Raw genomic sequence first — 72,089 nt, 5'->3', positions numbered from 1 at the left:
CATTCTCAAAAATAGCTAAAAGCGCAAATTTTTTCAAACATATTTTTAAAATACTTAAGCTGATTTCTAGAAATTAAATATTTCTCACTCATCTAAAAAAAAAAAAAAAAAAAAAAAACGAACAAATAAAATAGCAGCAACTTTTAAGCAAAGCAGCTAATACACTTTTTTCCATTAAAAAAATCTTTAACAGCTTTCAAAACGAAAAAATAATAATTAAAATTAATAAGCTCATTAAAATAAATACATCATATCAAAAAAAAAAAAAAAATCGTTTATTTTTCCCTTGTTGCCAAAAACCTTTTTTTTAAATGAATTAATGCACTTACAAAAACAAAAAAGGAAAACAATAAAATGTTAACTTAAAGAAATAATTTTCATTGTCAAAAAAAAAAAAAATCGTCTGCGCATATCTTTATGTAGAAACATAAATGACTTCGAGTTTATTTGCCAAAAACTGAGTACCTAAATTGAAACTTTAGCGGAAAAATAAAAAGAAGTCATATCAGCAATAATTATTTCACAGTTAAAACCATAGCTGCGGAGTCGAGTCGGAGTCGAAGTCAATCTCATTTTGAGATAAAGGAGTCGGAGTCGAATATTTAAGAATCGGAGTCAGTCATTTGTCCTCCGTGTATAAATTTTTGCCAAAGCTACGAAATCAGAGTCGAAGTCCGGGAGTCAGAGTCCGATTAATTCTCGGGCACAGGAGTCGGAGTCGGAGTCAAGTGCCCCTAAATTCTCGGAGTCGAAGTCTAGAGTTGGGCGTCAAGAGTTATTTCCAACAAAATTTGTTTGAAGTAAATCCGCCTTCAAGTACGGAATCTGCATTGACTTTCAGTTTCCCTGTAGGCGCTATTGTTAAGGGATTTGAACTGTTCAAAATTGAAAGGAAAATTGTTCAAATCAAAAAGATATTTTATATACAAGTTTTTCATCAAAAGCTTTTTCCTACAAAGTTTGTTTGAAGCAAACTCGCCTCACAGTTCGGAATTGCCTTGAATTTCCCCGTAGGCGCTAATGATAAGTTTTTTTGAACTGTTCAAAATTGAACAAAAAATAGTTCAAATCAAAAAGTAAAATATTGGAATGGGGTGTCTTTACGAGATCTTTCGAACAAAAAAAAAAGTTTTTTTGAATCGGACAATTCATTCAAAAGTTATTAGGGGGGGGGGGACAGACAGACATACCGACTGACCGACAGACATTTTTCCTCATCTCAATACCCCTACTCTCATTTTCCTCATCTCATCACTTAGCTGGTTATGTTTTTTTTTTTTTTTTTGCAGCCATTGATTGATTTTCTCTTCAGTTCATTGTGGGTGATTAACTCATCCATTGATGGGATCTTTCTTCACTAACAAATTAGAAATATCTTAAAAATTTCAACGGGAACGTTTTTGGTAATGTGTCCTTAAAATCGGTATCCTCGTTGGTTTCGTTACTTTTGTCACTTTTAAAAACTCTTCTTCCAGTGAGTTCTGAATTGTGTGAGTTTAATAACTTTACTGAAAAGAGCTCTAGACCCATTGGAAAAAATTCTCCAGTACCCCAAGCTCGTTTATTAATACGCAAAAATTCAGTTTATTATTCGTAATCTGCTATCTCAGAAGTCTCCATTTTGAAAGAGGGAAAATTTTATCTATTTGCATTGCCGCATCCATGTAAAATCCAAACTCATCCGCGTAAACTAAATTGAAGGTGTCAAATTTTAAACCGCGTATAATCAAAACCGATTTTAAAAAAAAATCGCGTAAAACGAGGGCCTACTGCAGCGTTTCTTAATTTCTTTGATGAGTGGAATTCATTTTAATGCTCATTTTCTTCGTGGAACCTCCGCTTTTTCATCCATATTTTGCTGAGGCGTAGCCAGGATTCTGTTTTAGAGGGGGGGGGGAGTTTCTTACCCCTATGAGACTATCACGCTAACTATTTGTCATTAAATCGCTGATTAAATAGATTTTGTTATAGGTCATGTTTATTAATTAACTGCTAACCATATGTTAAAAAACTAATACGCTGGTATTTGCGATTCTGAATATTTTTTAAATGAATAAATAATATCCGAACGTATACATGAGTTACATGATTAAAGTATTTTCTTAACAAGAAAATGAAATACTGATCTGCTTTACCTACAATAGCGAAATAGTTTACTTAAATTTACAAGAAAAAAGTTTTTAAGTCGTTAAGATTAAAATGTCTTTTTTTTGTAATACTTTTTTAAAGTTATTTATTAATCACTGAGTCACAAAAACACACGTCAATGCGTTGACATCAGACAGAGTTAGACCATTTAGATGCCCTTGACCAGTACTGCTTCTTAAATTGGTCCCAACTCCTTAAATGTTGAAATTGCCCTTTCCACTGCTGCCATAGATGGAAAATGGATATTATCAAGAGCAGAATATTTCAAATTGACGTCAAAAGCCATAGTTTTAGGCAACATTTGGTAATGTTGTTGGAAAGACGGTTTTTGGTGCCCTTCCAAATTTTTTTCAACATTTACTTTTAAACTATCTTTAGTGATAGTAGGAGGTCAATAGCTTTTTCCAGACACTTTTCACAATATAAGTTTTTAAAATGCAATTTTAGGCTATCTTTGCAGAAATTAGGTGAGAAGGAGGTGTTTTGATCTCGGAAAAATGCTAGATGTTGAAATTTAAAAGGCACACTTTCAGGCTCTTTTTTATAGCTTAAAATCGGCATTATTTTAAGCAAAAATAAAATTACATGATAAAATTAAAAGTAAATTTATTTTTAATTTTGAAAAGGCCAAAAAAGGCGTCATTTTAAGCGGTGAATTCGAACGAAAACATGATGCTAGTCTCATGGAACCCCTGAGAGAACTCAGTGGAACCCAAGGGTACCGCGGAACACAATTTAAGAAACGGTATTCTACTGTATTCATATACAAGTATACAGAAAATCAACATAACTATTGTCACACTGAGGAAGGTCACATAAGATTCTACTTGAAAAAAATAAAACAGCAAGAGCTGCAACATTTTTTCTGGTGCCTGCACGGTTCTAAATTAAAATAAAAATCAATTATTTGGCAGAGTAAGTTCGATTCTAACAAATCGCAGCTAAGAGTTCTTATTGCTCGGAAATGAACTTAGGAAAAGCTAATGGAGAGTCGAGACTCAGCATTTTCTGCTCATTCGTGATTCTCGTTCGTAAAGACGCTGAAGCTCTTTTAAAGAAGAAAATAAGTTGTGTCTTTTTCTTTGATAACATTTTCTTTGAAGAACCACAAAAAAAATATATTCTTGCTGACAGCGAAGTTCTAAAATACAATTCGGATCACGTCCGCTCAAATGCTAAAACAAAAGCACTCATATATGTTTGAAAGTTTGTGTGTGGCATAAGAAGTTGTATAAAGTATATAGTTGAGTCATCGACGGTGCATTCAAACAGAAATGTATCTTAGAATGTATATTTTATATCATTCTTTGAGTTTTCTCCTCTGCTTTTTATGCATACACAAATGTAAGTTAATATATAAGTTCATAAAACTGGTATATATGCTTTGTAGCATACATAACGCATTACAGGCAATAAATGATCTACATGGTGTTTCTGAACTCTTGGGAAAAACTTTAAGGGGGAAAGTAAACATCTGGACAAACAATATAATGGTAAAAATAAGGGTCCGAAACGACTTCCAAAGGCGATGAGCGCCATTAAAGTTTAGAGTCAAAAATTTAAAATGATCATAAAAAACGGAAAAATTGGTCAATTCGTTTGCGGATTTTGCTAAAATTATTCTTTGTATCAGTATTTTCTAGAAGATAAATTTTGAAGGTGTAGTTTGCCGATAGAGGGCGCTTTAGATTTTGAATGATTTTTTTTTTTACTGCTGTTTTTGAATCTCTTTAAATGTTTTCTAATGCTTGGACTTAAACTTAAATTTTGATCTCAAAATCTGAGTTGTTTGGGAGTGATTAAGTAGCGAAACCTGAACTTTCATCAAAGGTTGAATTACGCTTTGTATCATGAATTTATCAAGAATAAATTGAGATGCAACCAACAAACACGGCAGGAATATAGTTTGGTAAGAGATGATTTAAGTTTCGCCGACAATTACAAAAGGGTAAGCGCGCTATGCGCATACTAGATGCGCAAACAGGTACGATTGAAAGTGAGAAAGCTTGTGTCAAAGGGCACTTCAAACGAAACTGTCGGGTTGTAAGGACGTTATTGTGACTAGAACGACCTTTTAGAGGTAAACGACTAATTGTTGATCTTTTTAAAGGCACGTACTGTACGTTTCAGAGAAGCAGGTTGGTTGTACGCGTATATCCGCCGCTACTTCGGTTGGAGCGATATGGTAGCAGCTTAGTGTATTTAAAAATAAATAAATCAGTCCATTGCGATCGATTAAAGCATTCTAGAAACAGAAATGAGCGCGAAGATCACACATCATACCTGTAAAAGCGGTCACTACCGTATTAACAAGGTCGCTAACATTAGTTCCATGCCGTTTAACACCTTCCAAGAAACAGATGGTATCAAGAAAAACAATCCTGCGTAGACTGAAAGAAGGTGGTATCTCGAACCGTCGTTCCATTGTGGAGGATTGGATTTTCGTAGATTTAATTTTCGCTTCACTTGATTAGCTGTGTTGTGACTAGAGATGAAAACAGTCGGAAAAAAACCGGAAAATTTCCGAAAATAACCGAAAAAAACCGTTTTTTTCCGAAGGAGTAAATTTCCACTTCGGAAAAATTAAAAAAAAAATGAATTTTTCAACTTTAGGGTTTTAATTGAAATTTTCAGCAAAAAGTGATTAGAAAATTTTCCCACTTTAATTCCGATGCAATCCCCCCCCCCCCCCCGTTTTATGATAAAATACTATCTAACCTTAATGCAAGTTTTTGTATGGTAATATAATTTTTATATACATCAAAAAAATAACGTTAAAAACGTTTAATAATATTTTTTGCAAAAAAGCTTAAACCAATAACCTTAGTGAAGAATTTATTTTCCTTCTTCAAGAAACAAACAAGCATAAGATCAACCACAAAACTATGTTTCTGCTGACTGTGCAAATCAAATGTACAGGGTGCCGCAAAAAAAAAAAAAAAAAAAAAAAAAAAAAAAAAAAAAAACCGGGCAAGCAATTTTCCATGAAACTTTATTTAAAATGAATAAATTTAAAAAACACAAAAATAATATATGAGTACACCTTTATCAATCAATACATTTAATTGGTTTCAAACTAGCAGCCTTTTGCAGTAATACAGAGATGCAACTGTTTATTGAATTTTTCATTCAAGAGCCACAAGTCCTTTAATCAATCCTATTCTCTATATAGCAGTTGGTTTAGAGAGTTCAAACTTACGTGTAGTTTAGGGTAGACTTTCGACTCCTAAATATGCCATACAGTGTAATAAATGGGATTGAGGTCTAGCGAGTAGAGCGTCCACTCAAAAGATAATATCATGTCAAAAAAAAAAAAAAATGCGCCTTGCACCAGTCTTGCCTTTTTGCCCATAGGAATCGGTGTGGAGTTCGAGGAAAATATCTAGTTTACATTGCTGAAGTGCTCTTAGGCCCACAGAAGTACAATAACTTCCAAAATGTCCTTCTGATTCACTTTTTAATTCATTTTACAGCCCTCATCGACAAAAAAACAACTAGAGATTTTTTTTCGCTTGTGCTGATTCCATCTTAGACCAAGCCTGTCTTCGGGTTTTGACGAAATCTAAGACTTTCAGAGGTGCTTCTTGAAGTGTCTACTGACCAAATCCTATGGTTCTGGGGGATGTGAGCCGGTTGAACGGTAAATCAGTGAAAGGTATCTCTTCCAGCGTAGACTTGCGGCCTGTCTCAAACATTTTTGGAATCTTTGGAGTCGTACAAATGCCTGAACTTTTTGGAACTCGTAAAACTTCTGTTTGAGCTGTTTTTTCCCTTAGTCGCACTAATCGGTCACAAATTCCCATTTTACGAACGACTGCTCTCATGGAAATCCAATGATTTCATTGAACTCACTTTTGGATGACCTAACGATTAACTCAAATGTTCATTGTTCATTTTGTCAACTTTCCGGACATCGACGATTATTCCCAAGCCACTCGAAACGACATACCGTTTCAAATACTGTTTGCCGGGACACAACAAACAAACGAACTGTCGTTCTACTTGGTTAAACAATTTAAAATAGCAGGTATTTTATTTAAAATTGTAAGAAAACCGAAAAACAATACATAAACTAGGAACTATATTGTAAACTATTTTCTAATAAAGTGAGAGACAAAAGTAAATTAGGCACTTATTAAAATCAAATTACCTTTCTTCCATTCAATGATACAATTTTCGTCCGATATTTTGTTTGCCGCACCCTGTATAACTGCCGTGCTAAGCGAAAAAGTGGAATTTGACGTTGGGCTCAAGCTGAGTTATTGTGTTTTAAAGTTTGGCTCTTCCATACATTTGATTCAAATTTCTTTTTTTCTTTTTCTTTTTTTAAGTTCTTGATCAAATGACCCTAAAACATATTATTTATTATGTACTAGTGGTACCCGCACGGCTTTGCCCGTAATAGAAAAATTAAAAGGCCTTTTGGTTCGCCTGTATACTTACAAATACTGTATGGTGATTTTTCTCGCCAATTTTCTTGTACCCATGTTACGGTTAAACGTTATGATAATTTCGTAATTTACTCGTCCATCTTATGATATTTTCCATTCTTAAAATTGGAATAGAAAAAGAACCACATCGAATTTTCTAAAAATCGCTCCGAGGTGCACACTCCCATGCTACAAACTAACTTTGTGCCAAATTTCATGAAAATCGGCCGAACGGTCAAGGCACTATGCGCGTCACTGAGATCCAGACATCCTCCGGACAGAGAGACTTTCAGCTTTATTATTAGTAAAGAAATTGAATATTGGCTCTTCCATATATTTGATTCAGATTTCTTTTTTTAAGTTCTTGATCAAATGACACTAAAACATTTTATTTATTATGTAAAATGCGGAACAGAGAACAAATTGTTCTAATAACTCGGTTTTGTTCAAAAATGCTGGTATGACTACTTTTACTACTGTGCTTAGCACGGCCATATGAATAAACTGAAACTCCAGTTTAAGTTTTGGTTCAGCTTAAGAAAAAACAATTTAGTTTTGATTTAGACTTAGACTGGGTTGGAAGAAATCCATACTCAATAGCTTTTATTTTCAGACAGTAACATAGTATATATATATATATATATATATATATATATATATATATATATATATATATATATATATATATATATATATATATATATATATATATATATATATATATATATATATATATATATATATATATATATATATCATGTTTGAATGTCGAAAATTTCAGTTAATATTTCAAGTTTCAAAGGCAATCTAAAATATAAAATTTAATTTTTATGATTAGACGCACATTACCCAATATTATTGGTTGAATGACGACTGGACTTATTTCTGGTGTTCGACCATGAAAGCTCTCAGTTATAACACAAAAAAGTTTTTTCTTTTTAATTCATCTTACCTTTATGTGTATTTCTGTCAAGCAGAAAAAGAAGATGTGTGGACAGCATATTTTTTTTTAATGCTTAACACTTTATATGTTCCAAGAAACACAGAGCTGTTAAGAAACCCTAATTTTATTCATAAAGAAATCAAAATTTCCTTTTTTTTCCAAATTTTCCCGAAAAAAAACGGTAAAAAACCGGTTTTTTTTCCACCATTTCAAAATTTCCGGAAATTTTACATCTCTAGTTGTGACAGACCAGAGGAATTTTTTACCTTCAACGATGAATCCTGATTTAGTCCCAGTGGTCATAGGTAGCCCATTTCACTCCATGTCACGCGGTGTTTTGTTCTGTATAGCTGCTAGAGTAGGCTATGACTTACGGCTTTGTAGCCTTTTTTGCGTCATAACTTCTTAATAAAACAATCTTTTGTTCTGAATTTGCAATCAGTTCCTCATCTTGTCATAGGTAGCATCAAATTTAAGTTATATTCGCTCGTTTCCTTCTGGGCTAATGTGTTTTATTTATTTATTTATTTATTTTTGACCAATCACATTGCTTATTGTTCTCATTTGACTGTTTTGAATTCCTATGATTTTATTTCCCCCCGCCTCCCTCTGCAGCACCACTGTCGATCGGCCTCACGATGCTGATCCTCTTGCGAAAACCGTCTCCAGGTTGCGTCCATATCCTACACACACACGCATACATACACACACCTACAAACTCACACACACACACCTGCACACACAAATACACACACTCATGTCTGCACACAGACACAAACACACACGTCTACATGCACACACACTCGTGATTGCGAAAAACATAATTTGAATTCCAAATATCAAAATTCAAATTAATTTTCATTTTATTTTATTTATTTTTTTATTTATTTACTTATTTTTTGTGACAGAGTGTATTTCAACTTTTGAGATGAAAATTTAAGTTTAAGTTCAAGCATTAGAAAAAACCTTAGGAGATTTGAAATTAGCGGTAAAAAATAGTTGTTTGTTATTCCAAAGTTACTCTAAAGCGCCCTCTATCGGTATTTTTAAACTACATCTTTTAAACCTATTTTCAGGAAAATACTGATAAAAGGAATAATTTTAGCGAAAAACCGTAAACGAATGACATAATTTTTCGTTTTTCTTTATGATGAATTGAAATTTTGGACCCTAAACATTAATGGAGCCTATCTAATTTGGAAGACGTCCGCCCCCCCTTCCTTATTTTTGCCATTATATTTTTTTGTCCTTATGAGTACTATCTCCCCTTAAATATTTGCCCAAGAGTTCAGAAACACCCTGTATTAGTAACGTGCTTTAAAATGTTTAAGGTTTTAAAAAGTAGCGTTTTCCTTCAATACTGTTATAAAAAGAAAACAAGAAATTCTTTTTTTTTATCCTATTGATTAGTAATATTCATGTACTGGGTTATTGTACTTCTACTTTCTTTAACCCATTCCTAATCAGTACTAAAGCAAAAAAGTTATCGCAATGTTTTCTGAATAATATTAATAAAAATTGTTTAACAAAAAATGTTCATAAATCAAATGCTCCATTTTTAATGACATTGTGTGCGAAAATAAAATTGTCTTTAAGTTTTCATTTAGTGACCTACTGCCCCCAAATAAAGTTACAATAAAATACATTTATAGTTTGGGAAATATATATGTTTAATTAAACAGTTTTGACAACGTTTATTTATAACTACGACATTATGTCTCGTTGAAATATGATATTCTATTCTATAACTATTGTGATACTCTAGTATATACACCTCTACAATTTGCCGCTGAATGTGAAAAAAAGGTGTTAAGGGCATACCGAATGAAACGAATAACATTATTGTAGGCTTTTTAAATTCCTTTTTATCCAGCAAAAAGTTACTTCGACTAAGAACACAACTTTCCGACCAAGAACACATACTTTTGTTTTGGGGTTAGTTCATTGTTTATTCTAAAATCATGTTGTTGTAATGGGGTGGTTTCCTTCACTCAAAAGTACTACTTTTAGTCATTGAAATGGATAGAATGAGCAAAAAAAAAACATGTACCCAGAAAATACTTTTATTTTCCCAACAGTTTTTTTTTAATTACTTATTTATTTATTTATTTTTTTTGAATGTCCGATTTTTCAAACAAGGCGTGGTCTTCATGTCGCAAATGATGCACTTTGCCGCATCTTTCTACTACGTTTCCACGTTATGATAATCAAGCAGCGAATTAAAAATGCGTCTACGCTTGCTATCAACCACACAGTATGTTTTTTTTAAAATATTAAACTTAAAGAAATCATTTTAAAAATGGTCAGATTCTATGTTTTTAAGCATGCTCTTCGAAAAAAAAACTTTTAAAATTTTGGAAACGACCCCATTGCGGCAGTTTAGCTATTATGCTTAACAGTAGCAGTAAGCATTAAATCGTTAGTTCTAATTGCTGTCAATAGCTAAGCCAAATAAGAAAAAAATATATTACCCGAGGGGAGAATAAAATGAGCTTTTCAAACACGTGATAAAATATAGGTTGTCTTTTGAAGTTTTAAAGTTTCCACACATTTTATTATAAAGACGACATCTCAACGACAGATTCAGCTTTTATTTTGCACAATATTTATAATGCATGGACAGATAACAAGTGTGTTTGTCAAAAGGGTTCAAACAGGGAATTTTTCCTTTTTTTTCAGGACTGTACAATCAGTGCCCCCTTCCAGATCACTATCATAGCAGAATAAATATCAAAGGTGAAACACAGAAAGGAGGGTGGTATGCAAGGGGGAATTTTTTTTAGGGTTCAAATTTCACTCCGATTTTTTTTAACTGTTCCAAAATCAGAGTGAAAAATCTAAAAAAAAAAATCGGAGTGAAATTTGAACCCTAAGAAAAATTCCCCTTGCATACTTAATTGTTTATTAAAATCAAGGTGGGCCGTTGTGGAAACAAACGTTATTCCATAATTACGAGTAGATGTTACTGACTATGAGCAGATTTCATCATTAAAACGCAACCAATTTTTAAAAAGACAGTTTTATAAAGGTATTAGTGGCTCCGCACGGCTTTGCCCGTAGTAGAAAATTAAAAGGTCTTTTGGTTCGTCTGTATATTTACAAATAATGTATGATGAATTTATCGCCAATCGGCTTGCCCATGTTACTGTTCCACGTTATGATAACTTGGTAATTTACTCGTCCATCTTATAATAATTTTGCTCGGGAAAAATGTTCTCGAAAGTGGAATAGAAAAAGAACAAAATCGAATTTTCGAAAAATCGCTTCGAACACCCCTCCATGCTACAAACTAATTCTGTGCCATATTTTATGAAAATCGGCCGAACAGTCTAGGCGCTATGTGTGTCACAGAGATCCTGACAGACAGACAGAGATCCAGACAGAGATATTTTCAGCTTTATTATTAGTAAAGATATGAACAACATTTCTAATACGTATTGTATTTTAAACTTACTAATTACTTAGTGAATATTTTTAATACAAACTAAAACAAACATTGACTTCCCACACCGTTTATTTATCGTAACGCTTTTCACTAAAAATATAACTCTACCGATAAAAGCAGAAAATTCTGAGTATTAAGCCGATGACTTCGAAAGTTAGAAGAAAAAATCTTTTACATTAACGAGCTGCTGAGAAAGCGATATTAAATTCTGCTCAGAAATTTGTCACTTTAAAGCGAGTTTTCAAATATGTTCTTACCTTAATTTTTGCTGATGCATCATTTAGTCCCTTATTATACTGCATACCCGTGTGCCAGATAGAGCAAAATTCTTTGAACTATGATTAAATAAAGTATGTTTTTAATGGTCAGTACGCATTTAAAATGCATTTAAATGCTATTTACGCGTACTTACATTAATTTTGCTGATTAATCATTTCGTCCCTTTTTTACTGCACACTAATGCACCAGATAAAACATAATGTTCTGAACTAACACTGTTAAGTTTTTTTTTTTTTCAATTAAGGAAATGGTCAGTACGCAATTAAAATGTCTTTAAATGCACTTTACTCGTACGTAAAAACGTCTTTTACATTTATGCCTATCCAAATATCACTAAAAAGAACAAATCCGAAAAAGAACAAATTTTCAAAATAAACTTTTCAAGACAATGTATTTTTTAAATAATTTGGATACAGTTTAATATATTTTTTAAAGACTTGACAACAGATATAATAATTTTCAACAATTCATGATGATTTTTCAAGTAAGGTTGATCTTCGTTACTATCTTCATTCACGACGACATTGACTTTTTTATCATTGAATTCTCAATATATCACTCAATATTTTGGCAGGCTTTACTATTTTTGCCAAATATCGAGCCTGAGACAGAAAATAATGTCAAAAGTAAATGTATCAAGCTGTATCATATTTATCTGAGATGATGAATGAAAATAGAACGATTAAAATCGACTCTGTCAAAATCACACCTAGTTTTATAAAACTTGAAGTGATATCGCAACATATTAAGTCAAAAACATAGTGTTGCTTTCTTGATTATCAGTCAGATAAGAATGATATCACTAGAATTACTCGGTATTGTTGTGACTGTGCTAACGGTAGGTCCACTGTCAGATGTTGCTCACACATTGCTGCGGTCATATATTTGTGTCTCATGCTCGATATTTGGCAAAAATAGTAAAGCCTGCAGAAATTTTGAGTCGTCTGTTCATTGATAAAAAAAAATGTCAATGTCGTTGTGAATGGAGACATTGACGAAGATTAACTTTAGTTATAAAAATGTCATGAATTGTTAAAAATTACTATATCAACTGTCATTTTTTTAAAAAATAATTATGTTAAACAGGTGTCTAAATAATTTTTATGTTGCTTAATTTTTGTCCTTATTGGATCAAGACTAAAATTATTCCAAAACGCATGGACACATTATGTATTCGTCTTCATGTACAATTTAGCGTCGAATAATATTTAAAAACTCTTTAATATATATATATATTTTTTTTTTTTTTTTTACATTCCTAATAACTTCATGAAGGATATGTCTTTGTTCTTTATGGTTTCTTGATGTTTTTTATCTGGTAAGATAGTATTTTCGATTTTTTTTAAATTTTCTTTTTTATTTAGCAGACGATTTTTTTTACTGACTTAGATAAAATGAAGTTTTTGACGATGACAAATATTTAAATTTGTTTGAACGCAAAATTTTAAAGAAAAAAAGAAAAAGAAAAAAATAATAATTAATTTGAATTTCGGCATCTTGAACTCAAATTATGTTTTTCGCAATCACGAGTGTGTGTGTGTGTGTGTATCTGTGTGCAGGCATGAATGTGCGTATGTGTGTGTGTGTAGTTGTGTGTATGAATGCGTGAGTGCGGGATATGGACGCAACCTGGAGACTTTTCGCTAGAGGAGCAGCATCGTGAGGCGCCGGTCGACAGTGGTGCTGCAGAGGGTGCTGGCGGGGAGGAAATAAAATCATAGGAACATCACACACAAAACCGTCATGTGAGAACAATAAGCAATGTGATTGCTCAAAAAACACTTCGTAATTTTTTTTTTCGTTTTGTTTCACCACTCCAAAAAAATGCCCGAGTGGAGAGAAAAATAAAAGACATATTTCGACAAAAAAATGGTGAGTAACACTTTTCCGAAAAGCATTGAAAAAAAATTTTTTAATTTTATTTCTGTCGCCAAAAACCGACTTTTCGTTCATGTATTTTATTCGTAAGAATAAGAAAAAAAATACCATCAATTAATTTTGAATTTTAGTATGAAAAAAATAATAAAACCGGGAAACTTTTTTTTTTTAACTTGAAGGGCGTTTGAGATAAAGAGCTGAAAATTTGGCTTTATTAGGCTAAAATATTTTTGTTCGACACCAACGAGTCGAAAAAGCGGCAAGGGCAGACTTAGCATTAGAAACCCAGCTACGGCCTTTGTACTGAAATTGTTAACAAAAGAGAAAATGAAAGTTTATGCATGTGAGTGAGAAATGTGATTTTTAATTTTGCAGGAAAAAAACTTCCTTTGATTATCTTTGAAAAAGTATGAAGTAGTGGCAGAAATTCAGAAAAAATTTCAATGTAAATTCGAAATCTGTCTCGTTTTCCACAAATTACTCATAATTGTTCCGTAAGGAACTTAATCGAATGAGCGAATGCACATATGAATTTTTGTTCTCTTGCAAGGTGCAAGCTGCTCAAACGGGATTGATAGAATTTTTTTTTTTCTTAATCTTGATAATACTTTTCCTCTCTTAATGTTGTAAATTAAGGACATTAATGCTGTAAATAAAATTCAGAAACAAGCCAAAAAGTAATATAATGTGTGAGAATAAACATTTCTTGGAAATTTTAAGACTTTTCCGAAGTCGGTATTTTGAATCAATATTGAATTAGGTGACCTTCTAACGGCTTCACATTTACAGAAAAAAAATATAAAATACAAATAAAGAAATATAGCATTTAATTGAGTTCAAGAGACTTATTAAATGAATGAATAATTGAGTAAATTTCATGAAATATGAGGATTTTAGGGTTTAGTGTCATTACAACGGAATAAAAGGCTCTATAAAAAATGAAAGCAGGTTTCTGTCGCAGCAAATTTCTTACATGGGGATCATCTATATTTAGGAAATTTATTTTTTTCCTTTTATAGCATTTCCTCGTTTTTTCTGCTTACTGGCAATGAGGTTGCTCGGCACTCCCACAAATATTTTGAAGGGTACTCGAGCACCACAGCACCCCCGCAGTAAGCGCCCCTGGATATGATGATATTTTTTTGAAATAAGGGTAAAAATATAAAACGATTTATGTTAAAACTGAACTAGTTTTTGTTCACCCTGTATTATTTCTTACCAAACAAGATTTATTGTCATTATTATCTGTAATTTTTTGTTTTGTATATCATAATTAATCCTGCGAAAGAATAACTCACATCTAAAAATAAAATTACTGCTTGAAAAAAATACTGAAAAATAAAATAAAACATTCTAGCATTTCAGGTTAATCGGAGGGAAATGTCATTCCAACTTGTTTCAAATGTTAAAAGGAAAGAAAAAAGCAAACAAGAGGACAAAAAAAAAAAAAAAAAAAAGGTAAGTGTGAAATAAAAAGGTAACAAAAAGAAAATAAATAAAAAAATGTTCTGACCATTACGAGTGTGTGTGTTTTGTGTCTGTATTACGTCGGTAAAGTAAAAAAGAATAACCTTGAAGTGAACAAAGGCGGATGAACTTATCAGCTTGACTCTTCACTTGATACGTTTTCAAGGTCCACTCGATGACATAAAAAACTTAACATGTGATAAAAGATTATTTTCCTTGCGTGCAAAGTATTAACATTACTCAAATCATAACTCAATTGTACTTGTACGAGTAAAGAGTAGCGTAAGTTCTTGGGCGTTTTTTTTTTTCTTCTTTTTATTTATTTGTTCACGAAAACTTTGTACTCATTTTATTAAATAATCAGATGAATATAAATATTTGCGAAGTCCAATGATTGAAGTATGTGAAATGTATCATGACCCTTTTACAAAGCAGGTCTACTTTTGTTAATTAAGACCACTTTTCATGTGATCAGCTGTCTTGGGAAACGTTTGAAAATATTTACATGTGAGTATTTTTATTTCATATTTTGCCCTCTGCTTACATTGTAACATTTATTTATTTTTTCCTTGCATTGGAAGGGTAAATAGAACAGTAAATAATTGAAGTTAATTTAAAATATAGATAAAATATTTTAAAAAGTTAACAACCAATAATGAAATAATATATTGAATTTGATATATAAGTGTTATTCTTTAGATTGTTGATCGTAGAGCTTTAATTCTTTTGTATTAAATTTTCAATAAACAATCTTGAAACCTTTTAAATATAGTTTTAAGATTTCTATTTTTGTGATTTTACAGATTTAGTTGTTATCTTAACTTGAAGCTATGATTTTTTTCTCGAAATATTTGGAGATATTAGTCCGCTTTTTCATTCATTTTAAAGGAACATCTAGGGCAAATTTAGTGGTCACCCCGGCTATAAAGCAACTAAATGAAAAATGAAATATGGCAATGAAAAATCGTCTGTCCCTTGACATTTCAAATAATAAATTAAATAACTTCAAGCGTACAAAATGCATTAAGCAATCAGAAAAATTTGCCTTTAAAATCAAGATGCGACTTTTAAGAGCTAATTTATTGAAACTGTATTCCTTGTAATACGTCATGTATTTAGATTCACAAAAAATTGCTACGAAATGAGTGTTAATTATCGACCACTGCCAGCTGAAGAATTTCCCTAGTTTGCCCTTTAAGTTTTAATCATTTCTTTTTTATAGCAGATATTACTTTCGATCATTATTTCCCCTTTTTACTTCCTTTTACAAAAAAGGAAGTATTGTATTTGCGAAAAAATGTTCACTCAAAATTCGACCTTAATTTCTATTTTGCTCACCACCGAGTTAATGTTGAGTTTTTTTTTTTTTTTTTTTCAACCCGACCACTCGCGAATAAGTGTTTAAGAACGCATAGATACTCGAAATATCCATTTTGACATTCCCCGAGATAATTACCACGACTTTTCTCGTGACGTCCGTATGTGCGTATGTGTGTATGTTTGTCGCATAACTCAAGAACGGTATGTCCTAGAAAGTCGAAATTAGGTACGTAGAGTCCTAGTGGGGTCTAATTGTGCACCTCCCTTTTTGGTTTCATTCGAATGTTCCAAAGAGGTCTTTTACACCATTTTGGTGGGAAATCAATGTTAATTTCGATGCAGTCAAGTGGTGTTATAATTTTTGCAAACTTTTGGCAATATACCGCCAAGCTTTTGGTCTCTAAGTTTTGTCGTGACCAAGCTTGGCGAAAATTTTGGCGATTTTTTTTGAAAATCTGGTTTTAATCTGGCCATTGTTGTTGATATTTAGAAAGTTAACTATTACATCACATTAAAATTGCCAATAATGGGGAAATAACTTTAAATTGGTGTAAAAGGAAGTCAGGTGATGCACACATCAGCTCGGTTTTTTTTTTATCCTCCAAAAAATATTTTAGTTTATTTGGGTTACAAAAAAGATAAGACTGCGACAACACGTAGCATTTAGAAGTAACAAAAATACACAAGTACATGGTCAATTTGAAAAAATATATATATTTGAATATAAATAACAATTTACTGCTTGTTCCTGGTAAGTATATATGCGAAAAATCATTTTTTCTTCCTTTCCTTTTTTTTCACTATACAGTTTATAAACGTATAAATTTTAGTAGATTTATAAAACTAGTCGTAATGAACTAATTTCAGTTTGCGTTTACATTTGAAACTAGACAGTTTTATCCCTCCAAACTAGATGTAGAATTTCTTTTGAGAAATTCAGTTCGTTTCTTTCTTTTTTTTATGTCAGTGTAAAAAATTTGACGGACTATCGGATATTTAAGGTTTGATTATAGGGTCAAAAAAAATAAGCCATCTTGATTTTTTTAGAGCTGATATAAACCAACTTCATGCAAAAGAAAAAAAAAAGCTAAAATGAAAAAAATGTTGATTGAGCATACTATATATATTGAGCATGCTCTCTATATATCTGAGCATTGACTAACATATGAAATTAATTTCGCATGTTCCTGTTATTACTTCTTTTTTCTGTTTTATATAAAATAAAGTAATAATACGTATATATATATATATATATATATATATATATATAATATTACTGTAAAATTTATTAATCTGGTAACTGTCAAGATTAATTGGTAAATATCAACAACAATATACACATACCGAAAGCCTCGGAGGAAGACTAATATTGCGAATGAATCATCAGAGACGGCCGATATTTTCCAGTTTCTGTCTTTCGTGGTAACACTCACAAACACACATAAATAGGTTCAAAATTCAGGGAAGACCATCCCTTCCAAGCTCAATCGGGCAATGCCCCGCCCCCTTCGAAATTTCACGATGCGCCTCTCGATGCGCCTAGAAAGAAGGAAACCCCTCCTAAAATTGCAATGCCGCTGTCTGCGATATGGCCGCTCAAAATTCGCCACCCCTTCAACATTCACTTGCCTAAGAATTCACTTACCTTCAGGGGACGACCGAATATTTCCAGTGAAACATCGGTGAAAGTCGGTCCAATTTCGATTTTACACGGAAGCCCATACAGCTGTGTTCATAGTAGAGATATCACCCGGGGCTGTTAGTTTACGCCCTATATATTACCAACAGTGGTCAAATTGAAATAAATTTTTAAAAAAAGCCGCCAAATTTGTCGCCGCGTTGGCGACAAAAAGACTGGTCATATATATCGCCAAGTGCCAGCCAAATAATAACACCACTTGAGTTTACATCGAAATTAACAATGATTTAACTCACAAAAGGGGCAAAAGACCCCTTTAGAAACACCCGAATGCAACCAGAAGGAGAGGTGCACAACTAGACTCCACTAGGAAACTATGCACCAAATTTAAACTTTCTAGGACTTGCCGTTCTTGAGTTATGCGACATACATACACACATACGCACATTTGCATGTACGCACATCTGCACATACGCACATACACACATACGTACATACAGACGTCACGAGAAAACTCGTTGTAATTAACTAGGGAATCACCAAAATGGATATTTCGCGTGTCTATACGTTCTTAGGCACTTATCCATGTGTGGTAGAATCATTCATTCGGAGGTGAGTAAAATGAAAGTTAAGGTTAATTTTGGAGTGAAAATTTTTTCGCGAATACAATAATTCCTTTTTTGTAAAAAGGAAGTAAAAAAGCACTTAATGCTTCACGTGAACATAAAAATTGGGAGAAACTATTTATATTTTTTATGCTTTATCGAAAGATAAAGTCAAATATAAATTTAGAGTTCATTGTTTAAAATACTTTGCTTGAATGCACATGAAACCACCCCCTCTACTTATATATGAGCACTCCATTTTCGTTAAATTTAGGTAAATTAAATATTATTTAATGTACACTAAAGCCCACTTATTTGAATATCGGTTTAAACGAATATCTTGCTTAATGTAATACATTTTTAATGTACCAACCCGATGATGTCTATTATTTTAATCGCGTTTAATGGAATATCCCGCTAAGAAGAATAGTTTTCGTAAAAAATCAACCATTCCATTATGCGGGCTCAACTTTACATTGCAAAAAATTTAAGAATTAAAGCTTTTTAGTTTAAAATTTTAAATCAAGTTTGGGTGGTGACCCCCCCCCCCCCTTTCCCATCGTCACCCGGCTAAGTCAGACTGCTTTTTACTTAATACTTATTGGACTTAACATACTGTCATGGGTCATGTTAAGGTCATAACAATGCATGCAATCCTATTATTATTATTATTATTATTATTAAATATTTATTTATTTATTTATTTTTTAAGAAAACAAAAGTAGTAGTGAATGCATGGCTTCTATTTGTTAAACAAGCAATATTAGAATAACATCTTTATGAAGATAATTTTTGAAGATTCAGGTACGCACTTGAAATCCCGATCTTAAATGTTATTGGCGGAGATCCATAAAGAGTAGCAGTCAGCGATCAGCCGTCTGCAACGGTTTGATGTACACCACCTTCGTTTGTGTACTTCGTAGGCTTCGCCACCGTCACGCCGCTGCCTGCTGCACAGCACAATCTCGCCGACTACGGAGGTTCGCTGCGACCCGCCTGCTGCAGGTTTCTGCAGCACCCTATTTACTGGAAGAACCGCAGGGGTACTTTTGCGGTTTTTCCCCGTGCCCCTGAGGCAACTTAAGAAGGAATTCTAGAGGTTAGATTTTAAGGAGATTTTGCGGGTGTATTTTTTTTTTTTTTTTGCAATCAATTTTTTATCAGTTATTTATTGATACTTGAGAAGTATAAACATGCTGAAAAATTCAAATTAAAATGAGTCGAGACCGGCAAAGAGTAGAGACAGGTCAATCAAACTACAACCACTTATTCAATTCCAGATTAGTACAACCACAATAATTGGACATGTTACTAAATGCTTGATATAAGTCAGGGTTATTGAAAACTCGGCCATCTCCATTTTAATTCCCTTTGCAATTTTGCATTTTGGGGGAGTTTGAGCAATATCTGTGTATACAACTTAAATTCATGAAATATCTCTAGTGCCAAAAATTTCCGTCTTTTAATCATTATTTTGTTCAGTGTCAGATTTGTCAGAGTTAGTAGCATATTTTTGCCCTTTCGACAGGCTTCTTTCATTTTCATTTTACCATATATCTTATTTATATTTAATATTAATCAGATAATTAATATTTCTGAATTAGAAGTTCTATTTTTTTATTTATATTGCCTCAAGTAAACATATTAACTTTGAAATATGTTTACTTGAGGCAATAGAAAGAGTCCGTTTTTGACACTTTCTAAACTATTTGTTTTTACTGTGTACACTTTCATACTGCAGTTCAAAAAGAATGTTTGAACCAAATTACGTTTATTTATTGTTCCTAAATGTATTCATCGTACTTTCTTGTTTAAGGTATGCTTCAAAATATTAATATGAAAAATATTTTTTCCACCGATAAATTGCCAAAATTTGGCCGACTATAAATAATTGGAAAGTGGCCGATTATGGTCGATTAATTTTTTCTGCCGATTAATCTCTGCATCCCTAGAGTTTACCTGAACAAAATTAACTATAACTCCAAAAATTGTTTGAATTTCCATAAATCCTTTTAGAGGCCATTCTTAAAGTCTCAACTTTAAAAATTAAAAAAAAAATATGTTTCTTGTCTGTGTGTGTGTGTGTGAGAGAGAGAGAGAGAGAGAGAGAGAGAGAGAGAGAGAGAGAGAGAGAGAGAGAGAGAGAGAGAGAGAGAGAGAGAGAGAGAGAGAGAGAGAGAGAGAGAGAGAGAGAGAGAGAGAGAGAGAGAGAGAGAGAGAGAGAGAGAGAGAGAGAGAGAGAGAGAGAGAGAGAGAGAGAGCGTATGTTCCAACAATGCGCATATTTTATTAATAACTCAAGACGCTTGAGATATTTTATTTATGCTTCTTGGAGTAACGCACAATGATTGTAGAAATAGAAAAACAGAGAGTCACTGATGAAGTGTTAAACATACACTTCGGCACTATCGAAACTACTGCGTTCTAGCAGGGGCAGGATTTGGTTTTCGGAGGAGCAAAGATCATAAAAATCTTATATTGCTTTAGCGTCTCCTACTTCCATTGGATTGAATGAAGGCAGTTTCTTTGGGGGAGGGAGGGGGGGGGGGCAAGGCATGATTACCAGCATACGCACAGTCAATGTAAGAGAACTGTGCTATGTAAGCGGAGAAAGAGTACTAACGCTATGGACCTATAGTGGTGGCGAATCTAAGCTGACAGTGCCTTCACAGTGCTGCTAGGTTAGGTCTGCCCCAAATATAGAGTCGGAGGTGTAACAATCGCAGACCACACAAAATTTTCAAAATTGTAGTTTGAAAATTACAGTTTGCACGATCCCTGGTGATGTTCGAAGGATAAGAGGTTCAGAGACTTTTATATTTGCTTCAAGCTCGGAGATTCTGCCTTTAAAATTTTTTGAAATTGATGTCATAAAAATAAAGTTTTAGGCAATTTCAACGAAAGAGATTGGGACGGAGAATCGGAGATGCTATCTAATTTTTGAAAATGAAATGTCCAAAATAAGCACATGCAATAAATTTTTATTAATTTTAGTTACATACACCAGTCAACAAGCAATTCCCTCATATCAAAACTTTTCTTTTATGTATATGTTTTATTGTATTAACTGAACTTATTATTTTTTTGCGAATCTAGTTTTTAAAATAGTTTCAGAAATGATTTTTAGGGCCATTACAGAACAGAATGACCAAAAAAGTATAAATAAATTTAGATTATGATCTATTCGTGGGGCGGCTTTGCGTAAATTTAGTTGTACTCGTATCCATAAGCGCCAAAATACTTTGCTGTACTAATTACCATCTTCGGAAGCAGTGTAACTGTTATCTTTTGTTTTTGAAGATGGCGATGGAACACAGAGTGATACATTTTTTTTCGCAACAACATTTTATCAGTCAGAGAAACCAGCTGCCTGAGACTGTTGAGACATGCAACGACAACAGCTATTTCAGAAGACGACATCTACAACAAACACTTGTCTACAGCTAAACCTTTTGAAGAAATGGCCAAAAATACCAATGTTACCCGTTCTAGGCAGCTCTTGGGTTTATTTTCCTATACTAGGTAATATGTTTTATTATTTTTTTTTTAATTTTAAAAACATATTTACAATGTTTTCAGTAAGTTACCACCCTATAGCCAGGGCTAAGTTTATATATTTCCAATATTTGGAGCAAGAGATAATTGGAAAATGCTCCATTTATTTCTGTTAACATATTTGCGTAGAAAAATAAGGAACAAATATAGCTTTTCTTCTTTTGTAATATTTAAAATTTTCAAGAAAATAAGAAAATAAAAATGTTTGACATTAAACCAGAAGTGGAAAAAAATCTATATATATATATATATATATATATATATTGTTATACAAGAACTAAATATACTTCACCACATCAATTGTGATTTTATGTAACATTAACATTTTAGCGGTCTATTTATGACTTAGCGGTCTTTTTGAAATATTAAACAAAAACTTCAGATGAAACCGCTGAAAAAAAAAGAAAAGGAACAAAAAAACCTTTTAAATATTGGCACACGTCTTCGCATTCTAAAGTTTAATTAAGTTTAAAACCTGACAATATTATAATCGACATATTCTTACACAGCAAAATTTAACGAACTTTATTTAACTTTTCTTTCTTAATTAAAACTCTCAAGAATTTTCTAAAAATATTTAATTTTTCAAGTTCGTTACTGCTTTGCTTAGATAAGTGATGCAATTGCTTTCACGCGGATACATAAAACTGGAAATAAATGAAATGAGGTAAATATAATGAAGCGTGACGAATGGTTGATAAATTTTTGAGCTTGTTATACTTTAGAAATTAATAGTAAGTTTATATATTCGAATCGAGCTACAATGTGATTCGATTTACAGGAAATGTCTGTAACGTGAAGTTTTCGTGAGTATCGGATTTTAGAGCTAACGGGAATTCCTTGCCCACAACATGAAAATTTTCTTAAAGAAGTAGTGGCGCGTAAGTATGAGCACCATTATTGGCTACTAGTTTATTGATTTCGTGAATGGACTTACATCTCTTTAGCATCATTGACGGCAGAGGTATCCTCAACGTACTAGTCATTGCGTTGGTAGTAAATCAAATAACCACTCGCCATTTTTCTTTTTTTTTTAAAATTTCTAAATATGGAAATTGATGAAATATAATGGCAGTTTAGCGAGTTATTACATCTAAAGTTTGTGAAGATTGAAAAAAAAAAAAGAAAGTTTCTGACTATGAAAGAAAATGTTAAAATTATCCATATGCTTGAACAACTAAACAATGCGTCGTTGGTAGCACGACAATTATGTATGAGTGAATCTTCCATATGTACAATTAAAAGTCAAGAATATGAAATCCGAAAATAACTTAGTTTCAATATTGAAGTTCGCAGAGGAACGTCTAAGCAAAGTGTAAACATTATGAAAATGGAAGCTGTGTTTTGGGGATTAAAAAAGGCCAGGAAGAGGGATGCTACACATGGAATATTTTTTAAAAAAGGCGGATCAACTGTATTTAAAAATATATTAGAGAAGACTAACGATGTGATGTCTTTGTATAAATTATTAACATCTTCATTTTTCAAGTTATAAATATTGCTACTGTACTATTGTCGTGCAGCATTTTATAATTATTTTGTACTGCACGCATCCATACCGTTTTATTTTATTTCTCTCTCTCCCATTGATGATTGATTCTGTGCATCTAAACAGTATTTTATGTTGATGAACACAGCTTTTTTTTTATATTTTAAATACAGTAAAAGTTTAGTTCTATGTGCAAGAAATGGTAATGTACAGTGAAGGAATGGTTTAAAGCAGTTGGAAGAGTGTTTATTAGCATTTAAAATAATTGTGTCTGTTTATAAAAAAATCGTATACATACCCTTTTCCACAACGCGAAATTTCGACTTACGCGGAGAGTCTTGAAACGCATCCCTCACTAAGTCGGGACTCGTCTGTATATTGAAATGAAAGGGCAAAACATAAATAAAAAAATAATACTTCAATTAAAGCATCAGGCATATTTTTAATGCAGTTTGATTTTTAAAATTATTATGGCAAACACAGAGCATTGCACCCGAGAATGAGAAATATATGATTGCGTATTTTATCTCATTATTTTTAATTTTTATCCATTTTTTTCTTCTTTTTACTTCTGGAAAGGTGGGGGGGGGGAGGTAAAAATGAGTTTCGCCTCCGGGTTCATGAGCCTGATGGGAGAACATTTTATGTGATTAAATGAGAAAAAACCTTTTTAGTCTATTAACTGTAATAGGATAATGTAAGATTAATAACACTAGTTTTTAAAGCTTGTCTAACTGTTAAGAAACAAGGCAGCTAACAATACAGATATTTTATTTCAATAAGGTCAACATATATTGACACAATTATTTTAGTATACTAGAATTCAAGACCTTTTTTTTTTGGATTTTACTTCTCACAGTACGTTGTAATGGCTTTAAAAAGTTTTATCAGGCCGGCAGCCTGGACACCAGAATGCCCATCGAGGCCCCTCGAGGAGTGAAGTGAAGTATTCAAAAGGGTACAAAGTACACACATCTGGCTGGTGATTGGTGGTTAGAGTGTATAGAGAGTATTTGAATTTCAATGCTCTGAATAAATGGTTACTAATTATTAACCTAAACCAGAAGAAATAATAAGTGACACAAGCAGATAAATTTAAACATTTTATTTCTAAAACGAAAATATTTATAAGCTACTTTAGTAAAAAGTAACACTTTGAAAATACTTTTTTGATTTTAATCTCATTGTAAAAATACTCACAAGTACGCTTTTGGAGGTATTTTGTCTGAGTGATATTTACTAAAGGAACTCAAAACAACTGAGTAGTGAATATTCTTGTTTTATTCGTTGATTACTGTTACATAGTACACAGGTAGCCCAAATGAAGAGTGATCGACTGAATAAAAAGTAATACCTTTATTGAAAACAAATGAAATGACCATGGACATTGTAATGTGTTTTTCATCGTTTAAGCAGCAGGCTTTCATCACTGCCGTAGAAAGTCAAAATATTATGTAATCTAAAGATGATGTTATCACAGAGTGACAAATCTGGAGTATACGGAGTTTACACAAACTATTTTCAGCGAAATGTGTTTCAGTTGATGTTATGATGTTAATGATTTGACATCAGTTGTCATCCTTTCCAAAAAACTTAAACATCAAATGTTCCCAGCTGTTTTACCTATATTTTACCATACATTGTCACCTTTCTCAGCGGAGTAGCGTAGGTTTCTTCCGCCGGGGGCAGGCACCAAATTTGCCGCCCTTCTTACATTATCCTGTTAAATGCACCCCCCTTCAAAAAAGACATTTTTAATATGTTTCAAAACGATAGCAGGATTTTACTATCCAAAACATGTTTTAGATTTTAATATAATCTTACATCAACAGGAAATATTGTTGATTGAAATATTTTTTCAAAAATTATTGCATTATGAGCGATAATATTTTCCTTAAATCAAAACATTTTAAACTGGATAAAAACTATACTGGTAGTAATTCTCAAGCCTTTAATGGAAAGAAAAATAAACAAAAATATGATTATAAATTATCCAAAAGATGCTTTTATTTATACTTGAAATGTTTTCTTCTTCGTGACCTAAACTATTAATTTTCTACTTTTCATCAATGAAAATCTTTAACACTATCATTGTCAATTGTATCAATCTATTCTGTAAAATGTTATCTAAAATGTCATTTTATAAAATGACCCCCTAAATCCAAACATGACCACCGTTTCCCAATACCCGTCCCATTTTGGAGTTTTGGAGATAGTGCCACTTCCTCCTTCTCCCAGTTCTTTCTGTTTTTGACTGTTTTAAAACCGTTATTTTTATTTGGAGCGGAAGAGGGTATAGAGAAAAGAAAAGTTTAAAAACATGAACATTTGTCGCAAGAGGGACACCTCCAACCTAAAATATTTTAAAAAATCATTAAAACGATCTTCTTTCTTTTTTTTTCCACAATTTGTTTTCGATCCTACTTCTCGATCCAAAATCAAAGTATCGGCTTTATTTCTATGAGCTCCATGTCCGAAAAAATGTGCACGTTGAAAAATTAAAATAAATAAATAAATAAAATAAAATACATACAAATAAAAAAGAAAACAATAAATTTTGAAGTATCGTTATGTTGCATATGAGTCTCATCACAGAATTTTGTCGCAAATCTTCCTGAATTGTTTATATTTATTGCAGTTACGATCACACATATAATTAAGATTTCGAATGAAACTAAGCATGCCCCTAATTTAGCATGAGTTTCTTCTTTATATAAATGAAACACAATCTCCAAATTTATATATCCGGGGTAAACTCGGAAAATACCGCACCGATTTCGTTAAAATTTTTAGTTCTCCTAGGTTAGTACTGGAATCTTTATAAACCTTTTCGAAAACAAGTCGATGAATAATTCTTTTTTTTTTTTTCGCAAAATTGACGTTTTGAACCCAAAAACGGATTTTACTACCAGGGGCGAACTGAGTCCATTAAGAGGGTGCCAACGTTGTATCTCAAACCCGAAGGGCGCAAAAAAAAAAAAAAAAATGTACAGATTTGAGGGTGCAAAAAGAAACAGGAGCACAGGTTCAAGGGGTAAAGAAAAAAGGGGGGGAGGGAAACGGGGCGGTCAGGCTTGAGTGCGAAAAAAAAATTAAAAATAAATAAGTTTTAAAAAAATATATGTAAAAAAATAATACTAAACGAACACGCTCAGGATCAAGGGCGCTAAAAAAAACCACTGGCGCATAAGGTTTGGAAACACGTGGAGGATCACTCTCGGAGTAGTTGAGACAATGATTGCTTGCAGGAGCGGACTGGCCAACTAATATGGTCCGATGCGCCCTCGAACGTCCTCGGTAACCCTTCGTTTTTATGGGGCGGGGGGGGGGGGGGGGGTTACGCCCTCAAACATGTAAACTTTTTATTTTTACCCTAAAAACCTTTGCGACCTTGAACTTCACCTCTTTCTTTCTTTCTTTTTTTTTTTTGTGTCCTCGAACCTATGCGCCTTTTGTTAAACTTTTTTTTGCTCTTTCGCGTATTTTCGTTTTTTTTTTTAAATTTTATTTATTTATTTATTTATTTTTGCGCCCTTGAACCAGTGTACCTTTGTTTCTTGTTGAGCCCTCAAACCTGTGCACATTCGGTTTTTTTATTGCTCCCTCAAATCTATGAGCCTCCTTTTTTATTTTGCGCCTTATTAAGAGGACAAATTATCACAGCCATGATTAGAAAACGTTTGCGTTCATTCAAGACTTATTTTAAGCATAAAACTTGATTCTGCGAACTCCACCTTCTACTGGCCTCCGAGAGCGAGACCAAACCTAGGTGGTGGTCAGTGGTGGTGGCGTCTATCCCCTACACACGCACACAATACACACACACACACGTCTACACACACACACGCCTACATACGCACACACTTGTGAATCTTGATTGTGAAAAACACAACTTGAATTCGAGACTTAAAAAATTCGAATTTTTTAAAAATTTTATTTTACTTTATTTGCGTCCTCGAACGTGTGCGCCTTCGATTTTTTTCCCTTTTTTACGCCCTCTATCCACCTGTGTATCTGCGAGGTTTTTTTTTTTTTTTTGTGCTCTTTGGTAGTAGTTTGGCGCTCTCTTATGGGATCCAGTCCGCCACTGACTGTTTGTCAATCTTTGTGATTCAATATCCTCTCCAACGAGGTTGAACGCTTTCTTTGTCGTCTTACTATGTCAGCTCCAGTGATAAACGGTCCGCATGCATTTTAGTATCCAGTCTTCGTGCTCGTGGCTCAATGAGGAAATTTTCCTGAGACAATTTAGAACTGAAGAGTAAAAAAAAAATATTTGATGTTGATTTAGTGAAGGAAAATTCTTTATTCCTAGCAAAGCAGTCTTTAAAAAAATAGTGTTACCGAATTTGCCGTCCCTAGCAAAGTGCCTCCCGTGGCGAGTGCCTCCTTTGCCCCCCCCCCCACCACGCTTCGCCATTGACCTTTCTTCAATAAATGTCAGCCATACGTTCACCTTCCGATTCAAAAACCATACGTCCACGCTTTGTTCTAAACGCCTTTATAGCACTACTTAACTTTCGAAAAACTATATTTTATCCACCGACATGTTTCATTGTTTAAGTTTCCCACCTCTCCTTATATCAATGTTCACTGTTCAATGTCGCTGTTATAACTGCAGACATTCTGACACAATCGCATTTGTTCACTTTACTTTTGGGCAACCATTAAGGGTAGAACTTTTCCTTCTCTTCTCTCTCAATAAGCATGTGTTTAGAGACATATTATCACGCTTGAACATTTAAGATTGAAACTTAGAATGTGATATTTTTTTTAGTCATTGCGAGAAAGAGTGCTTTAAAAGCCATATTGCCGCATTTTCTAAATCTGCGGCGCAGTTTGGGCCTACCCGAGCAACTTAGAGGAAACCAAGATAATACCGTTTTACATAACTTTAGCTATGCATTGTTTTGCCTTTTTATTGCTTCTAAAATTAATTAACATTAAATGTCTGATAATTATTTCTCTGCACTTGGTGAAGAATTCCAAAAAGCAAACGCCCGCGTAATTTGACAGAAACCCGATACTTATTCCGTCTAGATGTCATTTAAGTTAAAGTTATGTTTGATTTAGGTTTTCTGCCTTAATATGACGCCTTTGAGAATTCAGGAAAGAGTCTTTGTTCAAAAATTAATGTAATCAAATGATTTTGTTTAAAAATCATATAATGATCATTCAATATATTAACAAAGGCTTTTTTGCAGGAAGGTATGACAAGCTGAGGATGCACTTAGCTGACCGTCACAAAAATCAGACCTATGGTGACGTCGTTCGTGAAAAAATTGGAAAATTTGAGCTGGTATTTTCTTTCAACCCCAAAGACATGGAGACATTAGTTAAATATGAAGGACGTTATCCAGTACGAACTGAGCTCGCGTCGATTAAAGTGTATCGTGAATCAAGGAAACAATGGTACAAAACGATGGGAGTAGCAATTCTGTAAGTTTCCTACTTTCTAAAAGATCATTCTTGCAATCGTTTTGATTGTAAATATTTATTAATTTTTATTTATTTCACATTTGACAAAATGGGCTTCGTGAAAATTGCTCCAAATCAACTTTTCATCAGATGGACGAACATTTCGTGAGGTTTGACCATAGGTTTTAGACTCAGTGAAGAAATAAATGTCATAAATAATGAGCAGCAGTGGAAAATTTGTCATGCTTTTGTTTTTAATTTTGTTGTTTTTATACAAGCAAAACTATAAAATGATTTTTGCCCATATGTAACGAGCAAACATGTCTAGTTTTACATTTTTTACTGCAATACGGTGGGTAATTAAAAATTATATTTTTGTCTGTTTAATTTTTTAATATTTTAACCTGAAATTTCCATTTTCAATGGATAATTTTAGCTCCTAAATCACGTAGTAGAATAATATCCCCCACATTTAAAAATCTGACCATACATTCGCATCATTTATGTTAAAAAGAGCTACCTACGATTTTTTTTAAACATTGTTTTCAAACATTTCAAATTACACATCTTATTTCGTTTCTCCTTTAACTTTATCATTGTATTTTAAGAGACTCACAATCGATCAGAGTACTGAAATACTGATGCTGATCAATAGTGTGAAAAACATCAAAACAGAGTGTCCGAAAAGTCCTTGACACATCAAAAACTACACGGAGAAAAGTAAAAAAAAAAAAAAAATCGTACAAATATGTGGTTTGCGCCATTATACGGTTCAGGAATTTTTAATGACATCGTAAAGAAAATAAAAAAAAAAACCTTTGATCCACTTCCCCAATCAACTTTGATATGACATGACCCTATTCATGTTGTTATTGTTTCTAGAAACGGCTCTCCACCCCCCCCCCGCCCCAAGCATATCCCTCCTCCTGGGTAGTTGCGTGCGTATAGTTGAGTGTGTGTGTGTATGTAGGCTTACACCCCGTTTGCACTGCGAGCTAAGCGCGCTCAACCCATCAATGCACTTACGAGTTAAGCGCACTTACTTTAAAAGTCGTTTGCACTAGAGAACGCACTTAAAGTTTAACTGCAAACCGCGACTTCAAATGGAATGGTAAATTAACTGTAACTGTGTTTATGCTGTGGAAGAGAAGGAACTTAGATTCTATTCCTCTCCATCTGAGCACTGCGCCGTGGCGTCGAATGAAAAAAAATATTGCTTTCTGAATCAGCCGTGACTGTGACTGTAATTATCGGCACTTCTATTTACTATTCGCAGCTTCGTCATGAACAACGAAGTTGCAATTCGCAACTCCAACGAACTATAGGGGGCACTGCAGTCACTGTCTAATGGCGGAATTAAAAACTAAAACAAACGCATGTGGTAACGAAGAAAATGCTAAAAGTGTTGTGATTTTTGTTGTTATGTATGATTTTTTCGCTTTATTCATTTGAAAAGATTTTTCAAAGTCTTTTCGTTATTCTGACCCATATAGAAAAAGATTAGAAACCAAAAAGTATTACGAAAGTAAACAATTAATGCAGAACACACAGTAAGTTGTTCAGAAGCAGCCATTTTCACGATGTTGAATTCGGAATTCATAAATTTTTGGTTCGCTTCGAACTGCATTTTCATTTTGTACCGTTTTTTCTGTACATTAGTACATATTAAGTTCAGTTTCGTGACATTTCCGGCATTTGTTGACATTTTTGTCACATAGTGCACATACGTGGCAGACTGTCAAGAGTAACGTTTAACACTAGATAATTTATTTCTATGACTATATGATTGGATATCTAAAGAAGTCATGCATTTAATTCATTCGTCATGGAAATGATTTACCTGATATGCGAAATCTTGTCAAGATACATTATTCTTTCACACAATTTTAAAACCATAACCCTAAAAACAGATTTTTAGCGAACTTTTATTTTTTATTGTTCAAATTCTTAACGTTCTTTCTGGATTTTTCAATCTGTTCTGCGATAAATATTTTCAAGAAAATTTATTTGCATACTGTCTATTTCAGTAGGATACTGTAGTAACAAAGGTTATTTAAATCATTTATGTGGAATTAGGTTAAGGAAAAGTGTCCAGTCAATGTTGTTAAGTTCGTTTTTTTTTTTTCATCGAATTGAAAAACTGATATTTATTCAAATTCACTCAGAACAAAATAAATAAAATGTGTACTCACAGTTTATATATGGTGGTAGTTTTCTTTTCAGTTGATTGACCATTATTTCTTTTTACTTATCGAATTCTGTAATCTTACTATCATTTTATTCCACTCATGATAAAAATTAAAAATGGTTTAACTAAAAACGCGAAATCTCGCCAAGGCTACTTTGCTCGCACAATTCCAAAACAATAACCCTAAACAAATTTGGCGAAACCTTTCAGCTGAGAATAAAAGGAATAAAGTAAATTCTTTCTCGGTTAAACATTTTTCATTTTGTTCTACGATAATAAATTCAAGAAAATATTTTGCATACTGTCCATTCCAACTAAATGCTGCTGTAAAATATGATTAGTTAAATTAATTTAAGATTAAAAAAAACTCATATTCTTACAAATTCATACAAAACAATAAAAAAATTTACCTGGTATAACGTTATCCAATTTTGTTAATCCAGAGTTTTCTTCTTTACGCTTCCACCATTTAATACTTTTTTGAAAGAAATAAGGAAAACTAACATTATTTTGAGAAGCTCGAGAATACTACTAAGGGACGAATTAATTTCTGTTGTTGAAGGCGTTCTTAGACATGTTGAATGCGTTACTCAGAACAAACTGACCGCGTTTACGTCAACAGATACACGTGGAGCGCAACGTGGCAATGTTTTAGTTGCATTCGCAGTTTTATAAATCACCGCAAGGTAGCGTATTCGAGCGCTGGAGTTCCGAATAGCTCATATATCTTATCAAGCTAATCTTACATACTTGTTTAAGAAACGTGCAAATTTCAAACGACAAATATTATTAATGATTGAAAAACAGGACAAAATTCTTCAAGAGTTACTGATGTTGAGTTTGGTACTGGCGGACAGTACAAGATGTCCAGATTCATGGTCTCTGGCAAAAGAATCACAGTGGTACGAAAGAATTGCCACTGTTTTCACGGACGAGCAGTGGAAAAGCAATTTCCGAATAACCAAAAGTATGTACTTTGAACTCTGTGATCGATCATCGGAACTTGAGAGGAAAGCGAGCAATTTCAGGAATCCCATTCCTCTTGGCAAGAGCGTTGCAATTGCTCTCTACAAACTAGGCTCGTCAGCAGAATATAGGACGATTGCCAGCCTATTTGGAGTTCACAAATCCACAGTATGTGAATGTGTCTTGGAATTCTGCTCATTACTTGTGGACAATCTTCTTAAAGAAGTGATAACATTTCCATCTAGCACAGCAGAAGTTTCTCGTTTAATAGGAGAATTTGAAGATATTTGGGGCTTTCCTCAATGTTGTGGAGCCATTGATGGTTCCCACATTCAAATAAAACCCCCCCCCCCAAAAAAACGCAACTTGTTATCACAATTATAGAAGTTTTTACAGTGTAATACTTCTAGCAGTGGTGGATGCAAAATACAAGTTCCTATACATAAACGTGGGGGCTACGGGAAGAAATAATGATTCTTTTGTATTTAAAAATTCAAATTTATATCGTTTTTTCCGCCAAAGCACCATTCTCCCACCTCTAAACAGAATACTAAACAATGTTAGTGTCCCTGCATGTTTGGTTGCAGATTCCGCATTTCCGTTGCTGCCTTTTCTGCAGAAGCCGTACATACAGAGGCACCAAATGCCAGAGTATCAAAAACACTTCAACTCTACACTCTCTAGAGCTAGAGTTGTTGTAGAAAATGCTTTTGGAAGGCTGAAGGCTCGTTTTCGTTGTCTTCAACAAATGGATTTTTCCATCAAAAACACAACGAAGATTATACAAGCCTGCTGCATTCTAAACAACCTCTGTGAACTAAACAGTGATGATGTTGACCCAACATGGAGTGTTCCCCAAGCTCTTCCAAATCAAGATACCGAGGAAGGAGACACTGATGAACAATCAGTGCGCATTAGAGAAGCTATTGCTAATTTTCTTGCCTCTTAAAATGTATATATGTAGATAGACCTTTTTGTACAAAATTTTGATGTTGTTTTTCACATATATATTAAATTAGTTTACAAAGTGATTTTAATTGTATTTTGATAATAGTTTATTTTTTAAATTTCTCAAGTAACCTTCAGTTTTGTCATTGACCATTGACCTTCACATTTCAAACTGTCAGTTTTTGCTGTATTCAACATCATAAATTTTTCAAGAACTTTGTCCTGCTTCTCAACCATTGCTAACATTTGTAATTTAAAGTTTGCACATTTTTTAAACAAGTATGTAACGCTGCCTTGATAAGATATAAAATTATTTTAAATGTTTAAAATAAAAAGACCCTTTTTTAAAATTCAGATTGTTTATTTCATTTGTTTAAAATAATGCAACAGTGAAACCTATGTCCAGGAGCCCCTCAAACTTGAATTGTTGTGAGGATGAACTTCACAATGTTTCGAATGAAATAAATAATGGGTAGACTTAGCACATACCTACATATATGCAATTTATTATGTTGTTGCGCTAAGGTTTGAAAGTTATATCTACAGTTCACCTCAAAAATGAGAAGCTTTTTTCAAGTTTTCCTCCATATATCTAATCCAGATTTCACTTTTTCACAATTTTTTTAAATCTTGCATTTTCCATGTCCAAAAAATTGCATATTGGTAAAATATGTTACAAGGAATCACCTCCTAACAATAACTTGATTTTGATAAAACATTCAGATACCACTTATGTGCTTAGAATAGCAGTATAGGTATATAAAAGAAATTTATTAAATCGTCAGATAAAATGTGCCGAATCGTATTTTTGGGAGGATGCAGCAACTTCTTTTTGATATACCTACCCTTTTCTTACACGGAGAAATGAACTTCATTGTTAACAAAAAATGAAATATGATCATGCATACATAACAAATACCTATACGTAAGGAGTAGATATGTTATAGGCATAGTTCAATTTGCTTCAGTATTTTTCACTTTCTGTATAGTGAACTTCTTTGTACCAATTTTACCCCATGCTTTAATAATGTCAGTACATGTGAAACGAGCTAATTTAATTGAACTACTTGGTTTTATCAGAGCAGGGTTGATTTGGTGCTCAAATACAGCTTACGTAGTAATTGTTCTTCAAAAATAAATTCTCCTTCCACATAAAATTATACATGATACAGGACTGAGTCATTTGTTAACAGCATTACAGCACCGGAAAATTAATCACCTTGATGCATATTTTAATGGATTTAACGGGGTACAATCATATTGTCAAAGAAACATTCAAAAAAACTATGGAACAAATAAAAATTCAATAAAATAAACTTATGACTATTTTTCTAGGCCCCCATGTCTCGATTAAAATTGAAAACTTTAATGCAAAATAAAAATTTGCCGAGTACTGGATATTTGGCGAGATTTTTATCAGGTAATTTTTGGCACTTTTATTTTAATTAGAAAAATTTATGTCCTCCGAACAAAAATTTACAAATCAAGTAAAACTTTCTATTCTGCAAAATATGGGGAAAAAACATTTTACGTAGCAAACGAGTTTTAAAGTCATGACTTACATGTTTTTTTTTTTTCATTCTCAAGTATTGAAGCCTAATACTACAGATAATCCACTATTAAAACACAGTTGGTTTCATTCTACAAATTAAAAATTATTAATATATAATAATTATTAGAAACACAAACTATTAATTACATATGCAAAACTTATTAATAACACAAAACTACAAAATTAAAATCATTTATTTAACAAATCCCTCAGCACATTTGTTTGTTCTTTTAAAACTTCAATAATACTGGCGTCATTTTCTACAGATTGCTTCATTATATTCAGCATTTCTTTCGAATTATCGTTATAATTCTGCTGTATGTTATTGAATTTTTGTAACAATTCGCCCAAAAATCGGGTCTTTTTCCCTCCTTCAACTCTTCTTCTCTTTGGTCTCTGAAAAAAAATAAAAAATAAAATGAATAAGAGGGGTTAGGGCAAAATAACCTAAGTGACGCTACAAGAGGGTGTTGAAGTCCTATCTCAGTGTCTTCCTCTGCGGTGCCCACGACAGTAAAAACTAAAAAGTTTTTGAGAATAACTATAATGAAACAAATTGCTAAAAATGAACATAGGGAAGTCTGCTTTTTCAAAAGGAGCTAGCAATATATATTAACATCTATTGAACAGTCAAAAAATTGAATACTGGATATTAGGAGACAAATACTCGGCAATATGAACAAAATAATGAAGTGATTTTTCTCAAAATTAAGAATTTCAGTTGCCGTGTACAACATTTAATTAAAAAATTGCTAACCTGGGGTGCAACAGAATCTTCTTGATTTGATGGACCAGCTACTGGTTCCAGCTCGGGAAGTTCAGGCCGGGGACTACCGACACCAACATCTTCTACTGGATCTGCAGCAGGTAGCTGACAATTCAAAAAATAAAATAAATACTGAAGAAAACTACATACACTCTAAATTGCTTTTACAAAAAACGACAAATGACTGTACGCATCCAGAGAACTAATAATTATACAGAAACGTAGGGTAGCACTCCACTCTGAGAGGCAGAAAAGAGGAAATTAGAAATAAACCTTGCAAGGTGATGCCATTTTGTACAAGTCAACATAGTTCATAGCGTATCAACTAAGACTATCAACAACTTACCGCATGCAAATTTTTACTGAGAAGAATAAGCAGCATTTTACTCTTGGTATTAACATGACATCCACAGCTGATCAAGCAATTCAAAGCATAAAAACTCTAAAACTTTTCTTTTTTTTTTTTTTTTTTGCAAATGCCAACCAAGAAGCAAATTGGCAAAATTTGTTAATACAAAAGGTGTTATGAATGAAATTGTATCTGAAATAAAATCACATTCCCTCTATGATTTATTTGATAAATATCAATTTTTAAACAATGTAATAAGATTACCCCCCCCCTCCCCCCCATTTTAAGTTTTTCCACTCGATACATTTTTTATATAACTGGTCCAAGTAATACAATGCTAATAATGAGGATTTATGCTACGCACTTGATTTGGTAATGCTCCACCTTCCTGGCAGTCCTCTTCAAGAGACATGTCTGTCACTAAAGATGCTGCAAAAAAAAAAAATAATAAATAAATAAATAAATTATGAGCATGGTTTAGATTTTATGCAAATAAATTTTAAGTGTTTTTTAATATCCTTATTGCTCACTATTTTCATCGGCCAGAAAGCTGTTATCCATGCTTTCCACCATTGACGATGCATCTTGGCACGGTAGCACCCCAATCACTTCATGCACCGCTTGAAAAAATCTCCATTTGGACGGTTCTCCTCCAGTTGTGCCAATCTTAGTTTTTTCTTCCCTGGAAGTACAAAAGCATTTTCAGAAGTGACCAAAGGTTTTTTTGTAAATGATATGCAGCTTCGAATCTTAAGCATTCAAATGCATCACTAGATATTTAGTTCAGTAATTAACCAGATTAATATATGCACATAATCAGTCCTGTAACCCTGGGCAGAGGAGAAGGGAGCTTTGTCCCCCAATACATTTAATTTTTCATGTTAAAAAGGAATGTCACTGTAACGTAAATGTGTTTAAAAACTACCGCTTTTTTTGGGGACTTCCTGTAAACCCCACAAAGGTGAGTTACCCCAAATACTACTTTTCCCTAAGTACGGCACTGTATTCAAGTGTATGAACTGTACATACTGTGGGAGTGGGGGTTAAAATCTGCTCAAAAATTATTATAAACTAATATCAAAATGATCATTACAAACTTATCATTGCAATGCAATGTTTCAGCCGAGTTTATAAGTTCTTTAGCAAAAATGCTAAAACTGGAGAAAATGCTTTAGCAATACGCTAAAATGTCAAATTTCTATTTTAATCCCTCAAATTCAAAGTATAAAAATACAGTTCCAAATCAAACAAGTAGAAATAGTAAAATATCATTCATGAAAGGAATGGAGAAAAAGGCCCGGTTTGTTGTCCTTTATTATTTGTGCAGCTAGATAGGTTTTTGTACAAAATTAATTGACTATGGGAAAATGGCGTGTTTTTAGGCGGAACCACTACTATAACATCTGGGATTGTGAATAGAGACGTACCGAGTACTCGCGAACTACTTGGTACTCGGCCAAACTTTGAATAGGTACTCGGCCCATACCGAGTAGTTGCAAAAAAAGCAATATTTCCATGACAGATATTAATATTTATAAAAAGCGCAATCATATATATAATATTCTGCAATCATTTACAATCAAGGGTGCCCAATGCAAAATTTTTCTCCATGGTTTAGAATATTTTCTACATGGAAACGGATTTCAGTACAGTAAAAAGATTTTAAAATTTGACCTTTAATAACTTATTCATTAATGGCTGGAAAAGAATTTTTAAATACATTTTTGCAAAGAAAAAAGCATTAAAAGAAAGGAAGTTCTCATTTCTAAGGGGGGGTGGGGCAGGGCTTGAGCCCCCTTACCCCCTTATATGGGTGCCCTTGTTTACAATTCAAATTTACAAGTGAAATTTAAATTTTGAGATTAATGAAGTTTGTAATCCTTCAATGGAATTATGGACATGTGCTTTGGGTTTACAAGGAATTCCTTTTTCAATGCGCAAAATGTGACTCACAGATTTAAAGGCATCCGACAAAAGGCAGATTTTTTTGTGGAATGTCTTTGCATTCTTTAACTCACATTTTACGCCCTGAAAAAGACGTTCCTTTTCAGTGCCGGATTTGGAAGTGTGGAGGCCCCTAATCAGGGTTCAAAATTATCCCATACTTTGATATATATCCGACTATTTTGATACACATGTATTATATCACATAAATTTTCAATCAGCACAAGTTAGGATATTTTGTAAAAATTTTATTGTGGGGGCCCCTTTGTTGTGGAGGCCCCGGGGCAGCTGCCCTGCCGGCCTTGTTCCTTGTAATGCAGAAACAAGTGTCTGTAGTGCATTTGTTTTCTTTGCTTTCAAAAATTATTTATGTTGAGCGGACTAGAACTATAATAGATTGGTATAGTTTGTTTTAATTCTAACTTGATTAATCATACCTTTTCTTTATTTACTTTTATTTAAATTTTTTTTTTTTTTTTTTTTTGTAATTTTTGACAACAAAATTTTCTAAATAATGAGCAATTAAATTTCAGCAGGAATTTAGTTTTTAAAACTATTATATGGACTAGGAGGTCTATACTACTATTCCAATAAGTTCAAAATTCATCACATGTGTTTCAGTGGTTCTTCTTAAAACATAATTGGTGCTCCGTGACTCGGCCGAGTGCTCGGTAACTCGGTACTCGGCCGAGTACTTGGTACTCGGCCAAAGTGCTACTCGGTACGTCTCTAATTGTAAACAATAAAAAAAAACCTTTATGTTTACGAATAAATTTTGAAAATTCTTATTTACATTGACACAATTTATTGCAAGAAAAAATATTGTACAAATGCATACATAAATAAATAGAAAAAAATCACTCACCTGTAACGCCGGTTTAAGTTTTGTATTTTTTTCGAGATCTCTGCAGAACTCCGTGTAAATCCGTATGTTTTGAAAGAACAGCTCATTCCTTCATAAACCACACGGTTGCGTTTACTTTTTCTTAAATTTGCAAGATTCTCATGCCATATATTTACGAGGGCAAACGTTTCATCGTCTGCCCAATTGTCCTTCCGCTTTAAGCTCAAGGAGGCAGCCATCTTTAAGCGACGAATGTCTTGTTGAGCGGCTTCCGAGTGTCGCTCAACTGAAGCGGCTTTGAGATGCGCTAAGTGAATGCGCAGTAGGTTAGCTGAAAACTAAGCGGCTTAATTCCGCCAGTGCAAACGGGGTGTTACGAGTGTGAACGTAGCCGTGTTCATGAGTGTAAAGCCGCCCGCGGACATGGTATATAGGACATGGATGCCACCGCTTAGCAGAAGTGGATTTCGTGGGACAGCGCTTAGGACCAGAGGAGCTGCAGAGGCCCCTGGTTTTTGTTTCTAACATGTTACTCGTTTACATTTAGTATAGTTTTAAAACTCATTTATTATAGTAATGGTGAAGAATGGTGGGACCTTAGATCCAAAGCTCAGAAGCACCTCATGAAACCTAAAGCAATTGAGGGATTCCTCAATCCCATGCAGGATGTGGCAAGGGATCTTGTTAAAAATATATACAACAAAAGAGACGGCAATAAAGAAGTGCCCGATTTTCTTAAGGAACTTCACAAATGGGGTATTGAATGTAAGTAGATTTTTTCATAGTGGACTCATTCAATTTATTTAATACAGCTATTAAAAAAATATTGTGTTTTCAAATATGAACCGATCTATTTTTTTCTAGCGGCATATTTGAGTGAAAGAAAAGCCTTTTTACTGATTTAAACTTTTCTGATTCTAATTGGTTGATTCCCGAAAACTGGACAAATACAATAAATAAAAAAATTTTAAATCCCGACTGCGTAAAAACCAAAAAAACTAAAAAGAAAAATGTATATGTCCAGTAGTTTAGAATGTTATAAAGTACTACTGAATAACTACACCGTTGAAATAGTTTTATAACCGTACACAGGTAAGACAAATCATAAATTCAAAAGCAGAATAGAAGTATCAACAGTCGGGGCTCATTCAAATTTTACGGCGTTCCTTGAATCAGAAAGGAATGGGCGCCGATTGTTGATCCTTCTATTCTGCTTTTGACTTTATGATTTGTCTTATCTGTGTACGGTTATAAAACTCTTTAAACTGTGTAGGTATTCAGTAGTACTTATTAAAGTTCTAAACTACTGGGCATATACATTTTTCTTTTTAATTTTTTTTTTTTTTTTTTTTGGTTTTTACGCAGTCGGGTTTTTTGTTTTTATTACATAATTTTTTATTTGACACTTTTTAGTTAATTTTCATTGACTTAGTTATTATGATTATGATACGGTACATTTCGAAATCTTGTCATTTCATTGAGAGAGTTTGTTTGCATCGTAAGGTCTATTAAGTAACTTGCGGTGGTCTAAACTACCGATAACAAAATCGAAAACGTCGTCAGTCAAATCTTTCTCGCAAAACTAAAAAAGCCTGTCGAGAAAGTACACGTCGCGAAACTCATTCCCTTAAATCAACGCAAAAACAAATGCAACATGTTAGAGATGAAAATCGAATAAGTAGACTTTCTTTCTTTTGGTGCTTATTGCACGGATTTATTTTAATGAGGACTACAATCTGAGTGTCTTGCCTTTGTTACGCATAATATACTTTTTATTACAGTACAGAATACAAATTAAGAACACATGAAAGAATTTACATCAGAAAGAGGGGAACGTACATCCGGAGCGAGGGTGTCTTGACCCACCGCCTCAAGTGGGAGAAGTAATCGCTTAGACCACTCGGCCACTGAGATCCCAATCAGTAGACTTAGTAAACAAAAAAAAAAAAATATCAGGCAGCGAAAACTACCTGCATTTGTCGCACGCAGATAGCGTGCGATACAGTGTGCAACACCAAACTTGCGCCGTCCCCGAACTGGCAAAATATGGAAAATGGTTGTTGATATGGCGAATTTTCATTACTGTCATGTGTTTAGTGACACTCCCAAGGTTTAAGACAAATCAATTGACATAGGAATTAACTTCTATTCTGCTTTTAAATTTATGATTTCTTTTATGTGTGTATCGATTATAAAACTATTTCAATGGGGATTATATTTTTATCTTTTTAGTTTTTTTTTTTTGGTTTTTACGCTGTCCGGCTTTTTGTTTTTATTTAATTTTTTTTAAGTTAAATTGTTATTGAATTATTCTTTCAGCTGTGGCGTTGGCAGGGCTAGACACCCGGCTTGGAGCTCTTTCCAGCAGCGTGGCACCAGATTCCGATGCCTTACGCCTCATAGTTGCAATTCAGACGATATTTGACCTCTTCATGAAATTGGAACCAGCGGCAGGAAATTTCCCGTTTTGGAAGTACTTTCCTACTCCAGCCTGGAAAAGATATGTTGCGGCTGCCGACACATTCACTGAGTAAGTCTATGGATAGCAAAAAATGGATTTACGATATAAACTGAGGTTTAACTCAGAAGAATTAGCATGGAGTCCTGAGTTACCTCATTGCACGGAGGTCCTTAGTTTTGCTAAATATTAGCAAAACTCTAAAAGGTTTACATGCTTAGCATGGAATTACTTCTAGGGGAAGTTTGCTGTCAATTTACCACATAACAGTTTTGATTTTCTTTAAAAAGGAAATTCAACTCAAATTTTAAGTTAATTATAGTAACAATCGCTCAGTATATTTCTCTTTAGGATAAATATACACAATATATAATAAAAGTTAAAATTAAATATTTTATCATGTCCAGTTATGGCAACCGGTTGCCATGGATGGACCATCAAGTTTCGAAGGACCACATTCTCATATTAGAAAATCAATGTGTAACTTACAAATATTTATTTTACAGGGGATCAAACACCATTACAAATAAAAATAAGTTGTAGAAAAAAAAATCGGATAGGAAAACATAAAAAATCTCCCAGCACTCTCACGACACACAACTGTTGTCCTCACACTTCGTTCACTTCCTGATTTTTTCCCAACCTGTGCAACACCATTCTTAGCTAATATCTTTTTGGCCTGTTTTGAACTGTTGGGAGTTTTGTTTTATACCCATTTTGAAAACCTTTTTTTTTTTTACACAAGATCGTACTTGCCGACAAGGTTCTCTAAAATGTCAGAGAACTTATTGACCAGTTCCTTGCTGAAACAAGAGGCTTAAGTCTCATACTACCAGAGAATAGAAGTCCTAACAGATTGTTTGGTTTAATTAAATCTGTGGGACTTGTTATTTCTTTTCGGTGCTTAAAAGGCTAATCCCCCCAATTTTTTGGAAGTGATTCCAAAAAGGTCTCTTCTAGATTCGAAATATAATTCAATAATTATATTCCTATTTTGGAGGGCCTATCTCCTAAACTTCCAATTAGTGACTAAAGCGACAGCAAACCGGTTTTTTTTTTATTTTTTACCTTCCATGTGTCTCTTTAAAGTTGTTTTCAGGACCTGCATATTGTCGGCAAGCTACTATGGCTTGCTCCTTGCTATCACTCGTGCAATGGCCATATTTTACTAATTTTGACATTTTTCTTCAACGGCAAAAATATCTGAAACTGTATAGCTAATTTTTAAATATTTAATTATCATTTGAATTTTATAAAAGTTTTTAACCTGAATTTATAATAAAGTGAGGCAATTTTCATGAGTTATTAAGAAACCGTTTTTTTTTTTTTTTTTTTTTTTTTTTTTTTTTTTTTTTTTTTTTTTTTGTTACTATCAAATTTATTTTAAAACAAATGAGCAACTTTCAAAGGTCAGTGAGCTGAAATTACAACAATATTTGTGATATTCCATAAATTAAGCATTTTGTCAGGCAGTCCATTCATGGAAATAGCGGTCCAATGATAGCAACTGCGTTATTTTGAATGTTCTTGTAGGTGTTATTACTAAAGCGATTCATGATTAAACAGGAAGTATGTGGAATTGTAAATGAAAATTCACTCTTTTAAGTTATTTTTAACGTTTAATTGATCAGTGATATTAAAAGCATGTTATAACTAGATGAAATTCTTAATGATTAGTAAGAGAATGATAGAAATCTTTTCTGAACGTTTAAGAGTATGATGAAGAACTTCTAGCGCCTAGATAACTGAAGACTCTGCAGTAGACTGTTTTTAGACAAAGGAAGGTACTAAAACGATTTCGCAAGTGCACAAACTCTGTTACGGGAAATATCTTCGTGGTCCAGTCATGGAACTGGTCCATTGAGAGCAACCTTCCCTTACATAAGAGAGTGTTACTTCATTTACAATTATTTAATTGCATATGTATGAATTTTTTATGTTACAGACTTGCGTTTAAGTACATCAATCGTGCTCTTGAGGCTCTCAAAAGTAAATCAGGAAATGAAGACAATCTGACTTTACTTGAAAACATGTTGCTGAAAAAGGAGTTAGATCCTTCTGCTATAATGGTTATGGTAGCAGACATGTTGATGGCTGGAGTTGATACGGTAAGTAAGCTACTATAAAGTGGGAAGTATATGTTATTGAAGAATCAAAAAACGTTTAAGGGGATCACATAACAATATACACTCCTGTTTGTGAAAATTTCCACACCATGAAGAAAGCATCATAATTAAATAAAATTTAATACACAGTTGAGTGGTAATTTTACAAATAAATGATTACATTTTCAAACCAAACAAAAATAAAAAGATATAGAAATTAGTATGTTAAGTGGCCACCACGCTCCAACATAAGAGCTGCTATACTCCTCGGCATGGAGTGAAACAAAGTTATCTGCCTTCGGAAGAGTATTCTATATTGCTCGAATGCGCAACCAAAGTTCGTCTGTCGAAGCTACAGGACGATGATCATGAGCGAGACGCCGTCCAACGAAATGCCACACATGTTCAATCGGTGACATATTCGGTTAATATGCAGGCCAAGAAAGAAGCTGTACCTGCTGCGAATCAAGGTAGGATTTGACAGTCTTGGCGACACGAGGACAAGCATCCTGCTGGAATACAGCCCCTGGCAATCCTTGCAGGAAAGGAATAGCTTGGGGCTGTAAAACTTCGTTCATGTATCGGGTACTGTTCAAATTGCCCACAATTCGTAGCAATTGTGATCGTCCATGATATGCTATGGCACCCCAGACCATAACTCCGGGAGTTCGTCCACTGTATCGTACGATAATGCACTCCGGAATGTGCCTTTCACCGGCATAGCTCTTAACACGAATTCGGCCATCATGGTGCCACAAATTGAAGCGGGATTCGTCAGAAAAGACGACCTGCTGCCAATCAGCACGACATCTCCTATGCACATTCGCCCATTGTAGCCGCAGGCGGCGATGATTTTGCGTGAGAGGAATCCTGTATAAAGGAATCCTTGCGCGCAGCCCACGCTGCAGCAGACGTCTCCGAATTGATGAAGCACACAATGAAACACCTGCAGCTGTTGACCACTGTGCTGCCAATCGTCTAGAAGAAGCTGTGCGGTCCATCAGCGCCATACGAACCAGGTGTCTGTCGTCGCGAGCTGACGTCACATTTCAGGGTCCATTCCCGGATTTCCGATATGCGCGACCCTCGTCCGTCCAATGTTTCCAAACACGCATGATTGTGCTGCTGTTACGCTGCACACGAGCGACTACTGCACGATAAGAGAATCCAGCTTCACGAAGGCCGACAATTCTGCCCCGTTCAAACTCCGAATTATGCTTTCTTTCGTCGAAGAGGCATAGTAAAAATTCAGTTAACGTATAATCTAGCATATAACCACTGATAATCATACACGCCTCGCCACAGCCGTCTATTTATATTCGGTTCGATCCGCCTTACAGAGGGCGCTGTTCAGCATATGCATGCGCTACTGGTCTGCAATTCTAATCATTTATATATAACGCCCTACTTTACATTTCCTGCAATTTTCCGCACACTCTCGTATGTCCTTCGTGGTGTTGCAATTTTCACAAACAGGAGTGTATTTGTTCACTAATGTATTGGACTCAAAAACGAAACGCCTTTGGTAGTAATATTATGGTTGCAGTCACAACTTTGAAAAGGGTCACTTGAATCGACTACTGCATAAATTACCTAACCCTCATTTGCCTTATAGAAGTTTTTTTAACCTTTGCCCTACTGTATGCGCAAGTGAGTTGTCTTCGAAGTTCTAAAAGCAAGTGTATTTTATTTTCCAACCTTAATGATTATTCCAGTGATCTGCATTGAATTATGAAATAAGTTTCATCTTCCGCAATATAATTAATTAAAATTCGTGAGACCATACATATATTTAAAAATAACAAAGATTAAAATAATATGTCAGGTAAATGCTTGAAATGAATTCAAAATTTTCACGTAGTACAATAATAACTTTTACTTTATGTAGTGGGAATTATGACTTTAATGTAGCCTGCACTATGTTTTTGAGTTGGTTTCGTTGGTTTTATTGGTTTTTTCAGAGCACGGGCCTTAATAAGCTACTATGCACCAATACATATTTAGATTGTTTTGAATAACTTTAAATTAACGTTTGAGACAACACAGTTTTTATAGTAGAATGAATACTACTGGCGTAGTAGTGGTCAATGTATACAGTGGCTCCCAAAAGTGTTCGTACACCTAAAACTTTCAATGAAATATATCCTCTATTCATTGGTTAGAATTAATATTTCGGAATAGGTACTTAATTACAAGATCTATGATCAATTTTCAACAAAACTACATTATTTTTTTTTTAAATATTAAAACTTAATTTTTTAAAAATCAAAAAGTGCCGGAAATTTTATCTTAAGTCTTCGTTAACTTAAAAAAAAAATGTGTATACATTATTGAATAATCTAATTTTTTATTAAGTTATTATTTAGTAGAATATCATGCAGTATCAACAACACCTTTTAAACGTCTAGGAATAAATTCCATTCTTTTTTCTTTTTTTTTTTTTGCGTAATTTCAGAGTAAGTGTTCAACCACCCTTCGAGTCTTTCCGTTTCTAGCTCTGTTTTCGATTCAAAGTCGTATGTTCGTAATCTACCCTCCAGATAGCTCTTAATATGTTACATTAAGTTCAAATCTGGAGATTGAAGGGGTATTTTTTAAACTTTAGAACATTTTTTGAGGCACAAGACGCAGACGTTGAAAACCGTTAGCTTCTTATCGTTATCTTGATAAAAAGACAAAGTTGTTTCCGATAACCAAATTTTCGGCTAAGAGTTTGAAATTTGTTTTTAAAATTTTTAAATGAACAGCATGATTCATTATTTCATCAAAAAATTCAAACTATGAAGTCCTGGTGCTGATATGCATCCTCACACAAGAACACCTTTCCCGTCCTAATTAACTGCTCCAACTAAGTTCTTAAAATTAAGTTCCTCATTTTTTCTTCTATTTACAATAATACAACACTTTAACCAAAAATGTTGAATTCATTTCTATTTGTAAGTAAGCCGTAATTCCAAAACGTTTTGAGCTTATTTGTCATTGATTTTTTTGACGAAAAGCGAAAGCTTTCTGTTTTTCGCACGGCCAAGAAAATTTCTGCGGGAAGATGTCCAATTTAATCTAGCTAATCAGAGAACTTAGCTAACAGTTTTACGTGAAAATTAAATGCAAAATTTTTCATTTAAATCTGCAGAAACGTTCACAGCAATCAAATGTGTATTTTTCATAAATTTTTCAACAGTAAATCTTCCATCACGCTTTGTATTCTTGGCCGGTTGACCTTTTCTTCCCTTGTTTTTGGTCCAATTCTTTTCTTTAAAGCATTTTATCAAGCACTTAATTATAGAATGGAATAAATTAACTAATTTAGAGACATCTCAAACAAATTTACCGATAATTTGAGGAAACAATTTATAATTCGAATGGTGTTTGTGGTTTTTTACGAATACGAGCCAATTTAAAGTAATAAGCACAATATTAAGAAATATATAAACCAAAAATTTAAAGCCAAATTACTTTTAAGGGTCAACACAAAGCAAAAATAATTAAAAGAATGACATTTGATAAATTTTAATCAAGAATTCATTGGAAAATATTTGAGTGTACGAAGACTTTTGTGGTGTATCATTTCTCTGTGTCTTCGTTTTTTGACCCATTTTAAAAAGAAGATCCGTCAATATTTTGAAAAAACTACAGGGTTTTATTAAGAATGACATAGGAATGATGTAAAAAAATATTGGACTTCATATTCGAATTCAGTTTTGCGTTATTTCGATTTTACTAAAAAAATTCAAAGTGTACGAACACTTTTGGAAGCCACTGTATACTTTCAGAACTAAAATGTTATTTCCATAAGACAATAATGTTGCGACTTGATTTCAACATATTCTATTATGTTGTTTACCACCTTTAAATAATACTTGTAGCCGTCAAGATTAAATAAAATAACTTAAAAACTGCTTTTGCTCTATCTTCCTTAGATATTTTTTTTTAATGCACTATCACTTAAATTATTGATTTTTCTTCATTCGCGAATTATTTGTATTTCTTAAAGCTAAAAAGAAGCATTCCACGCGTAATTTCTTCTGTAGTGGCGTGTATGTGAGTGTATATGAGTGCACTGAAATGACGTTTTTGTCTTGCTTTTTCTTTTCAAACAGACTTCTCATACAGTAGCATTTTTATTATATCATCTTGCCAAGAATCCTGAAAAGCAGAAAATTCTGTTTGACGAGCTTGTTACATTATTTCCGAACAAAGGTGACAAAATTACGCCGGAAATATTTTCTCAACTCCGTTATCTTAAAGCCTGCATAAAAGAGTCCATCCGGTAAGAAATGATACGTTTTATTTTAGTTGAAAATATATTAAATGTTATTGATTTTTTTCCCGAAAGTTCATCATGCACTAGCTTATGCTTATGTACGAGTTTTACTTTCAATTTACATTTTCACCATCAAGCGGTACCCAATAACATGCCTTCTCTAATTCTAAACATTGTTTAATTTTCTGAAATAAAGTTTAGAAGTCTAACTGTTCCAAATTTTGAACTAAATATTTAGAAATTTCTGAAATTATGTACAAACTTCCCATTAAGTATATTACACTCAAGACTCAAATAATGCTTTCAACTCTTAGTTACTGAATTTCTTTTGGTTGATATGTTTCCCCTTGCTAAAAAGAAAAAAATATCTTAAAAAAGGGAAATATGCATTCTATTCCGTGATATTCATCCTTATGAAACCTTAGCATTTTAATTTAGTTTTTAGAAAACTGTTATTTCATAAATGATTATTATCTAATCTTTAGAATAGTCAAAAATCATTAAAGTTCTATGAAAACTTCTGTAAAAAATAACTTTGTTCATTGACTTCCAGGAAAAAAAAAGAAAAAAAAAAGATTTTTATTATTGTTTAAGTATAAAAATGTTACGACAACAGGTTTGATCCGGTCGCAAGGGGACACGGAAGAACATTGGACCGAGATGTGGTGATATCTGGCTATCGAGTTCCAGCCAAAGTAAGAAATTCTTTCTCTATGAATATAGATATTTATATCTATAAATGAATATAGGATGTTATGGAATGGATGAAAATTTTCGCAGTTTTAGCTGTGTTTAGGGAGGCTATTGCGTATGAATATCATGAACTATTCAATGATAGTCATCTAATGCAATGCAGTGGATATTCACCTCTTGTTTTTGTTGTATCACAAGACAGATAACCCAAAGGGTGTTTTTATTTTCAAGAGTTTCTGCAAGTGAATTTTCAAATATTTAAGTCTACTAATACACATGTGGTTTAAGTACTGAAATTAATAATTATATACGCCAAATGAATTGTAGTTTTTTATGCTACAGTCGCTTTTTAATGACAATGCATTGTCCAACGGTCTTCAAAAGATTTATTTTCCAAGATGGCTTGTCGAGTTATATAAGTACTAAGTTTACCGTTTTTTTCTTTTGAAGAATCCCGATGTAGTTTTCACTAGAACGTCTAAGGCAACAAACTTTATCTTAACTATACACCATTGTTCATTAGTTCAGAGGCCAGAAAACTTAATATTCCTCTATAACAACCATCTACTTTAAAAAAAGAATAGAAAAAAGGAGAAATATAAGGTACCAAATACTTTACGCCAATACAAGAAAAAGTGCGTTAAAAGTTTTTCCATAGTTTGAAAAAACTATATAATGTTACCCATCTGTTTGAGCAAGTTTTTTTGCACCTTTTAAAAAGAAGTTTTTGCGACAAAATAAATAAATAAATAACAAATAAATAAAATAAATAAATGAATCCAGCAAGTTTTTTTTTTTATTTTTATTATTATTTTTTTACTTTACATTTCATTCAAATAGTTAAATTATTTACTAATTATGATTTAAAGAATTTAACAAAGAGCTACTTTATCTATTAATAGAAGTATAAATGGTAGTCCATAGTACCTTCTTCTCATGTATTCATGTATCTATACGCATTACTATTTTTCAAGCGTTTTTTGGCTGTTTTTCATGCTACTTGAAAGCAACATTTCTTAACTTTCAATAAATATACGCTTGAAGTATTGCTTTTTTGAGCAATAAAATGTATTAAGGTTCATTTCTGACTTCGTAAGTGAGTTTTAAATAAAATATGCAATGAAGTGCGAACTAAAACTTTTCGAGCAATTAAGCAAATCAATAAATTGATTCTCGAATTCGAACTTTTTTTGCAAAGTTAAGAGCCAGCATTTTTCGTTTCAAGTACTTATATATCACTGCCAACTGAAACTCATTTACTTTATTTTATCTAACATAAGTTTAGCAAAAAAAAGTACGAGTGAGCACAAGAGCAATCGAAAACAGTGATATGTTTCAACGCTTTTTTTTAAGCGTAAATTTAAAAATTCAGCAAAATATATGCATGTAAATTATTAAAAATTAAAAATATCCTGCTTTGAAAAATTAGTTAAACTCATAAACAGAGTATTAAAAAAAAAAGAAATAACCGAATATTTTTTTGTTGTTTTTACAAATTACACTACGCAACAAAAAATAACTTTTCGTCTGTTTTTATATAGTTATTTCTTAAGTGGAAAAAAATGTAATTGATATTTTTGTTGGTTTTTGTTTTTAAGACACAAAAAGTCCGCTAGAAAAAAAAATACACAGCAACAATTCATTGATTTGAAGGACAATTTAACAAAAAACCGGGAAATAAATAAAATTGAATGGGTCTTGTTTTCTTAAATGTTTATTTTTTTTAGAAAGCAGCAGTTGCTTTTAACCTGTTTTTGTGAATTCTTCATTATCGACTAGTTTTTGTACATCAAAAAGGGTTTAAAAATTGCAATAGGCCAGCAGTATTTGGCGATCCTTAACTCAGATAAATGTCCCTGATATCTGTTTTACATTGCAGATATATCTTGATGAAACCTTTCACCGTGCTCATCGCTCACAGCACCACAACTTTTGCGCAAAATATCCTGAAGGAAGTGGAGAAAATTGAGTTTCCGAGGCAAATATGTTGCATCAATATTTGCAGAACTATTGTAGGAGTTATTAGGATGTTTTATGCAACAATAATAGATACCAAATGAAATATAGAACATTTTGTAGTACGAAATTAGGTTACTGTAAACACGTGATTAAGTGTTTCAAGGAGCACCTTTTTGAATGCAAAATGTAAAGTGTTTTGAAGATTAAACACCTTACAATACGTTTGCTTTTCTTACCGCGGTGATACAGCGCCACCTTCAAACCCAATTTGGACAGTTTCCTTTTCTTTTTTCTTTTCTTTCAACGAAGTCTTGAAAAAATCGTCAACCAGTGAAGTAATCTTGTGCAAATGTGCATATTCACGCCACAATTTTTTGCTTTTCTATTTGTCAAGGAGTTTTCTGACACCCTATAAGTAAGGTGCCCACTAAAGTAATTTTCCACCCCCTTAAATTGGAGTGGCTGCTGCCATATTCATAAAAGAAGTGTCTAGGTATATTAAAATGTTCATGCGCTACTGAGTAAAACCGATTGCAGTATCACTTGGTGGAAAATAGCAGAGAAAATAATTTCTACCTCGAAGACAGATTGAGATAAAGAAAAAAGCAACTTTAAAAAATGTAGAGCATTTTTGCATTATTAAGAAAACACACCTAGTGAACATCAATGCAAAGAATAAAACGCTAAAACATTCCCCCGACGCATCCACCCCACACAATCTGTGACGTGAAAAAAATCCACTGAGGTAGAAAAAAAACAAGCTGTAACAGTAAACCTTTAATTGAGAATTTTGTGTCATGTTTTATCCCGAAGAGTTTTATCCTTCCGTTCAAATTTCGTTGCGTAACAGGGACACGAATCCGGGCGATAAACCAAATGCACATTCGCTTTTTGACATAATCTGCATTAATGTCAAAACGTTATTTTTTGCACTTAATTAATGGTGTTCTGCAATTTTGTACAACACTCCCTCTCCCCATCGGACTATTTTTTAAAACATAAAATCTAACTCCATAATTTTCCACCAGGTAGCTTATAATTATTTTATTCAGTAGTGCATGTCAATTTTATCATAACTAGACACAACTTTTATGAATATAGCAGCAGCAGTTTTAATGCTAAGAGGGTGAGAAGGGACTTAATTGGGCACCCCGTACATTTCTTTATTGCTATTGTGAAATAAAATCAATTTTTTTATATTCTAGACTTTTATTATCATTGCATTGCAACAAATCTACAGGAATGAAAAGTATTTCAAAAATGCGAATCAGTTCTGGCCGGAACGATGGCTGAGCAAGGACGATAAACCCAAGAATCCATTCGCCTACACTCCTTTTGGAATTGGCACTCGTAGCTGCATCGGACGAAGACTGGCTGAGTTGGAAATAATCTGCTTGTCAGCTGAGGTTGGTCCATTACTCCGATTTTTATCACTGTTAGAAGGATATTATTTTACATGAGTGAATATGTTTTCAATCTATTTAAATATTGGAATCCTGAAAAACCTAATTAAAGAGTTGGGTGATTCTCCAAAATTCTAACATTATTATGTCCCCGTAGCCTAACACAAAAATTGTTTAACTTGGAAAGTGTTTTAATTTTTTAATAGTTAGAAATAACTTATCTGATGTTATTCTATTCATATTTAAACAATAACTCATTTAGATTTTTCTGCAAAAATTTTTGAAAAATCAGAAAGTCACACTTTTGTCGTGTCCCCAGCCATTTTTCAAATGGACTTAAATTATTTGAAAAAATTAAATCAACATCAGAGGACCCGACAGACGTTGTTCTCTTCAAACTTTGTAAATTGAAAAGTTAAAAAATTTCAATAAACTATCAAGTGTTTGAGCCGTTCTGTTGAAAAAAATATGTATAAAGAAAATGTTTTAAGCTGCTTGGTGTCAGAATGCGTAGGGGTAAGTGGTGTACCTCGGACATATGTGTACCTTCGACCTAGGTTGGTTATAGCTCTGCTTTTTAAAATATTTGAATAGCAACATGTGTAATTAAAGTATTTGCCAGTAGACCTCTCATTGCATACCTTTCTGTTTTGTTGAACGCTCATCTGATTTAAGTATTATTAAAAAAAGAAATATACCATTGAAAAGTAAGTTTTTCCAGATATTTTTGTGTATTTTTATTATGAAACAAATATTGTTTATTCTGAAATGAAGGTCATGCATTTTACAGTATTGTTCTAGCTATAACACCATGTGCTTGAAACAAAGTTAGGCCTAACTGTAACATGATGGTCAGCTATTTTGTTTTTTATAACCAAGTAGTGTACCTCGAACCCAATACAAGTGGTGTACCTTGGACTGGTACAAGGTACACACTTCTGCATAGTTATTACAACTCCTAAAATTTCATGTTCTCCAGTTTGCTGGAATAGTTGGACGAGCACTCCCACTGGCCTTCATATTAACAAATATAATCAATGGTTTTAAGGTCACTGGCTTACATATACTGAATGAAAACATTTCTCAAGATTTTAAATTCCTCTTATCAAATGTCACTAATCTCTCAATGCAAAAGTAACATGAAAATAACACACAAAATGATTTTACTGGTGTGTCAACATCAGAAGCTAGTATTTCTTTGCCAAGCTTTGTCACTCCTGAAGAAATAAGGCCATATCCAAAGGCACTACCGCAAAAAGAAAGTCTTGTATTTTGACCGACACACCCGAGAAAGAGAATCTTGAAATAAAAAAGTAAAGCAAACTAATACAGTAAAACCTCCTACCAAGCCAGGTAAAAGAAAACTTTATTATTCCTCAGAGTCTGAATCTGAGAATATCAAAGATGTATATGAGGATACCGATATTTCAGATCATCATTTTAATGAAATAGAAGATCAAGATAACGTCAATATTCAAATTGGTGTTTTATTATTGGTGAAATTATCTGGCAAGAAAGCTATCAAATATTTTCTTGCAGAGATTTATTCAATTAGCTGATGATGAATATGAAGTGTAATATCTGAAAAAAGATCCAAACTGTCAGAACTTCACCAGAGAAGATCCTACCCTTTATGAAGTTGACAAAAAGGATATCATATTCAAGCTACCACACCCACTACTAACTAGTAGATCTGAAAGGCAGCTCGAGAAGTTGACATTTGGAATTGACTTATCCGATTACAATCTTAGTTAGAAATAAGTGTAGCTTAAAAAAATAATCTTTAGTATGGTTTTCAGAAGCTAGAGCGTCTTGTCATTTTATTAAAAAAGTGAACTGTAATAAGATAAGGTCTAAATTTTTATTTATCTTTGAAACAAATAAAAAAAGTATTTCTAATATTATGTGTGGTTTACTGATTGATAAATAGTGATGTTCTTACTGAAAATAACGTTTTCTTTACTTGTTAATCATTGGTCTAAGGTACACCATGCCAAGACCCAAGGTACACCACCGGTGGTCTCTCCCCCCACCCTCCCGATGTAAAATAAACACATTCTTCAACTAAAATGAATAAAAACTTTTTTAAAAATAAACAATTCTTTGCGATATGAAATATTTCGCCAAATAAACAAAAACTGCAATAAATTACCTAAAAAGTAGCTTTAAAATGTAAACGAATGATCACGCAACTCTATTGTTTGTAGGCAAAGTCGCCAAGCCACCACGTTACTGTAATCTAGCCGATCATTGAGCGAAACCAACTCCAACCGATCAGCGCAGCGGTCCGATCTTTTGAACGAAAACTTTTTAAACTTCATATATTGCCTAATTTGTTCTTTCCACCAAAGATAAAGATCTTCCACTACACTCATCTTTTGTGCACAAAACTACCCTGTTTTAATTTATCTGGACAAAAATAAAAATTGTTTCGTCTTTAAATTCCATCATCTTTTCCTTTAATATTGTACTGATTAGTTAGATAAACCTTTAAGTATTCTTGACATTGGTGGCCAAACTCAAATGAATTTGTGCCGATAAACAAATGTTGCTATGCTCGGTACTTTCTGATCATTTGATTAGGAAAACCTAAAGCACCGATTCGGTCACATGGCTCAACTATGGTGTCAGAATACACGATTTGAGTGAAACTTCCAGTACTTTACTTTAAAATATATATTAAGGGATCTAAAATCGCTGGTTTCAAAATAAATGAAGGCTTCACTTTCTCTATATATCATTACAAAAAGCAGAACTGGCTATCTTCCTGTCCTTTGGCAAGGGGTTAAATATTTTTTTCAGATATCGCTCAACAAGAGGTTAAAATAAATGTTAATCATTTGCGAGATATAACCATCCAATGATTAAATTAATTAATTAACGAAACCGTTTCCGATTCGATCCATCGCGCTCCAAAACCATGCTTGCCACAACTTAATTACACACAAAAAACTTAATCAAAATCGGTCCAGCCGTTTAAAAGCTTTATGGTGACAAACGTCGGCACAGAAGATTTTTATGTGTTAAGATTCCACAAATTCAATTTGTAGTCCAAAATAAAGCATACTTTAAGGTGTAAAATAGCATTCCTTAAATAAATCATTTAAATCATCAACGTACATCGTTTTAAACTTTGTCCCCATTTTTCATGTCATTATCCCGTCGTAGGAATGATTTCAGTAATTATAGATTAAAAAAAATGATTTTTTTTTTTTTTACTGTGCTACAACACTGTTTATTATCACCATTTCGTATGAATCCTTAAGTATTAAGTTCATATGATTAGTTTGCTGTTCTTACTAAAACTTTGAAGTTAAAAAATGGGTATGAAACATTTTTGCTGATATTCTCCTGGACAAAATTTCTTTGTTAAATAAAAGAAAAATAATAATTCTACTCATATAGTGTGTAACTGAATTAAAAGGTTAGAATCGAAAAATAATATTAGTTACCTTAATTCTAATCCTGGGCTTACGCAACATGCAAAATGTAGGAAAATGTCATACTCCTCTCCTAAAAAAAGCGTCATACTCCTGTCTTAAAAAAATCACTCTCCTAGCATTATTTCTCAAGCACTGGTAATGCATCCCGTAGAATAGAAAGATATATTTCCAATAAATTAGTTCGAAAAAAGATTAATTAAAAAAAAGAAAGTTAAATTTGGCAAACGATAAATAAAAAATGTATCATTGGAATGATTCTATTTATTTAATATTTTTTTGTTGTTGTTCAGACGAATAGTTCCAAAAGAGATTTATTGTTTAGACAGTTGTTTATTTAAATGTTGCTCGAATAGGTTAGTGAAGCTATAAATTCAGTAATTGCTTTTATAAAAGTAAAATATATGTTATTAATATTGCTGATTCCCTTTTTAATTTATGTTTGGGTTTCCTGAACTATAAAACAATTCGCAGATAAAGATAAGGTAACTTTTCTTTTTGTAAGTTTTATCATACTGTGTATGGCTAACTTAATGAAAATTTAAATGTAGCAATCGCTTTTTTTTTTCGTTGAAACGAATGTCCGTTATTCGAAGTGTAAGCTATTCAGAGTGAATAATATGGAAAATCCTATGTGGAACTTGTACTCGACGAAATTGGGGTTGTCCGCTTAGGGAGGTTTTACATAAATTTTGTTTTGTCATTTAATAACCATACTTTTTGATTTAGGTTTCAGTTATTTTTTATTACTATAGTTTCATGTTAGATAACCCATGCAGAAATTCACTTCGTAACTCTTCTGGTGCTGCTTGTCAGTTTCTTGTGTATGGAAACTTGTCCACTCTTTTGAGGGTGTAACATAGTTAAAGTGAGTTCCCTCTAATTTTTCTTAATAAGTTCCTAGCAAAGAGTAAGTATGATTTATTTTCAGATTTTCTTCAGATTTTTTTTTTATTATTATTTTTTTAATGTGATTGGAAAAGTTCAGGTTTTTTGAGAATTACCCAGTTGTTCATGAAAGAATAAAATTCCTTAATGAGAAATCGAATCATTTTTACATTGATTGCACATTATGTTAATACGTATAATTACTCCTCACGCGTGTGCGGTCTATACACTAACACCAAAGGGCATGTGCGTTTCTTAGACACACTTCCGTGAAATATGTACTATTATCAAACGGTAAAATATATTATTTATGTTGTAATTAACCAAGAGTTAAAGCGTAAATTATTTATTAAAAATATTCTAATTTTAAAATACAAAAAAAAAAAAAAAAAAAAAAAAAAAAACTGCCCCAAAACGGAAAGAAAACATTTTTAAACTTTGTAGCACATAAAATCAATGATAATTTTGATATTTTGATTCAGCTGTTCACATTTGGAATTTAAAAAAAAACACAATAAAATGTGTAAAAAATAGCAAATCAAAATGTCAAAAAAGCAAGCGAACAAGCAAATTAAGTGAAATAGCCACGCGTATCTCTCAAATACAAGGAGGCTGCTATTGACGACACAAAAATATCAATGATGACTTAATTCAAATATTATTGCCATGCAAACTTGAAATTGCTTTTTAAACTCATTTCATGTTCATAAAAAAATAGCTTAGTGAGCGTCAGTTATACTTTGAACGCAGAGGTCTAACACATGCTCGTCAGAGATGGAAATGCTAAATTACACTCGAAGTGAGTAAAAATAGCCTCCGACAACCAAACTTTTGACACGGGAAGGTAATTAATCAACGATTGGAGTGAACAATTGAGCTAAACATGATTTTTCTGTTGTGATTATTGAAAAAAAATGTTACTCAAGATTATGTAATAAATATGAAATTTCAGAAAAATGTATTACTAATGTGGTTCTTCAATTCGCAACTCCAATAAACTATAGGGAGCGCTGCAGCCGTAACTTATAACTTGCTTTGACACTTGGTGAATGAAAGTAATTTTTCATCGTGTCTGTGGGAAGCTTTTATTTCTATTCTTCTGAAATTTCATTACATCACAAACTGTCTGAGCCTGTAATTTACCCCACAGAAAACACGTGGAATGAACCTTTTGCGGTAGGAATGTTAATCACCGCAAGGTAGCGTATCCGAGCTCTGGAGTTGCGAGTAATTTAACAGAAATAAATAAATTGAACTCTTAATTTTAAAAACCAGACAGACAACAGCTTTAACGCTTCGAAAAAGCACTTTTTACTTTCGTATTAAAATTTGTTTATAAAGATTACAATGTTTAAAACTAAAAGGAATGCATATTTAGGTATATTTCTTTCAATCAACAATATTGCAATCATCATTGAAATACTTCATATGCAGTTATAAGGTAAAACACCAGCGGTGGCCACTTTAAGTTTAATTTTGCACTTTGAAAGAAGAAATAGACATTAATAATGTACTTTTTGTTGGTACTTAATGTAACTATCATAGTGAATCAACTTTTTTCATCGGTTATTTGAATTTAAAGTAAGTAACGTAAATACTTCGGATGGGAAATTTTCAGGTGGTGACTGCTGAAATTTTCAGATTTTGGAGTAGCCACTGCTGGATCAAATTTGAGGTTTGAGAAAAAAAATGAAAAAAATTTGAAAAATTGAAATTCTGGTAAGTTTAGAAATTGAGAATATTGAGAACGCGTTGGGCTAAAAAACGATCATTGAGTTTTAAGAGGGGTAAATAATGTACTAGATCTACAGTTTAAAAATGTATTTCACTGTGGCCTTTGCTAGTGCGCTTTAAACCTTGAAGTGGCAATACTGAAGAAGTGGCCGCTACTAGTGTTTCACCTTACATGTGTTCTTAAAATTAAAAATTAGATCGCTTAACTGGTTTTTGAAATAAACGATTCAATTTCGGAAGTCCGAGCAGAGACAATTATTTCTATTCCTATTTTTTTCTAATGACACTAGTGGCTGACTTTCCGAGCGATGAATTGTTTTTATTTTCTTTGAATGTGAGGCACCATAATTATAGCTGCGTTTTAAAATTCAAAGTATGTTGTAGCATCTCAAATTACTTTTCTTTTTTTAACAAATATCTGTACACTGTTAAATATTTAGGAAAATATTTGATTCAATATTAATGTAAAATTAATTGTTTACGGAACAGACAACTTTTTACAGGAAACTTTACCGTAAAAATTATTGATTACATTACCAATTGCTACACCGTGCGACTTATGGTGCGAAGCAATCAAATCCACGTCCCTTGAGTCCAGTTCAGTATAGGGGCTAGCTCTCTGTTCTTAAAACAATGAAAGTTCAGGTTTGAATTTAAGTATTTTTACCTCTTTCTTTCTAAGCAACGCAACTATCCGTAGCGTTCGCCTTTTTTTTTCTACCGTACATTTTGAATGTAAAACTGAATTTTACTGTAAAAAAGCTGTGAACAGGGATGCCAGTACATTTTCCCGCAAAATGTCAGAAATAATTTTAACAGTGCATACAAAAATCAACTTTACTTTTGCTGCTCCTTAATGGAAAAAAAACCCCGTGAAACATTACACGTGATTCGCAAACAGCATTAATGGGAACATAGTGTCCCTTACACGGCAGCTAGCAATACGTTTACTATTAAAAGTGGTATTAAGTATTAAAGGTATATTCCAAAATAAATATGCTTCAAGAGTGATGTGAGAAAAACATATACGCGTGTAAAGAGAACATTTCAAATTAATTTTGTTTTTCTTCCAGATTTTAAGAAATTTTAAAGTGGAATATCACCATGAAGATATTGGTATGATCACTAGAACAGTAAATGCTCCGGACAGGCCTCTGAGACTGAGTTTCATAGATCGTTGAAAAATGTGAATAAATCGATACAACAACACTTTCTGTGCATTATTTTTTAACTTCAAATATCTGTAACAAATAAAAAATAAAAAGAAAATATGAAGTGTTTACTTTACTATAACGTCTCAAAAATACACATAAAACTTTTTGCATTGATAATACATTAGATCATCTCAAGAAGGGACACTAGGAGACTAAACAACATGTCCTTTAAAAAGAAGTGTTCCTTCTTCGGAGGTAGATGAATTGCTGCATACTATGTATTTAACTCAGTATACCATTAAACTGTACAACTTTGTGCCAAGGGCAGCAACAATGGGCCACTGTTGCCATAGCGATGATTTTACTCTATAGTGGCCTATTTTTCAAACTTACGAGCTCCAAAAAAATGACCAGGTAGTGTAACCATTTAAGTAGTTAAAGACGATTCATCAGAGATTGCCATTGTTTTGGTATACCTCAGATAATTTAGTCATTTTTAGTGCGTGATTCGACTCCCTCGTGGAAGAGCCAAAAGTCTCCTTTGGGCAAACCACTAAACCTGTTTTCCAAGATCTGGTAAGTTCAGATTGGCTTTACTAATTTGTCAATTATGAATTAGGCAGCTTGTTGACCTAAAATGTTTCGAAGTTTTCACAAGCTCTCAACATTTATCGAAAATGGGAATTTTGGGGTACAACAATGGGCCAACTATTTTTCACGGTTTTTAGTGGCTTAGAGTTCCATTTTATTCTCTGTAGTGGTGCTTTCGTCACATTTTGTGTTATTTATTGTAAATCTTGACAAGAAAAGAAAGAAGAAGGCTTGAATGTCGCCCTATCGCCCGTACTATGAGTTTTTAAAGAAGGTGCTGACTGAACGCCTCACCAAATACAAACTGAGTTAATTTTAAAAATTACTTATTTTGATGAGATTTGGAATAAGAAATGTGATTTCGCATTTTAGTTTTCATTTTTTTTTTTTTCATCTCGTTTAAAATTTGTCAGACCTACGTATTTTCTGAGACATATGTATAGGTACCTAGCCTTTAGTTGGTGATGTTTTTCTAAATTTCGAAGTTTCTGTGTCAGAACCTAGGCAGATAATAAAGAACGTTATCTACGTTTACCATGTTGAACTTTATTAATGACTCAAAACGACAAGTGAGGATGAAGTTTTAAAAAAATGAAAAAAAAAAAAAGGTAAATAATGGAATGAAAATCTTTATACATTTTCAAGCAGAGGACAACATGTAGTCTCAGATAACAAGGCCAGTTTAAGTTTTCACTGTGTTTTCTAGGTTACAATGAGGTGGCCCATAGTTGAACCAAGTAGGGGTACAACTATGGGCCACGGGGGAAAAAATCCTCTTCTTCTTTTTTTTACACTTTTCAACTTCAGTTTTTTTTTTTTTTTTAACATTTCATTAAAAAGACGAGATGTATAGCTACCATTGCTAAAGTCTTCAAATTTCTAAATGAAAGATATACACCGAATTTTCATTGAAAACATCGAAAAATAGCCCATAGTTGGACCATTTTACGGTACTTTCACAAGAAATGCAAACTAATAGGATTTCAGATTGAGTATTGAAAGTGTTTTATATAAAACTAAATAAAATTCAGAATTATTCAATCTGAAGAAAAAAAAATAATAAGTAGGAATCGAATATTAAAAATTTATCAAAAACTTCGCAGTAACAACGTTTTGTTTCTGATTTTCATTAATTACAGTTTTGAATTTATGTTTAACACCGAATTATTTAATTTCATGTAATTTACAAAGCAAAAAACAGGGTGATTACATTTCAAATTTTTTATGAAAGCTTGTTATGAGCTTTCCTTATGGCCTGCATTAATGCAGGCCTCAGCAATAATTTTAGAATACTTACTTGTTTATTTTCATGTTAATGTCAAGACAAACTTTTATTACCCAATTTTTGGACAAAAACGGAACCTTGAGTTCAAATGAATTAGGTTTTTTTAATTCCATTTATGGAGATTTTTCCGTATTTTTTTTTCTGTAACCTCAAAAAGAGTGTCTCTTAATTAGAGGTAAATACATGGAGATCTGTATTCATCCCTATTCAAAGGGACTGAGGTGGGCGCTTGAAACGAGCGCAAGCACTGAGACCACAGGTGTATTGTACTGTCTCTGCTTTGACTACTAGTAAAGCCAAATAACTGGAACAAATTTCAGCAATTACCTAACCGATATTTTAGGCAGTTAACAGGGACCCACGTATCCTAAGTGTTAAAATCTCTGCGCAGAGTAGAAGTCACATTCAGCCAGTACATGAATTGAGCTTTCTTCTGCCATATGGCATCCTCTGAACGATGAATCGTCAGTAACACCCATCAGATTAAGATGCCTATTAAGAGAGTAGTGTCCAGTTAGTAACCCAACAGTCTTCTTGATCTCATTCCTTTTAAAATTAAGCAGTTTCCTGGATCTAAATCAGGGAGGCTGCTGGTTGAGAGTCAGATTGAAGACGCCGACTATACGATTCACCCGGAAGTAGGTTCTATGCAGTAAACCAAACTGCATTGAAGAGCAGACCGAGGACAGTTTCGGGTTCCACAAATGGTGAGTTGGAACCCTACTTAGCTAATTAAACTGCCAATTCATTGCCTAAAAGGTCACGGTGACCAGGAACCCAGGATAGGGAAACTTATTACTGCCAGCTAGTCGTAACAGTGCATTATGGCACTTCCAAATAGTCTTGATAGAAAAAGAGTCTCGATTGAGAGCTTTAAACACAGCTTGGCTATCAGTTAATATTTTAACAACCTTACCGCTTATGCCTCGTTCTGGCAGTTACACATGCCAATATGGCTAAAGTTTCCGCCTGGTAGACAGTAGCAAGCTTCCTTAATGAGAAGAGCAGTATGCACCAGAAATAGTTCCAAATGGTGTTTTGGAACCATCTGTAAAGCAGATTTTATGTGCTTTGCCAATGATTTCCAGCACATCCTTCTATTGTTCTCTGGACGAAAACAGTGTTATAATCGTCATTAAAATTGAATTGTTTTAATATCCAGTCATGAAGTAAGGATGCCTAATAGTCTTTGCACAAAGTTTATCATTCAGAGACAGGTAATGAAAGGACTTTCAGAGATACATAAGCTTGAGGCGATATGCACAAAGGATCGCTTAAATTTTCACTTGCTTTTATGGAGAAAAAAGGCCTAGAAGGAGTTCAAGGCTATAGGAAGGAGTTGTTCTTATGGCACTTGTAGATAGAATAGTGGCCATCCTTTGTACTTTGGTAAGGCAACTCTCAGCAGTTACAATACAGGTTTCAATCCACCAGGCAATTGCCCTATACGTAACCGCGGGTACAATTATTTTAGTATAAACCTACTGAGCGATTTTGGGTGAAAAACTCCAATAATTACCAATGGCACGCCTGAAAGACCAAAAGATCCTCTTGCCCTTATCGATAAAAAGCTTAAGGTGAATATTCCATGTTAATAATCACACTCAGGTACTTGACCTCACTTGAATAGGCAAAAGGAAAAGTGAAGAACTCAATTATCTGCAAATCTTTGAGACGTTTCCGAGTGAAGGCAACCAAACGGGTCTTATTCGAATTGATCGTAAGACCTGCCTCTATACACCTTATTTCAATTTCTTTAAGGGCAGACCTCATGAGATTTGTAAAAGTATCATGAAATAAGGGTATGCCCCTTATAATCAGAGGTTTGCCGTCCGCATAACCAATACAGTGCAGACCTTTGCAACGAATTCTTTCCAGAAGTTCATCCACCACCATGCTCCAAATGAGATTAGAAGGAACACCCTCTTGTGGGCAGCCGCGGCAGTTACCCACTATCATAGTTTTACTCAGCATACAAACTTTTGCCATACGGGAAGTTAGCATACTATTAACCCAGATACATACCCTAAAAGTTATTTATAGTCTCAGTGGGGACCTTATCAAAGAATCCTTCAATGTCAAACAAAGCAGCAAGTGCCGCTTCCTGTTCATTTACTGCACTATTTAGAGCTGTTGTCAGTTCATCGAGCGCAATCTTAGTGGATTTTCCTGGCTGATAAGCATGCGGGCATTTAGAAAGATGGTTGTGCTAAAGAATTCCAATGCTAAAGAATTTGACTGATGTTAAGGAATGGTAATGAAACGGAAAGAAGTATTAAGAGTTCTGGTAAATGCCAAAGTTTTATCCGCATAATATAAGTAATATCCGCATATCACAAAAATGATGCCAGAGAGTAATTAAGAAACATTAAAGCTAGTTTATTCATTGAGAATATATACGAGTACATTGCAAAAAATGATCGTATAGATTAAATTGTTAAAGATTAAGAAATGACCATTTTGAAAATATAATATTATAAGAAAAACTGCTGATCAGCACATGTATGGTACACAAAAGTAAATCATTGTTTAAAACAATTACTATTCAAATAAACTTATATATTTTACAAAACGATGATCACGTGGAATCAAAAAAATGACATATTGTACTTTGTTGATCAGTGGAATTACAAAAAATTGTAGAATCAAAAATTGGATTATACGACCTGTCCGATGTAACACGTGAAAATAATGGCATGTTTGGATTTTTTACCAACACCAATTTGCAAAAGTTCGGAGAATCGCCCCGCACACGATTTTTATAGAAAATTCGGAAATCGCTCCGCAACCGATTTCATTATATATTATTTATCCAGATGTCGTCATCTTCAACGTATTAGACGGGAAATTTCATGAGATTAAGTTGGATGCGGTTTTACGATCGTCTCACAAAAAAAAAAAAAAACATCTGCTGTTCATGAAGGCATCAGCATTAGATCATCTCATATCACCACACATCCAGCGAAAACCCCGAACACCAATAAAGTGTCCGGGAGTCGCGAAACGAACCACTCTTTTTTCCAACTACATTTTCATCAGATCTGATCCAAACTGCCGCCACATGGGAAAAAACAGCATGATGTCATTCAGGGTTGGTTCTTAAAACACTATCCCTGATGTACCTATCAATTAATTTCTCCTGAGTTTGTAGGAGAAAAGATGTTAGACTAATAGGCCTAAAGGCTTTCGCTTCGTTGTAGTTTACACGACTTCTTGGGTATGAAGATTACCTTACAGGCTTTCCAAGCACAAGGCAGAAAGCCCAAGACTAGACAGAACCTGTAGATCCTACAAAGATGTGGTGTGATAATATCCACACCTTTCTGTAGGAGAACTGGTATAATATCATTAAGTCCAGCAGATTTAAATGACTTGAACGAATTAATGACCCACGCAATCCTGCCAGTGGTCACAATTTCACCAATAGTTTCCACCTTTTCTTACGTCCACGTAAGGAATATAGCGGAATATTGGGAGCAAGGAAAGTGTACCCTAAACATTTATGTTAATGCGCTTCCCTGTCTTCAGTAAAGAAAGCATCTTAATTTTCGATGGAACCCAGTTGACAAAAATTGTCTCTGGAGAGTATTTTCGTGAGTTTAGCTACACGAGAAACGCTATCTACATGACTACAAAACTGTCTCCAGGTTTCCTGTTTACTGGCTTATTGCCTTATTGTAATAATTGCAAGCTTCATAGTTCGCCCAATCGCCCTTTTTTTTGACCGTATTAAAAAATCTCCTGCAATTCTTTCTTAACCCATTAAGATCTTTACACCACCAAGAAACTCGTTAATGGAAATTAACGAGTAAAATTAAAGAACATTGTATTGCAATTATGTTTATGAGATTGGAGTATAGATTGCTGAAGTCAATTAACAGCTAGTTCCAAGTCTATCAACGAAGTAAGTTAAAAATTTTTAGCTGCTTGAGAGACCCTCAGATCCTCCCGATAGGAATGCCAAAGTGTCCGTTTGTGATTCCGTTCCTCCTGCAGTTTGTTTAGCGCAGGACCTGAAAAATTCATAAGGCTTAGTTTATGGTCAGATAAGGTACTCCGGTCCGACAACTGCCAATCACTTACGCAATTTACTGCTCTGTCATTACATATTGTTTGTTCAACCTGTTACGAGTAATAAAGGTAGGCTAAAAGATCCTCACCTTTATTGTTGCAGTCACTACTTCCCCACACAATGTGGTAAGCATTAGCGTTACAACCAATAATGAACTTCAGTCTGGCATGCACTCAAAAATTCACGAAATTGCTGGCTGAGATCGCTAAAATAATATCATCCTCATAGGGTAGATAAGCCGACATGTAACATACCGAAATACCATCTTCATTAAAGACTTCTTGATGGCGACGCTGTCACCATCGACTCCGGTAGGCAAAGAATATTCAAACGCTTGTTAACAACTAAACAGACTCTCTGTGTACTACAGGTTAGATCATATAATTTTTTCCACAGCTTCTCAGACCGAGGATTTTACAGTGGATGTCCCAAGGTTCCTGTACTAAGGCAATATCAATAGTTCGTTTTTGCCAAGTCTTTACTGAGAAGAACAGCAGCACACTGGCAATGATGAAGGTTTAGCTGCGCAACAAAAATGCCAAGCACCGCCATCACAGAGAGCGTGGACCCGCTAAGAAGCAGCTTGTTTCGATGATTATCCTGGGATACGTCAGAATCTACATCTGAAACGTCAAGGTGTTCCAAAAAGTTCGAAATCGAACTGGTAGTGGATTTAGGAGAGTTTGGAACATTCTCTTTGCTCTCAATACTTACAGTAGAAGTTATGTTCGGATGGTGTTCCAACCACCGATGTTTCCACCCCTTCCTGCAAGATCCAGGTCATTGTCACCAGAAAGAGTTTCAGAATGCCTCCACATTATCCTTCGGTCCCAATGAAACATCGGAGTTCTTGCATGAGGCGGTTTCTGAGCAAGAATTTTGTTTGTTGGGATCGTGCAGAATCTTACACAATCATTTGCAAAATCTCCAAACAAACAATTAAAGGTTGGACTTCTTGATGAACTCGGCTGAACCAGAGTTTACCTCAAAAATCCATCTGACATAGGTGTCTTTCACTACCTTCTTGTCTCTTGCTCTCCAGCTACTCGTATTGAGGCCAGGATTTAAACGGGCAAGTCGTTTAAGGACTTGGTTCTGCTTCAATGTGTAGATGTTCCTCGTTTGAAGGTGATTTTCACCGGTTTCAGGATATCTTTGAAGGGCAGCGCTGGAAATTCAGAGTCACCCACAGTGCGTCCGTTAAAGCGTAACTGTATCTATTCTGCTTTGAAGTCATTGGTGCACGGGATAACCAGCGCACCATTTGATAGACTGACAGCTACAAATTGGGGTACATTGTCATTGGAGGGGATGTCATTAATGATAGCATCGATGTCCCTTTGTGTAACAATGGCATCATTCGGAGAAAGTTGATCCCCCGGTAGCCTTTCGTGGTAATGGTCAACTTGATGGCAGATGCAGTCTGGCTGTAGGAGACTCTAACCCTCTTTACTTGAGGTACAGTGATTAGTGAAGGGTTGGAAGCTTCGATAAGACCCTCTTTGTAGATAGGGTGCCTTGCTGACCCTGTTACTTGCTCTGTTGGAACTAGACAGCACGTTGACGATTCCACATCGCCGGCTGGTCAGCTTCTTGGAGGTACTTCAGATTATATAGTTTTTGCAAGAGGTTCCTAAAAAACAGTTTTATTGGGGTTGCCTGCTTACCCCTTTTCAGGAGCAGAGACAGTATCAGTGAGGGCTGGCTGCGTCCGGATATCCCGGGACGAGTCAACCTTTTGTTTTGGTGGTTTTCACCGCCAAGTTTTCGTTTGTTTTTAGGTTTGCCAGAGATTAGGGAAACTGAGGGTAGGTAAACGGTCACCAATTGAATTGACCCTCTCTACAGGCGGAATGCAACATACAACGTGGTTTGCCAGGTCACGAGGTGAACCAATTGCGAGAACCTTTAACCCAGGTTGGTCACGCGATATTCTCATCGACGCGATGTCCACACCTTGGATTTAAGTTGCATTTCCTGGTTGGTCGAGATCCTTTCGGCTCCACTGACCAGCACCATTTTCGCCGCGGAGCTTTTGGCAGTCTCCTCTTTTCTCATCCAGGCTTGGGACCGGCAGTGGCGCCTAATTCTATTACATAGCAGCATCAGCTTTAACTTAATTAATAAAGAAATATAAGCATAAAATGAATACTACTGAAAAACGAGATTTGAAACAGCTCATATTTTGAAGAAAACTATCACATTTATCTATGAAAAAATATAACGCAACTTCTCAATGTTTGTGAGTTTTAAATCTCATAAATACTCAACAGAGTTTACAGATAACTTCCGTTTATTTCCGTTAGTATCGAGATTGTTTACGTACCTGTTCCAGGGAAATACAATTACTTTGTGTTTTAAAAAGTCAGTTTTCACTTCATTTATTCAGTTATTTTCACCGGAACGTTTGACTGAATTTCCATTTTGCTAGTTACGAGAGAAAAAAGGTATCTCGCACTTCAAATACGAACAAATATTGTTTGAATTTTGTTTGTGCTGGGCTAGGAATAGCATTTAAGCATGTATTTACCACGTGAAAAAAAATCTCTTATGTCATAAATAACCACTATTTTTACATCCTAACCTGTTTCTTTTTTTCACCTTATTGAATTTTCCTGAATTTGGGAACACTGTTTCTCTTTAAAGTTATATTAATTATATCTTTATCTGTCCTTTAATAAGGAAATTGTGATAAAATATTTTAGTTAACACATTGTAGTTTAATCATCATAAAATAAATAAAAAAGAAGATTATGCTATGAAACAAATGTAGTAAAATATCTAACCCCAGGAAAATCAAAAAGGTATCCTACTGTTGTTTTAAGGCGACGAAATATGATTGCATAATTTAGAATTCGACATGGCCACAAAAAAAACAGACTAATTCTCAACAATAAAAAATCCTGATAATGGCAACTACTTTTGTTAGTTCAGAAAATTGGTGCGATCAGTAGGTGTGACACTTTTAAATGTACTTTGAAGTAACCGTGTACAAAAGAGCCCAAACAGCGCGACATTGCGTGGCGTAATCTTGAGTAAGTTTGCCAATTGAGAAGAGTGTGAGATGTGTGCCAATTGTGGAGAAAAAATCGTTAAGATTTTCAAGAAAATATAATGTTAAAATTCAGTTTAAGATGATTTTGACCCGTATATTCTGGAATTTAATCGACAGGTATCCAGTGCTTGTCGTTTTTAAGTTAGCACCGTATTTTAATTCATTCCTTGGTTGAGTTAGACTTAGAGTTTACGATTTATCAAATGTAGTTTTCTCAGGCAGACTATTTTGAGGTTTTTGTTTAACTTGGGTTGAAAATTATGCTGCTCAACGGCCTAGTAATATTTGAACTATACATATTAATTCATCTTATTCAAAAAAAAATTGAATTCATACATGAAATTTATGATGCAGTCGATTAATGATTATGCCTACAATAGAATAATCAATTAAAAATGACAAAAAAAAATACTGTTATTTATACAAAGAGAGTATTTAATTGCTAATGGTAAGGTGAAATAAAGCTCCAAAAAGTTGGCAAGATAGAGTTGTTTATATTTCTTGTTTTGGGAAGTTTCCAAATTCAATTATATGATATGTGTAACACTTTTCAAGTAAAAAGTGCCAAATTAGGTGCCAACTACTTAACAAATGTTTAAAACCAGGCCAACAAACTGTATTATTATAGTTTTTTACGATTTTAGCATGTCATCATATGGTTCAAAGTTGATAATAATGCTGTACTCATGCCACTAGTGTAATTATAGCCCGGCTCTACTATAAAGGCATCAAGTGAACTTCTGTAATGCACCAGCTTGGCTTTGTTACAAAACCCTTTGAATAATATTTTTTTTTTGTTTGTTTAGTTAGCTTAAATTTTAAAACTATTCCCGAATTAATATATGCAATAAAAGTTTCAACTTAAGTTTGCAATTTTTTGTTTCAAGTAACCATTTTTTCAGAACAGCTTACTAATGCTACATTTTACTTGTAACATTTCTGCTCCATATTTCCCTTGATCATAAACATGCTTAAAAGACTAAGTCCGTAAAAGTGGAAGATATATCTTTTTTTTTTTTTAATAAAAAATGTGTTTTGATGTTCACTAATAATCAAGAAAAAATTCTAATTACATGCTTGTATTTCTGAAAGTTTCCGTAAAACGGAAGATCAAACGACGGTTTTTCATGACAATCAACACGAAACTTGGTGATTGAAAGCGATTTTTCTCTGGATTATGGTCTTGTTTTTTCTTTAAAACAGATTCCAGGGAAACTTTTTAATCAACCTGCTAACACGAGGACAAACATAATCAATCAACTTAATTTTTAAACAATGTAAATACCTGGATTCATGTGCAGAGATGATATTCGTCCAATATTGATACTCGTGTCAACTGCCCTAAAATTTTAGGGATTGGAGTCGCAGTTCAGAGTTTTTTCTCACCGACTACACAGCTTTTAACGGAATTTATTATAAAACACGCAACAAATTGATAAAAGTAGTTCAGAATAAAACGAGCTGATGCGTGCATCACGTGACTTTTTTTTACACCAATTTAATGTTATTTCCCCATAATTGCAATTTTAATGTGTTTCAATAGTTAACTCTCTAAATATGACCAACAGTGGCCAAATTGAAACCAGATTTTTAAAAAAAAGAAAAAATTAACTTGAATTCTTAAATTTTTAATTCAAATTATGTTTTTCGCAATCACGAGTTGCGACAGGACCCTACTCATTGGTTACTACTCTACTCACTTGTTTCTAGACACGGCTCCTGTCCCTCCAAGTCTACTCTCCTGTTGAACGGAGACGTGTGTACTAGTTGTGTATGTGTAGGCTTTTGTGTGTGCGTAGACCTGTGTGTATGCACGTTGGCGTGTGTGTATCTGTGTGAGATTGTATGTGTATTAGGGTGCGTGTATCTAGGACATGGACGTCACCGACTAGGAGTGGCTACCGAAGGACGGAGCCGTGCCTGCAGGTGGCGGTGGTGGTTGAAAAAGGCACGGAACATCAAAGATGGTCAAATGAGAACAATAAGCAATCGTGATTGCTCAAAAAAAAAAAAATCGCCAAATTTGTCGCCAGGTTGGCGACAAAACTTAACGACCAAAAGATAGGCGATATATAGCCAACTGTCCGCCAAATTGTTACACCACTTGAGTTTACATCGAAAGCAATGATTCCCCCCCCCCAAAAAAAAAAGTTGCAAAAGACCTTTAAGAGCGCCCGAATACAACCAAAACGGGTTGTATTCGGGCGCTCTTAAAGGTACATACCGTTCTTGAGTATGCGACATATATACGTACTTACGTACATACGCACATACGTACCTACGCACATACGTACATACGCACATACATACGTACACACGCACATACATACGTACATACAGACGTCACGAGGAAACTCGTTGCAATTAACTCGGGAAACGTCGAAATGGATATTTCTGGTGTCTTTATGTTCTTAGGCATATATCCACGTGTGGTCGGGTCGAAAAAAAAAATCATCATTCATTTGGGGGTGAGCAAAATGGAAATGAAGGTCGATTTTTGATTGAAAATTTTTTCGCGAATACAATACTTCCTTTTTTGTAAAAGGAAGTAAAAACGAAATGAACTGTTTTCTTAATCAATGGCGCATTATTTTTTCCTCAATTCCCACTATTAGATCACATTTTATCTATACACACTGCTCAAAACAATTAGGATAGCACATGCGTTTAACAAATTATGCAAAGATGTATACTTTATAAGTAATATAAAATGAAAATTCTTAAATTTAAAGCCTACAAGGAAACGGGAGAAGAAAACTTTGTAACATAAGGTCAAAAACAAGAAAAATGAGATAACGGCGGAAATCGGGATGTTGCAGAAACGTATGTTTTATTGCCGTAACTAAAATTCGATTGCGCAATATTTTTTCTTGAGACAAGGTTACTTGAGAATGTCTCAACAACGTGATTTACTGGAATCCATAGCATGTCGTATTAAAGGCAGACTGGAAGCCGGGGGAAAAAAACCTTGTGTCGCGAACACTGTTGGAGTCTTCAGAAGTGTTGTTGCAAGGCTGTGGAATCGATTCCAAGAGCCAGAAAATGATAGACGTCAACCAGAACAAAGTCAACCACACGCCACTACAGCAACTGATGACCGGTATATACTGTTAGCAGCCAGTTGAAACAGTACAGAGAATGCTACGTAGCTGCAAAGACAGTTGCTCTTGGCAACACGACGAAGGATGTCCAGCCAAACAGTACGTAATCAGCTTCATGAGGGAGGGTTCAAGGCCAATGGCCTGCATTCGGTTGACCATACGCCACCGTGCGGCCAGAAGAAGATTGGCTGTTGAACATCGAGATCGGGAGCAACATTATTGGATTTAAGTGCTGTTTACAGATGAGTCTTAAATCAGTCTGGAGTGTGACATCCGACCTGTTCTGGTATGGACAGGGGCACTCGAAATAACCCCGCATTCGTGAAAGGTCGCAATACAGATGAGTTGGTTGGATGTAATGGGGTGGAATCAGCATAGGCGGACGAACGGACATGCATATCTTTCCGAATGGTATTTTGACGGGCCGAAGATATGCAGACGAGATACTGTGACCTCATGTCAAACCTTACGCTGGAGCCATTAGAGATTTCTTTGTTTTCCAGGATGATATTGCCCGACTTCATAGAGTCTGATGGAGAACACGCTTGAAGCTGAAACAATACAGCGTATGGAATAGCCAGCGTGCACTCCTAAACCAAATCCAATCAAGCATGTTTGGGATATGCTCAGACGACGCATTGCTGCTCGGACAAGGTCGCCTGTTACTGATCGAGGCAGCAAGATTGCACTTCTTGAGAAGTGGAACAGTATTCTCCAAAGTCAGATCGACAACCTCATCGCATCCATGGCAAACAGGAGTGCATCAGTTTTAGCTGTTCGAGGAGACGAGAAGGCTAACATCTAGTTTAAAAGAGGAAATAGACGTTAGACGGTTTGCAGGTGTGGTAACTATCTTTTAAAGTCGTGTGGTAGTCTTTGAATTAAGCAAATTGTTATTGAAATGACAAACCATGCGGTTATTTTTTTCTCAGAATCGTCCTTCTGCTTGCCAATTTCAAAGCATACATAACCGTGCTTCAGTAGCATTTTTATTTTGGATTAATTTTTCACTCAAGTGGTAATATCTGTTGCCTGACCATGAGTGTTTGTACACTGTCAGACAATAGCTAATTCTACTGTAATTATGTAATGCCTAAAGTTAAAATCATAAAAGTTGAATTCAATCACCAGTAAAGTGCGAAAAACGCAAAGTAAGCCCGTTAAATAATGAAGATTTAGCATCTTAACTTTTTCTCACACGTAACAAAATGCATTTTTACTTCCTTTTACAAAAAAGGAAGTATTGTATTCGCGAAAATATTTTCACTCACAAATCGCCCTTAATTTCCATTTTGCTCACCCCCAAATGAATGTTGAGTTTTTTTTTCGATTCGACCACATGCGGAAAAGTGCCTAAGAATGTATAGACACGCGAAATATCCATTTTGACCATCACCGAGGTAATTACAACGACTTTTCTCGTGACGTCTGTATGTATGTGCGTATGTGTGTATGTGCGTATGTGCGTATGTGCGTATGTATCTCGCATAACTCAAAAATGGTATGTCCTAGAAAGTTGAAATTTGGTACATAGACTCGTAGTGGGGTCTAGTTGTGCACCTCCCCTTTTGGTTGCTTTCGGATGTTCCTAAGGGGGTCTTTTGCACCTTTTTTGGGGGAAATCATTGTTAATATCAATGCAAACTTAAGTGGTGTTATAATTTGGTAAACACTTGGTGACGTATCGCCAAGCTTTTGGTCGCCAAGTTTTTTC

General features: G+C 33.9%; 2 protein-coding genes across 3 annotated transcripts; one reads left to right on the top strand and one right to left on the bottom strand.

Annotated features, from left to right (window-relative positions):
* The first annotated feature begins 21,460 nt into the window (after window positions 1–21,460).
* Window positions 21,461–58,355, top strand: LOC129224507 (probable cytochrome P450 301a1, mitochondrial). The gene is made up of 9 exons (XM_054858973.1): window positions 21,461–21,676; window positions 28,403–28,637; window positions 38,748–38,938; window positions 40,493–40,703; window positions 42,577–42,739; window positions 46,837–47,006; window positions 47,617–47,695; window positions 50,858–51,058; window positions 58,191–58,355. Exons 1-9 carry the CDS (start codon window positions 21,541–21,543, stop codon window positions 58,296–58,298), a joined length of 1,494 nt encoding a protein of 497 aa, XP_054714948.1. The 5' UTR covers window positions 21,461–21,540; the 3' UTR covers window positions 58,299–58,355.
* On the bottom strand, window positions 34,447–38,396 carry LOC129224516 (uncharacterized). 2 transcript variants are annotated; one of them, XM_054858984.1, is made up of 5 exons: window positions 38,195–38,396; window positions 35,916–36,067; window positions 35,750–35,814; window positions 35,028–35,141; window positions 34,447–34,666 (listed from the first exon to the last, which is right to left on the bottom strand). In XM_054858984.1, the coding sequence occupies exons 1-5, from the start codon at window positions 38,278–38,280 to the stop codon at window positions 34,460–34,462; spliced, it is 624 nt and encodes a 207-aa protein (XP_054714959.1). In that variant the 5' UTR covers window positions 38,281–38,396; the 3' UTR covers window positions 34,447–34,459. The 2 variants fall into 2 exon arrangements, with proteins under 2 accessions (XP_054714959.1, XP_054714968.1); XM_054858993.1 differs by lacking the exon at window positions 35,028–35,141.
* Window positions 58,356–72,089: the final 13,734 nt, after the last annotated feature.

This window comes from Uloborus diversus, chromosome 1, assembly GCF_026930045.1.
Source record: "Uloborus diversus isolate 005 chromosome 1, Udiv.v.3.1, whole genome shotgun sequence".
Classification (NCBI taxonomy): Eukaryota; Metazoa; Arthropoda; class Arachnida; order Araneae; family Uloboridae; genus Uloborus; species Uloborus diversus.
Note: the sequence above shows the minus strand (reverse complement) of the source record. Positions and strands in the feature narration are given on the sequence as shown.

Excerpts from the sequence above, each read along its gene's own strand:
- LOC129224507 (XM_054858973.1), top strand. The coding sequence starts at position 21,541 with ATGCAACGACAACAGCTATTTCAGAAGACGACATCTACAACAAACACT. Across the intron at positions 28,638-38,747 it reads ACGATGGGAGTAGCAATTCT|TAATGGTGAAGAATGGTGGG; the intron begins GTAAGTTTCCTA and ends CATTTATTATAG. Across the intron at positions 51,059-58,190 it reads TAATCTGCTTGTCAGCTGAG|ATTTTAAGAAATTTTAAAGT; the intron begins GTTGGTCCATTA and ends TTTTTCTTCCAG.
- LOC129224516 (XM_054858984.1), bottom strand. The coding sequence starts at position 38,280 with ATGAGCTGTTCTTTCAAAACATACGGATTTACACGGAGTTCTGCAGAG. Across the intron at positions 36,068-38,194 it reads AACTTAAACCGGCGTTACAG|GGAAGAAAAAACTAAGATTG; the intron begins GTGAGTGATTTT and ends TTGTACTTCCAG. Across the intron at positions 35,142-35,749 it reads GTGGAGCATTACCAAATCAA|CTACCTGCTGCAGATCCAGT; the intron begins GTGCGTAGCATA and ends TTGAATTGTCAG.